This window comes from Pinus tabuliformis, chromosome 2_1 (genome assembly GCF_031772625.1).
Source record: "Pinus tabuliformis cultivar Carrire ecotype Pingquan chromosome 2_1, CPIR1, whole genome shotgun sequence".
Lineage (NCBI taxonomy): Eukaryota > Viridiplantae > Streptophyta > Pinopsida > Pinales > Pinaceae > Pinus > Pinus tabuliformis.
In genome coordinates this window covers 552,105,868-552,177,956 of record NC_142299.1, presented here as the reverse complement: position 1 = coordinate 552,177,956, position 72,089 = coordinate 552,105,868, and the positions used below count along the sequence as shown (strand labels likewise).

Below are 72,089 nucleotides of genomic sequence, written 5' to 3'. Positions count from 1 at the left end.
TCTTCATGTTTTCTTCATATTTTCTTCCTTCTTCCAACTGATGTCTTAGTTCAAGAACTTCGTTTTCTTGTTTTTCATGAGCTTGGAGTAGTTCTTTATTCTGCTTCTTTGATTCTTCAAGATCTTCCTTTAGCGAGAGGATCATAGCTTCAAGCCTTTCATAGTAGTTGGATCTATCTCTGAGTTTCTTGATTATTGTGCTCCTTTCATTCACTTCATCCTGCAACTTTTGACATTGATCTTCCTTTTCCTTGAATAGCTTCCTTACCTTGTTACCTTCCTCTAATTGAGCTTCTAGTTTGGTAGCTTCTTCTTTGAAAGCACATTCCCTTTTGTTTAATAGATTTTGTTGGTCTCTAATTTTTTCTGTAAGCCTTTCAAATACTGCCTCTGTTCAATATCTTTCTTGCTTACCCATAAGATCAAATTCAGTTATTTCGCTATCGCTTTCATCGTCTTCATCGGATAAATAGATGTATCACCAGAGGATAACAAATTCATACCTGATAGATATTCATCTTGAAGTGATTCTAAATCTGAAGTGCTTCTTCCACATATTCCACAATCGATGCTCCCACTATCATAGTTCTTCTGAGATGTCTTCTTCTTCTTAGGCGCTTTCTTCTTAAGCTTCTTTCCCATTGATCTACAGATCTCCTTCAAGTGATCAAGCTTCTACCAAAGGACCTACTCTGATACCAATTGTTGGAAATAATACTGAGAAGGGGGGGTGTATCAGTATTATCAAATCAATAAAACTTTTCCATTTCCATACTTAGATACATATACGCTACTTCAGTTAATAGAACCTGCATGTATACGCAACTGTGTCTAATGCAACTAGCATATATCCAGAATACTTATGGTTCAGTTAATCCATTAAATGTTGATCTTTAGTTAGTGCATCAGAACTTCATTATCCATATGAACAGTAAGCAAGTGTAGTAAAACAGAACAGATCATCACACACAATAAGCACACATGAACACCATGATATAAGGTGGAAACAAAATGTGGGTGAAAACCACCTGCTGCAAGTCATCTTTATCTTCTTTTAACAAGAAACTTCATTTTACAATATTTCTGTACTAGTGCAGTCTTATATTAGTACACAGGCTTCTACCTGCAGAAGGCTACAACCTTCTCTCATTCTCCAGACCCTCCTGGAAGGGAGCTACAACCCCCTTAGCTCTTGTACTAGCCAATCCATTTACTAGTACGTAGGTGCTGGCCTACAGAAATGCTCCAACCTTTACTCGTTCTCCAGCTGCTACTCGAAGGGAGCTACCACCCCCTTTGCTCTTGTAATAGCTGATGTACTAGTAGGTAGGTGCCGACCTACAGAAGGCTACAACCTTCTCTTTCTTCCTCCAGGTACCACATTTCATAAATTTTCAGACTGGATACTCTTGAAGCACAACACCATAATCTGAAGGCCATGTTCCATCCAATTTTCATACTGGACCCATCAATATCATTGAAGCACAAAATCAATCAATACTAGCATCATCAATCTCTGAATCACTAAAACACTGAAACCTTGTCAATAACACAGTCACCAGAACACAGAGTAGACAACAGAACTCTGCAATAACAATCAGACCCAACTGCAACTTCAAATATCATACTTCATAATGTATACGCTACTACTATGAACAAAATCCGCGTACATACGCACTTTTACCAAAGCTAACCTGCGTACACATCTGCAAATATTAACTTAGAGCTTTGTAGCTGTTCCAGACATCAATCATACCCAAATCATAACATTTACAGAACATTACATGCATCAGTATACAGATCTAGACTAAACAAGATCAAACTGTATAGAGATGATTCATTCCAAGCCATTAGATCTCGATCTATCCTTAGATCTTGTTCTCCATCAACCGTTGAGATTCCTCCTTAGCTTAGATCAAGCAATGCATCATAAACCCATAACCTACATACTGGATCTCATACTTCATCAGATATTCAAGACTTTTTCCATACCTTTGCCTAATGATCTTCTTCTCCTTTTATAGTCTTAGGCCTTACTCAATACCATGGTCCAAAACCATTGAGAACCAATACTAGGGACCCAATACCTGGGTTCAACACTTTAGATGAGATACCATGGTCCAAAACCATAGGTCCAAATACCAAGGACTAAATACCATGGACCAAAACCCAATGTATGCACCTTCCCTTGCATGAAAGTGCGTGTATATGCATACGTGCCTTTTGATCAATGATCCCGCGTGTATACGCGACTTTGCTAAGAGGAACCTGCGTATACCTTATTTTCTTCATTCTTTGTAGTCTGATCATCAACTCTTTGCTACTGACCTGCTGCACTATGATCTATCATCTGTGTGAGTTGCCATCAAGGACAATACTTGTATCATAATGCCAACAATCTCCCCCTTTGGACTTGATGGCAAAGCTAACTTGTCATACTGAGAACTGTCATCTAATTCCTTTGAGCTGTCCTGCAACCCATGTATTTTGTCACATCTGATATCTCTTCTGTATATTCATCTAGATATATATAAGTGAGTTGTTCTTCTATGAGTGGGTTGCCATCAAGTACAACACATGCATCATAATGCCAACAAAGAAAGCATATTTGATCAAACTAGATGTTAAATTTGCTTTGCCTGTATATGATGGAGAGCTAAATGCTAAAAAGTTGGACAATTGGCTTAGACAAATTGATGTTTATTGCAGAGTACAAAACATTGACTCAAACAAGAGTAAGATTCAGCTGGCAAGCCTATGCCTAGGAGGCACTGTCTTGGTTTGGTGGGAAGGCAGAACCCAAGCTGATATGAAAAGACATGGCAAGACTATCTCTGTCCGGAGTGAATTTGTTTCTACAATAAAAAAGTAGTTCTATCCATTGGCCTACATGCAACAAGCCATGATGAGTTGGCAAACTCTTTGGCAGTTGAAAGGGCAAAGTGTACAAGGGTACACTCAAGAATTTAGAAAGAGAGCATTGATTCTACGAATCTCATTAGACTCACCACAAACTCTGTTGAAGTACATTGGTGGTCTACATAGCTACATGAGGCATACCATCCTCATGTTTAATCCCACTAGTATAGATGAGGTATCTGTACAAGCTACTCATCTAGAAGCTAGAGGAAAGAATTGAAATCCAGAAGTTGGGGGACCCTCCCAAACCACTGCAAGCAAGAGCAAGGAGAAAAGAAAGTAGAAGTGGAAAGCAAGGAAGGCTAACATTGCACAGAAGAGAAAAGCTTTATGCACCCACTATAAAAATGATGGGCATGATGATGAGCATTGTTGGATTCTGTATCCAGAGCTAAGATCTAAGAAGTTTGATGGCAAGAAGAAGAAGACTGCTGCAGCTATTCAAAGAGATTTGGGGTCAGACTCAGGAGATGAAACAACTATTGCAGCCACAAGTATAAAAGGTAATATTTCTGAAGCATCTACTAGTAATTCTGCTCAATCTATTATTGATGAAGAAAATGAGAGAAAAAGACATGAGCTTTTCCATATTCGAGTTGTTTCCAAATATCAAAAGATTGATACTTTTTTTGAAAGTGGCTCACAAGTAAATTTAATTTCTGAAGAAATTGTAAAGAAATTGGGATTAGCAACTACACCTCACAAGAAACCATACCCATTACGATGGTTGAATGATAAAGCACAACTACAAGTGACTAGACAGTGTAAACTCAAGTTTTCTTTTGGGTCAACATTTGTAGATGAGGTTGAGTTAGACATAATTCCTTTGGATATATGTGGAATTGTTTTAGGAAGTCCTTACTTGTATGATAGAAAAGCTATTTTCTATAGAGTTGAGAACAAGTATCTACTTGTTAAAGATGGAATCAAATACTTTGTAAGAGCTCATAAGCTCAAGAATAATTATACTCTCATAAACTCATGGCAAATGAAAAGAATGATAAATTCATGCAAAAAATTCTTATTGATGGTTGTAAAGGAAAAGCAACCTGATAAAACCAATGTACTTGAGGGCTGTAATGCTAAACAACAAGCTGATATAGCAAAGGTTGTTTCAGAGTATGATATCTTGTTTCAAGAACCTAAAGGTCTGCCACCCAAAAAGGAAATATTACATGATATTATTTTGCAGCAAGATGTTCCATTGCCTAACATTGGAATGTATAGGTTGTCTGTTGTAGAGAATGCTGAAATCAAGAAGCAGGGACAGGAGTTGCTCAAGAAATGGTTCATCAGGCCTAGCACATCACCATGTGGGTCACCAATCGTTTTGGTGAGAAACAAAGATGGCTCGTGGAGAATGTGCATTGACTATCAAGCACTGAATAAGATAACAATAAAAAATTGTTATCCCCTTCCTCGCATAGATGATCTTTTGGATCAATTGAAGGAAGCTGTCTATTTCACCAAGCTGGACTTGCATAGTGGATACCATCAGGTCAGAGTTGTAGAACATGATGCATGGAAGACTGCTTTCAAAACAAAGTAGGGATTGTATGAGTGGCTGGTTATGCCTTTTGGCTTAACTAATGCTCCTGCTACTTTCATGAGATTAATGAATGATGTACTCTGACCTTTTCTTGATGATTTTGTTGTGTATCTGGATGACATTCTGATTTTTAGTAAAACATGGGAAGAACACTTAAAGAATGTTAAGCAGACACTAGATGTTTTGAAAAGAGAAAAACTTCATGTTAAACTCTCAAAATGTGAAGTTGGCAAAACATCTTTAAATTATTTGGGTCATATAGTAGGGGGTGGTGAATTGAAGATAGATCCCTCTAAAGGGACAATCATTGTAAACTTGCCTAAACCCAAGTTTGTTACAGAAGTGAGAAGCTTCTTAGGAGCAGCACAATATTGGAGGAACTTCATTTCTAAATTTTCCTCAATTGCAACTCCCTTACATGCTTTAACAGGATTGAACAAGGTGTTTCACTCGGGAGGCAAACATCAGAAAGCCTTCGACACCTTGAAAGAAAAGATTAGTACAACACCTGTACTAGCACTGCCTGATCTATAAAGACCATTTAAGATCTAAATAGATGCCAATGACTATGCCATGGGAGCAGTGTTGACACAACACTGTAAACCCATATGTTATCATTCTGAGACTTTTAATCCTGCAGTAGTTAACTGTCCTACATATGATAAAGAATTGTATGCATTAGTTCAGAGTGTGAAAAAGTGGAAACATTACTTAATGGGCAAAGAGACAGTAATAAATACTGATCATCAACCACTTCAACATCTACACTACCAAACTAAGTTGTAGCAATCAAGACATTACAGATGGATGGGTTTTTTACAACAATTCCATTTAGTCATCAGATATAAAAAGGGCATACATAATAAAGTTGCCGACATGTTATCTAGACCCATTATAAATGCATCTATTATACTTAAGCATAATTCTGTGCTACATGAAAGCTACATTGAACAATATGCTCAAGATATAGACTTTAAAGATGTATATGAAACTTTGAGTCAAGGCAAATGAGTAGAAGAATTGGATTACCATGTGAAGCACTGACTCTTATACCATCGTGGGAAACTCTACATTCCACAAACTGAGAGAGTAAGGATAATTAGAGAAGCACATACTTCTCTGATATCAGGTCACTTTGGGGTAAGTAAAATAGTTTCACAACTGAATTTTTTTTGTTATTGGCCGAAAATGAATGAGGCAGTTTCTAGATATGTAAGAGGGTGTACTATGTGTGCTAAAAGCAAACCCAGCAATAGAAAACTAGGCTTGTACACTCCATTACCAGTTCCTTCTCACCTTTTGGAATGTGTTTCCATGGATTTTGTTGGAGGACTACCTAAATCTAGGAAAGGTCATGATTATCTATATGTTGTTGTGGATAGGTTCAGAAAAATGTGTATTTTGATACCTTGTAATAAACAAATTACAGCTAAACAAACTACAAAACTGTTCTTTGAACATGTATGGGTTCATTTTGGATTACCCACTTCTGTTGTATCTGATCGAGACACTCGATTTGTGGGGAAGCTTTGGTCAAGTCTGTGGGAACTGATGGACACCAAACTGAAGAAAAGCACAACTTTTCATCCACAAACTGATGGCCAGACAAAAGTTGTTAATAGGACAGTGATCCAGTTACTTAGAGGATATTGCAGAAAACATCCTAAGCTTTGGGATGAACACTTCTGGTATGTGCAACATGCTTACAATAGAGCAAAACATTCCTCTACATAGAGATCTCCTTTTGAGACCTGTTTTGGTTTCACACTAAGGTCTCCTTTGGATTTTGTCTTTGGTAAAGGTACCACAGTTGATGGAAACAGTGATGTGGACAAGGCAACTAGGTTCATTGAAGAGATCTAAGAGATCCACCAGGCAATATAGGAACAACTGGAAAAGAGCCAAGCTAAATACAAGGCTAGGCATGACAAGCATCGGATGGAGCATAGTTTCCAAGTTGGTGACTAGGTCTGGCTGTATATCAACAAGGACAGGATGCAAGGTGAAGGTAAAAAGCTAAAGTCTATCAGGTATGGACCTTTCAAAATACTTGAGAAGATTGGTGAGAATGTTTTTTGCCTTGATCTACTAGCTTACATGCACATCTACTCAGTTGTAAATGCAGATTACTTGAGATTGTTTGAACCCTCACTGATTGAGGATCTTGAAGAGAAAAATCGGTTGCCTTCTATTGATGACCTGCTACCTGAATATCTTAAGGAATTGCAGGAAGACACAGTGCTGGAAAGGAAGGTGAGGATGATGCACAAAGGAGATGTTGAGTACCTTAGAATAGGGCTCAAAGGTTCAAAGCCGAGCAATGCAAAGCGGATTGAGATTAGACAAGTGAGAAAGTAGTACCCTCACTTAGCCGATGCTTGAAAAACAACTTTTGGTGGTCCAAAATATTTTTCAGTGGGAAGGCCATGATCCGAATTGGATCCAAGAAGAGTTATCAGAGAACCATCACTATATCATGTCGAGACAGGCTTCAAAGAATTCAGAGCAGCGATTAGAAACACCTCTAAACAGTGGCAGTTAGCAGCTAGCATGGAACGACGAGGACCTCAGTCAAAGCACGTTGACTGAGGCCCATGGAGACTGTGCAGGAGGCGAAACTAGCCTGTGGGAAGCCCGGATCAGGGAAAGGAGGCAATTTTTGATGCGCGATTAGCGCTTAGGACAAAACCCCTTGAGAACGAGAGGTCCCGAGCGCTCGGTCACATGGGAGCTGGGAAAACCGTGGGGAAAAGGCTAAAGGCTAAGGCGGGACCCGCACTCCAAAAACCGGCGGTATTTATCGAGGGCACCCTTAGGCGGTAAGCGGATTTGGCGAAAACAGAATGATTCCACTCAGTGCCCGACGCGTGGCAAGCGGAGTAGAGAGAAAACCGCTGCTCATCACGCGCTAATAGTCGAGCAAGGCAACCACGTGAAATGTGCAAATGGCGTCGGATCTAGAGGCCCCAAATCTAATAGCTGAGATCGCGCCCGATAGGGAGACCGGAATTGACAGGGGATTAAGCCACAATCTATAAGAATTTGAGGTTAGATTTGACCGCCAAGGTGGCAGATGACTTATTCCATGACGTAACTGAGAAACCGAACCAATGAAGCAAGCTGGCACAGTTTGCAGGAGGACAAGTGGCCACTCCCTGTGAGCCTAATGATGATGCCGAAACAGGGAACTCCAAGCAAAGATGCAATAGGCAATCCGACGGAAGTGGAAGAGGAATCGAACAGCCATGAGCTCGAATGGCTCTCAAGCCATGAACAGACAAGCAGAAGACACGAAGAGGAAGAACAAAGAAAAGAAGGAAACAAAATGCAGAGAGAGCAAAAGCAAAGAAGACAGTGAAGCAAAAAGTAGAAATAAGATAGAGGGCCGAAGAGCTGGTGAAGAAAAGAGTCTGTGACCTATAGTGGCTTGGGGAATCCAAGAACCACCCTACCAAGCAAATTCTGTTTCAGGAGACTCATATCAAGCTCCTTCATTGTAATTCTCTGCTTTAAGACACGATAAAAGAAGGCCACCACTGAGAGCTGGACTGGAGATGTAGCCCTAGAGGATAGGGTGAACTCCCTATTAAATTCTTGTGTTCTTATATTTGCTTACTGCATTTCTCTTATGTTTTCCATTTCAAGTGTCCGTGTATTTGCAATATGATCGATCCATTGCCTAAATAACATAGACACACACTAGCACATGAGTTTGTAATACCTTAATTTAATAAATCTTTAACTAAGATCACTCATAGGGTGATTTTCAGATCAGTAAGATAGCCAAGGAATTGAATTGCTTCCTATATCAAGCACCAGAGTGTCAAGTGATGGTTGCAAGTGGAGGAACCATAAATTTCTCTGGAAAGTGCCATAATATCAAGTTATCCATGGGAGAATATGTATTGAATAGCCCAATGCTTTCAATTCCAATGGGTGGTGCTAATGTTGTACTGGGAGTCCAATGGCTACAATCCTTGGGTACAATAGCTTTTAATTTTCAAGAACTTTTCATGAAATTTTGTGCAGAAGGAAAGGAAGTTGAATTAAGGGGTATTGCAGGGAAACCGAGAAAGATAACCAACTCTAACGGTATGACAACGCTTCTAAAGAAGAAACAAGGATGCGTAATTGCACAATTATGTTCGCTAGAGGTTCCGACGTTGAAATCATCTATTTCTCCAGGTCTCTAAAAAGTCTTGGACAATCATTCGAAGGTATTTGAGACTCTCAAAGACCTCCCACCTATTCGTGATCATGATCATGCTATTCACTTAATTCCAGGAAGTGTTCCTTCAAACATCAAGTCGTACAGATATCCTCATGCCCAAAAGAGTGAAATTGAACATATGGTTGCAGAAATGTTAGAGGCTAGTATAATTCAACCTAGTCAAAGTCCTTTCTCTGCTCTAGTAGTATTGGTGCATAAGAAGGATGGATCATGGCACATGTGTCTGGATTATAGGGAGCTCAACAAACTCACTATTAAAGATAAATTTCCCATTCATGTCATTGATGAATTATTGGATGAATTTCATGGATCAATTTACTTCACCAAGTTGGATCTTCATTCAGAATATCATCACATCAGAATAAAGATTGAAGACATTCTGAAAACAACATTTAGAACTCATGAGGGTCATTATGAATGTTTGGTCATGCCTTTTGGCTTTACCAATGCACCTTCTACATTTCAAGGTTTGATGAATTCCATTTTCAAACCCTTCCTTAGAAATTTTTTGTTAGTATTTTTTCATGATATACTAATCTACAACAAGTCTTGGAAGGATCATGTTCAACATGTTGACAGGGTGCTCAAACTATTGGAGGAGAAACAATTATATGCAAAAATCTCCAAATGTTTATTTGGAGTACAAGAGGTGGAATATCTTGGTCATATTGTATCTCATGAAAGTGTTAAGGTAGATGCTAGAAAAATTAAAGCCATTGAGGAATGGAAAATCCCCACATCGATAAAGCATCTGCAAGGATTTCTCAGGTTTACAGGGTATTATCACAAGTTTGTTAAGAATTATGGGAGAATAGCAGCACCTCTAACAACATTATTGAAGAAAGATGCACTTTCATGGAATCCAGAAGCAACAAAGTTCTTCGAACATCTTAAATAGGCAATGTGCCAAGCACCGGTCTTAGCTACGTCGGACTTCACAAAAACCTTTATTATGGACTGTGATGCTTTAGGAAATGGATTTGGTGCTGTTTTAATGCAATATGAAAGACCCATTACTTTCGAAAGTCGTCCAATCAAAGGAAAGTATTTACACAAAGCTATTTATGAGAAGGAAATGTTGGCAATACTACATGCATTTAAGAAATGACGACCCTACCTAATGGGAAGACACTTCAAGGTAAAAACGGATCATGATAGTCTTAAATACTTTTTAGAACAAAGATTATCTTTAGAAGAAAATAAAAAATGGGTCACAAATATGTTGGGTTATGACTTTGAAATCATCTACAAAAAAGGGAAGAAAAATGTTGTTGCAGATGCACTCTCAAGAAAGGATGAGGATGTGGAAGCATTGTTTTGTGCTATTTCTATTATCCAACTAGATTAGATAAACAAAGAAAGGGATGAATGGAAGAAGGACGAACAAGTGTGGCCACTCATTCAAAAGTTGCAGAAGATCCCAGTTCAAACAATATTTCCAGAACTTGACGAGGAAGGAAAAATCCTATTGGAACTTGGAGTAGTCACAGAAACAAGAACTCGACAATTATGAAATCAATCAATTTTAGAGTATCTCATCAAGTGGAAGAACTTACCTGCCGAAGATTCTACATGGGAGGACACGAATTTTATATAGAAGCATCAAGAACTATTCAAGCGTTGAGGACAACACTTTTTGAAGGAGAGGAGCATGTTAGGTCCCTATACTACTAGTGTAATCCCTTATTGTTATTAGTACAATTCCCTTATTATATTGTTATGTTCATGTAGTCCCCATATTGTTATTATTGTGCCCCATAGAAGTTGACTATTTTTGTTATTGTGCCTTTACATTAGTATTGTTATGTCGGCTCTGATTATATTATGACCCCTTAGACTCTTATATATAGAAAGGAGGTCTTGTTATTTGTATCATCAAATAATTGTTCATTTGTGTAATATAAAGGAGACTGACCCTCAAAGAGGCTTATTTCTAAGGCGTTCATCTATCTTTTCTATCGTTTTATAGGTTGGTTTCATAAATTATGTGTTGTTTTATATTCTGATACTTTTGATGGCTTATTAGTTTGTTTATTTCAATTGCATATATTGACAGTAATTTTAGCGGAAGGTATGGAGCACCAAAGATTGTGGATTGCAGTTGCAGTGGCAATTGCGTTGATGGTTTTACAATTTAATTGTTTGGCTACTGACTACACCATCAGTGATAACGCACAGTGAATGTGGGCATCTAAATACAAAACCTGGACTTTTGGCAAAAAAATTTGTTGTGGGCCACAAACTCGGTATGTAAAGCACAAATTATAGTAAGACCCAATATTTATATTTCATGATCTTGCAACTGAAGATACTGATGAGTGATGACTGAGAATAATGCAGTGTTCAAATACACGCCGGGCATACACAATGCGTTGGTGGCGAACAATGCGACATACGATTCCTGCACCACTAGTAATCCATGGAAACACACAGCAATGGAAACAATACCATTACGTTGGACAATGCGGTGCTAAGTATTACATCTGCGAAATCACAAGTCACTGCTTCGCAGACATGAAGGTCATTATCACCTTTGGCGCCGCCTCCACTACAGAGAAGAAAGGAACAACGCTATCCCCCTCGCCCACCCATTCTCCACCATCATCGGCCCCTCCCACTGCACCAAATGCCCAATCGCCATCCCCATCATCGACCGCAAGCAAACAGAGACAAACGGTGATGCAGACGATGACAAAGCCTGGAGGTAAATGGTGACGAAGGCAAACAACAACAAATCCAAATATCAAATTTTAATTGCATGGAGGACGATGAAAATAGACATTCTATTGGTCGGGATGAACAGTATTTGCCCAATTAAACCCTGCAGTGAAAAACACCTCCAACATAATTGTAAGTACAAATAACATCAATCATTATGTAGTAAGTTGAACTACCATTTCAAATTTAAATGTTAATGTTTTGCGCAAATTTATTATAAAAATTAACAGTATTACTTGTAATGTTGTTCATCTATGTCCATGAACATTTTATTAAATTGGAAATTACATAAATATTATTTCAAAATACAATGCTAAGTTCTAATTTAGCTTATGTACAAAAAATTCCAAAATAATATTTCCCAAATGAACAATTCAAATAAAGATAACAACGTGGAAACTCGAATTTACAATTCAAATAAAGATAATTGTTCCACCTTATTGATCTGTCCACAACAAGGAACCCCCACTTTGAAAACACGAGCCAGTGAATGTGTTGTCATCGTGAGGAAATTCCTCATATGATGTCTATGAAGTGGTCATTTTCTGTCGAATCGACCAAGCCATGCCTTTTTCGCATAGGCGCAAAGAAACAAAGGGCTAACACGCTAAAGTCAAGCCAGGACAAACTTTAGATGCAACAAATTTGGTCTCAATATCAATTTAACGACCAGAGAATGGATAGGGCACTGATTTCATTTATATGTTGAACGACTCAATCTCCAGCAGTGTTATTGGCCTCCTAATATGAGATCGATGATTCTGACGAGGTGCAGAAATGGCCACATGTGTGTAGTAATAGTTCACAAACCACACCAATTCAATTTCTAATAATGCGGATCGCTCAAATTTTAGCAGGGCAGGAATACACATACCATGTTAAACAGTCACACAAATAATAAGAAGCAAGATATGATAAATCATGTGATCCACTTCTAATTAAATAAAAAATATGCACATATTAATATACTCTCATTCTTGACCCTTCGTTTCATATTATTAATATAATCTCTTGAACCTTGATTTCACATTCGAAGAGGTCTCTGAAAATTGGGCTTCTTCAATCATTAATAATTACCCTTGCAAATTAAGTGTACACCATTATTTAATACATTTAATAACATTATTTAATAAATATAATACCTCACTTTTAATTATTAGATATAAATGTGAAAATGAATATAGGATGAAAACACGAAGACAGAGTATTTGGAAGTTAATAAAATTAAGTCTCCAACATTACTTAATAAGTTTAATAACTTCCATTATTATATATAATATGCGAAAATGAATACATATTATTTGGCACTTAATAAAGCAATCCCATCAATTTCGATAGTAAAAGTGATTCCCAAAGAAATTTCACTAAGAGGAGCAAGAGTATAAGACTGGAGCAGTGGAAAAACGCTAAAATTATCTGCTTAATATTATGTGACAGTGACGATGTCATATGAATGCATATAATGAAAATATGTAAATAGAAATAGTATGGGACAGTAGGTTTAATATGAATGCATACCGTAAAAATATACAAAGAAGAGATGTAGATGTAACTTAAATGTAGATGTAACCTAGATGTAGATGTAACAAAATTCATTATAACCTAAATGTTTACCCAAACATGATTTTGGGCCCAAAAAAGATTATGGTAACTGCTAATATTTTCTCTTGAGTCTTTACAAAGATATTTATTTTTAAAATGGTTATCAAAAGTTCTAAATTCATAGTAGAATTCATGACTATATTTATTATCTATATTTTACAATATTAATCAAGTCTTTGAGTTGAAACTAAGAGCTTCAAAAAAACGTGTTTCTTTCTATGTAACACGCCCACAAGAAAATACCCATAAAAGAATTGATTTGTTTTTTATTGGTCCATTGGTCTCATACTCAACACTATGTTAGCCAACACTATTAGAAAAATGAGAGAGAGCAGAGAGAGATATTACACACAATAGAAAACACACTTCAATATGTTATTGATATCAATGGTTACATATTTATAGCATATAGATAGTTGACTACGATAGATTTAGATAACAATTACAACTCACACATAGGAAAACAACTACTTCTAGATTGACGCATAGGGACTCATGAAGACAAGCACACATGACATGGAAGCATTACTTCCAACACCCTCCCTTAAGGCTTACAAATAGAAATTATAAAAAACCCACATTACAACAATACGTAATTCTTAATTCTTTGTTAGATTTGTCTGATATGGTCATAATAAACATCCACATCCACTCTGGAATCTCACAAACATCACTCTTTCACCACCATATTTTCAAATGTCACTTGACCTTCATTTAAAATGTAACTGCCTCTGACCATCGTTGATGAACATTGCAGAATTGATGCTTCTCAACCTCCCGGAGCATAACTCGTCAGCCTTGATATTGAACCATCCTATGGAACTTCCACCATTTGTGAATCCACGACCCTCCACAGTCTTCATCAGTTATCTAGGATAGCATTCTGTGTACAAAATTTCTTCAGCAGACAATTCTACAACTTGATCTTACAAAATAACTTGTACTGACACTCCCGGAGCATGACAGGTCACACCAGCTTGACCTTATTAAGAACTACCTGTGACTAATGCTCCTGGAGCACGGCGAGTCACATTAGTCTATTGAATAATTGCCTTGTTCTTTATAATTTTACGTCATTTTTCTTCCTCCTTCTAGACACTAAAATAACTTTACAACCCACACCATACAATCTTCAATTAATAAAATACCAATTAAACCACCACAAACATCAACAAAATTTCACAGACAATATTCTCAATACAATCATCAAGCCATTCGAACAAAAGCTTGACTTTTTAGGAATTGAAGATATTCTCCACATGACCTTCATAAAAAATAAAATTCTAAGGTAATTAAGTTGAAGTAGCTCACGACACATGTGGCAATAGCAAGCCTTTGACCATGTTCATAAGAAACACACCAAATTTACCATCGTAATATCCTTTCCATACCATATGTATAATTGACCACTGCCTTATAATGTAATGCTCAGTGATGTAAGGGCTGAAAGAATTCACACACTTTTCCCACACAAAATCCAAGGGCTTCATGTCTATTCTGCAGACAATATTGCTCACTGGTTCATCCACTGTGACGCATAGGCACCCTCGACCCATTAAATTCTTGCACCATGTAATAGTTACAACACGGTCTCTACCCCAAAATTTTGTCTAGTAGGTGAATGCCACCAGATTCTGCATGGTTTTCCCATTACTCTCACCTTTTCCCACACAATCTTTCTCCTACGATGACGATGACAACGTGGTGGCCCTCTTCCTTTTGGAGTGTGTATCAAAAGAGCTTGATCACATAAATATTTGATTATTTCCAATCGGCTCTCGACTCTCCACGACCTCCTCCTAATGATCATGAACCCACACACAATAACCAAATAGATCTATTTTGAAAAAACAGTGATAGATACACAACTTCTGACTTGACCGAACACATGGAGGGAAGTTTTCTGTAAGCATTGCAGGGAACAGATCCAGGGAGCAATTATACCCTCAGTACCTCCTTAAATATTCAATGTACCTTCCAGATCTTTCAGATCAGGTTGGATTTTTTTCCTTGGCCAATTTGATCCACACCAGAAATAAAAAAATGAAGTTATCCATAATTTTGCTGCAAACAAATGGATCACGGCACTTCAACACCACTAAACAAAATTTTCTCACACAAACAATAAATACAACATTATATTAAACTAATCTATATACAAAATATTAGTTCTCACAACTCTCACATATTCTTGGTCCTCCCTTAGGAAGTCAAGCCAGATCTGGCTCTGATACCATATTAGAAAAATGAGAGAGAGCAGAGAGATATATTACACACAACACAAAACAAACTTCAATATGTTATTGATATCAATGGTTACATATTTATAGCATATAGATTGCTGACTACGAGAAATTTAGATAACTATTATAACTCATGCATAGGAAAACAACTACTTCTAGATTGACACCTAGGGACTCATGAAGACAATCACACATGACATGGAAGCGTTACTTCCAAAAGAATTGACATAATGAAAATATGCAAAGAGAAATAGTATAAGACAATAGGTTTAATATGAATACATATCATAAAAACATGCAAATAAGAAATGTAAATGTAACCTAGATATAGATGTAACAAAATTCATTATAACCTAAATGTTTATCAAAACATGATTTTTAGAAAAAATAAATTAAAAACAAATAAGTTCTAATATTTTCTCTTTAGTCTTTACAAAAATCTTTACAAAAATATTTATTTTTAAAATGGATATCAAAACTTCTAAATTTAGGATAAAATTCATGACTAAATCTACTATCTATACTTTACAATATTAATCAAGTCTTTGAATTGAAATTATGAGCTTCAAAAAATTTGTTACTTTTTGTGTAACATGCACACAAGAAAATGCCCATAAAAGAATGGATTTGTTTTTTTATTGGTCCGTTGTTCTCCTACTCAACGCCATGCTAGCCAAGAATGAAGGTTGTATTCCCCTAAACTTTATATGATGTTTAATTCCATGACAATATGGGATATGGTTTCTTAATTAAAACTCTACATAATTAATATCTCCTCATTTATTTAAACGACAAACTTACCAACAACAAGTATAGTGCATTCTATGGAAATGAATAAGAACATGGATGCAATGACTATGAGGTTGTATTCCCCATTAATTATATGAATAAATATGGTCGAATGAAACCAACAACTATGAGTACTTATTTGATGTGCATTGAATTTATCACCAATAAAACCATGTCAAATAAAGGGTGAGTGAGGTGTTCACCAATAGTGAAATGGTACGTAAATATATTTATAAATAAGGCAAGTCATATTTTTCTTGTTATCAGGTTTTAAATGAATGGCGGTTGTATATGTCTACTGTTCGATTTTGGCTTTAGCAAAATCGAACGGTGGGCATATATAGCCACCTTTCATTTAAAACCCGATAAATAAATGATGAGTGAGATGTTCACCAATAATGAAATGGTACAAAAATATATTTATAAATAAGGCGAGCCATATTTCCCATGTTATCGGGTTTTAAATAAATAGCGACTGTATATGTCTGCTGTTCGATTTTGGCCTTAGCAAAATCGAACAGTGGATATATATAAACACCGTTCATTTAAAACCGATAACATGGAATTTATTGGTTGCCGAATGAAACCAACAACTATTAGTACTTATTTGATATGCATTGAATTTATCACCGATAAAACCATGTCGAATAAATGGTGAGTGAGGTGTTCACAATAGTGAAAATGGTGAGTGAGGTGTTCACAATAGTGAAAATGGTACGAAAACATATTTATGAATAAATATGGTCGAATGAAACCAACACCTATTAGTACTTATTTGATGTCCATTGAATTTCTCACCAATAAAATTGAGTGAGGTGTTCACCAATAGTGAAAATGGTATGAAAATATTGGAGAATATATGTGTTTTCATAAATTAGTTAATGACGTCATTAATTTTATCATTTACACTTAATAAAATGAATTAGTTCGGCCTGGAGTATGCCGTAAAACTGCTTCTGCTTGGCTAAGAGCTCGTCTTCCTCGGACGTAAGGAAACAGGTTAACGGCCCAAGACCCAGAGGCATCTGGCAGGAGTGAGAGCCTGCTCCCGATTACGGACCACCAGCAGGGTTATGTCAGGTGGCGTGGTTTTCCTATTTAACAGTGATGAGTCATCCCAGCATTCGCGGATAGCAGCCAGAGATGGCTGTCCTCACTGTTGGTTTGACACCTGAGTTGATAGGTTTTACCACCTTCGGAAAAAAAAAAAAAATGAATTAGTTTTTTTGGAAATCATCGGTACTATTAAACATAATTTGAGTGTTTATACATTAGTTTTTTGGAAATCATGGGTACCGTTATACATAATTTGAGTGTAAAACAATGAGTTAATGGGAAGATGTGGTTTTATAAATTAAAATAAACTCCTAAAACACGTACTATGCAAAGACAAATTTATGACATTACTATAGTTTATTTGTAAACTAGGTTTCGGAAATTTAATTTAAAATTTATAACAGATGGTTAATTTCTAAACTAGGTTTCTGAAATTTAATTTAAAATTTATAACAAATGGTTAATATGTAGGGTGTAATATCATTTTCAATATATAATTCGGTAAAAGTGATCTTTCGTATGGTGCAATTTTAAAATTCGGTAAAAGTGATCTTTCGTACGATGTAATTTTGGAATAGTCTACGGAGGCAGTAGAATGGACCCTTTTCCGGCACCGGCCGGAAAATCGTCCGGCTCCGGCTGCCGGAAATCTCCCCCTCTTCCGCCACCATCGCTCCTCCCGTTCTCCGCCAACCTCCCGGTCCGCCCTGACATTCCCTGACCGATCGCCGATCGCCTGACATCCTTCCTGCACAAGGGAATGCGCTGGCCGATCGGGGAGTAATTCGCCACGTACTCCCGCGCGCATTCATGCCTCCATTCATGCCTCCATTCGAATTCAACACCCGCGCGCTGTGCTCCCCTACCCTTACTCTGGAGCCATTCTACTGCAGCCATTGTGGTTTCCGGCAATCTCTGATCCTCTGCGAACTCCTTCGGCCACGTACTCCTCGCAGGTAACTAACTCGTGAAGCCCATACCCCTGTTGTGATTTGAACTTCGGCTTTTGTGGACTATTCCCATCTGCTACTTTACCTGCACACAACAATTACTAGCATCAACAGCCTTCCTTGACACAAAACGAAAAACAGCCATTCAGATTCAATCCAGTCATTCAGCTTCAATAGTTTAATGGTACAGTGGTCGGAGTTGATTACAGTTAGTCTCGGTTTGATTCTCAGAACATTTCAACCAAATGCTTTATGGATTTCTGTGACATGTTAATTCAGTCAAACTTGCGTTAATGATCGCATGTTTTTTAGCCAAACTGGATATACATTTCATGCTCTTTTTTTGATTTGGGGTTTAGATCTCCTCCCGAGTGAGCGGTTCAAGAGTCTCAATTCATAACCTGTTTTGGTATTCAGAGCCTCCAAGCAGAGCACAATCTGAGAGAAGGTTTTAGAAATACGAAGGAGAATCTGTTGGCATTGAATTTCTGAAGTTTCTCTTTGTATTTAGGTCTTCGAATTTTCATCCAGAAAGCAGTCAACTTGTCATCTTTGTATAGCAGGATATATGCTCGTGTATTTGTGGGAGTCATGTAAGTTAGCGAAATTGGATATATTTCATGGTCTTTTTTCTTTTTATATAGGAAGCCATCTAATTAAGCCAAACTCGCTATATTTCATGGTCTTTTTTGATTTTGGGGTTTAGATCTCCTCTGTGCAGTGTTCTTTATCCATGGTCTTCATCTCCCAAAACAGAAGAATGTAAAAATTTTGATGCCTGCTGGTTGGCTTCTTCTTTGGTGCTGGGCTGAAAATAAGCTTGAAAGATAGCCCACCAGTCATACTGAGACATGTTTGTGCAGCTCGGTGTGGGCCAAGGTTTGAAAGGAACCTTTGCATAAAATATTTACCATCAACCAGTGGCATTTTTCCTGTCATATTGTCCAGACCATACTTCTGTTTACAGTGCCTAAATTTACACAATTGACATACAGTCCAGCCATGCATTTTTATCTGCTTATCATCCCTTTCAAAAGTTTCTTTTGACTCTGAGAAACACTGCAAGTTGACATAGTTAATGTCCATTTCACAGAAGGTAAAATTTCGTTTTCCTTGCAACCTTCCTCTTCTACATTCCTGGTCTGCAGGACTTCTTGAGTGGATAAATTTTGTTTTACAAGGCTGAGATTATTCATGACATTACAAGCATACCTAATCAGGAAATGATCTGGACCCTCCTCTTTGGTGACAGCTCCATTTTGTTGGAAGATTTTCTACCCTGTCAAAATTGTAGGCACTGACCTAGACTATCATCAGTTGTATCAATGGGTGACTGTAAAACTCCATCCGCTGCCTCAGGAAACTCATCACTTCCTCTGCCCAACAGCACCATTGACATTGTTGACATCAACAGTGCCACCAGCTGCATATGTATCATTGTTTTTTGCATCCTCTGTCTTGCTCTTTTACACATCTTCCATTGATTTAACCTTTAGTTTTGGCTGCATTATTTCTTTGGAATGCCTCACTCCCGGTTGTTTTACTTTACCTGCACACAAGGAATTCATCATATGCATGTCATCCCACAAATACATGGCAGCACCCACACATTTCAGAGAAACTTGTTTCAAGACACTTTACCAATGTGCATCCCAGAAAGAGGAGAGATGTTAATAGAACAGCACAGGAACTTGCACTTTGAAATCTGATTGTAGACTGATAAAGTACTTTACTTAGAAGCACACTCCTAAAAAAGTGATGGGGCTGTCCACATTGATTTTGGAATAAAGCTGTGTTGGACCACAGCCATAATCCAAAAGCAATATGGAGAGGCCCACCCAACACAGCTATAATCCAAAAGCAATACGGACAATTCGATAATAGTGATGGAGCCCCAAATACCATTGTGTGCACACTTCAAAGATAAATTGGAAAGAAAAAACAGTAAATAATGTATTGGATATAGAATTCATGAATATATGGTCAGGTGGACCTGGTTAGTGAGAAAGGAAAATAAAGATGATAGAAATATACATACTTTTCTTTTAAGCTTATGTAAAGACCCTGTGGACGCCTAAAAATAGTTCCATATTTTTGGCAAGCTTCTCCCACTGTGGGTGTATAGACTATAGGAAGCAACTCTTCGACATGATCAATCATGAGCTTGTAAAATAACCTTTCGTTCCTCTCCTGCCCAGAGATGCATAATGTTACTTTGCAGGCTAGTATAAGTTGATCGCACAGATGCTTCTTTACAATGGTAGGGTATGCATAAGAAGCTAAAACAAAAGTAGGGAATTGTAAAGAAAACATATGGGAAAAAGGGGAATAAATTTACGTTTAACCATATAAAATAATTCCAAATACAGCACTCTTGTATGGAGCTGTGTTGTACCATCCCTTGAACAAAGGATGGTCAGATCACTTGATAGTACTTAAGAAAAGTAATGTTCTAGAAAAAGAATACCTCAAGATCCATCAAAGCCATGTACTTCTGCAAGGGTGTATTGTATTGACGAATAAGATGCATTAAACGCTTCACCTGCAGCAAAATAGTCATAACCTTAGCGAAAATTCTCGTACCCTTTAGTCAACAAGAACATTAAAGCTGAGAAAGTGAGATAAAAATTGACTATGTCCAACAACAACTAAGGAGCGGAATTATACTACCATCTGCAGAGATTGAGGACCTAGAAAATGGTGTAAACATTGGTTTGAAATAAAACACTAAATCAATAGTACAATTTTTTTAAAGACTCTTTGATGAGTGGAGATCTATGATACCCAAGAGGAAATTTACCCAACAAGTTTCATTCAAAGGCATATTAGCATCCAGCCATGAGCTAAGTCTCCTATCCACCTCTTCATAAGAATACCCTTGTTTTTTATGCTTTATCATCTAAATTTTCAAATTAGAAATTCAGATCAATTTCGTACTCGTTAAAGATCAAAGATAATCAGCCATCTCTCATTTGCATTTCTCCTTTCGAGAAATGTGTACAACAGACTAAAAAACCCTGGGAACCGTGGGAATTAGCCACCACAAGATTTATGCATATTCCATAGCCTTTTTTCTACTATTGTTGAGTGCCATTTAAAACTAACGCTGCCACAACGAGAAGTCCAAATGCTATAGAAGATATGACATCACAGAAAGCAAACAAATGAACTCAAGTAAGGATGAAGGTGGCAGACTGCAGTAACGAGATGAAGCACTGATATCTGTAGATTGATTGGTTTCAAATCAGTGATGTAAAGTTGAACATACTCAAGAATGGCCCAAATAGTGAACTACATATAAATGCATTTGCAGGCACAATTGCATATGGGAGATTTGAAAATGAAGCTCACTGGAGCTTCAAGCATGAGTTTGTGCAGGATATAATAGGGGGCATAACGGCTTGTACACTTATAAATATAGATCAGCCATAAACAATATGTACACCCTGCACACACTACATGTTTTGCATTGGAGCATGATGATGCAGAGTTTCCACTGGAATTAAGTGACTGTGTGTGACACTCTAGTTTAGCTCGCAAAACTTTTAGAAATTACGATTGATTAGGGAATCAGCTGAAATACCCCTAGATTATTTTTATGAAGCATTCCTTTACTGCAGAACTTCAATTAAACTACAATATTTTAACAACACCTAGTTAATTAATCCCAAAGGTTAGATCAATCTGTTGAACCATCCACAGGCATGAAAATAGTCCTACAGGCATATTGCCAACAGAGGGGCCATAGGTCACAGGTTCAAAATTTGGTAAAATCCCTCAGGGTTACCAGCCGTTACTGTAGCTGGCGATTGAACCACTCTCCATGCAGATATTCCAAGAATGGGGATCTCATGAGTTTTTCCATAAAAAAGCCGAGTGAATTAAAATAACCATTCATAGCATAGAAATAGGAGAGGAAGCAATTTACTTGAAGTTCTTGTGACATGTGAGCAGGCGGTAGAAAACTGAATATTATAAAACAAAAATAATTGTGCAACCGACGGCTCACTGACAGCCATGTAAGGATTTTTGTGGCAGAAGAAGAGCACAGCCTTCAAATAGAGAAACATACACTCTGTTGTTCAAACAATTTCGCGTGAATATTTCGGTGGGAAGCTTCAATTTCATTGCAGACCACGCTTCTCCTCTGTCTCTGTGTTATAGTATGACCTGCTGTTTCACATTTGCTTAATATTTGAAAATTGGTAGACGGGAGTTGCTGTTTCACATTTGCTTAATATTTATGTTATGTTTTTTTGCTTCAGAGTTAGGTAAGCAGAAAAAACGGTTTTGTAACTAAATCTTTGCATCTGTTCATGTTGTCAAAGGAATCTTTCCTTTAAGGAATGCCTTGTTGAAAATGAATGAGGCAAAAAGCAACATCTTAAAGGAAATGCTTGCATCCCAAATTTTTTGCATCCTTTTGTGCTATTTGTTTTTGTCATCATTGAGTGATTGATATTTTAGACCTCAAAAAAAGCATAAAAGAGGTTATATATATATATATATGTTGAATAACTTGCTAAGATCGAAATTTTGGTTTTGATGTCCTTGCATATTCTTTGACCAGATTAGTTCAAAATGGGCAAGCGAAAGAAATGGCAATATATCATGGATCTTGAGGTGCAAGACCTCAAAGGAAAAATGACTTTCTCTAATAAAGACTTGGTTTGGACAGAAATAAATACAAAAAACAATGGTATTGATCGTGTTGCTGTAATCCCGTTACGACGGGTTGCTGACTTTATAAAAGGAGAGGAAGAAAATCCTATTGCTCCATGTAATTTCGTACGAAAAATAAAGGGTAAACCAAAAGAAAGATCTACTGCTGCATTGCAATATGATATGTGAGTATTTAAAATATATATTGTTTAGATCTTTTGAAACCACGGTTATCTTTCTTTGTATGTACTAACAATTTAAATTTTTGGTTTAGCTATTATTGTTCATTTGGCCCAGAGGACAAAAGAGGAAATCTTTCAGCTAAACGAAGGACTTCATTTGTGCAGAAGAGGGGTTGCCAATGCCACTTTATTGTGAAAGTTATGCATGAAATTCCTGATAGAGCAATATTAACTTTCAATATGTATGAACATGTAGATGGGGAAGGTTGGGCTTGTCATGGTCAATGTGACACTTCAGGTGAGACCAGGGCCTTGCTTAGGCCAAGGCTTTCGAGGGACATTGTTGCATATGTAGAGAGTTGTTTCTTTTTGGGAGTGCCTATTGATGTAGTGTATAGAACCCACGTTAAGAGACATGTTGACATCGATGTGGCAACTCGAGATAGAGATTTCTTCTTATGCAGGAAAGATATTGTAAACATTTATAATAGGTTGGCGAAGGGAAATTATCAACTTCACAAAAAGGATGAAATGAGTGTAAACCTTTGGTATCAAAAGCATCGGGAAGATTTTTTCTTTTACCAAAAGCCCAATGGTGTGGAGGTCCCTTTTATAATAGGGATTCAAACAAAGTGGATGTTGGAGACAATGGTCAAGCTATCGCACAATAGCTTAATAGCCATGGATTCAACATTTAACACAAACAAATATGGGGTAAGTCAGATGCCAATGATTTATTGAATATATTTATTTAAGTTGTATCCATTCAAAATGATTAATAACTTGTATTTGAATTTATGTAATGTTGAAAATGACAGTATCAATTGTATACACTCGTGGTATTTGATGAACAACAAAGCGGGGTGCCTGTTGCATGGGTCGTGGCATCACGAAACACATCAGATGATATTGCAATATGGCTGGAGCAGCTCATGCGCAAGTGTTTCCAAACCCGTCCTGATTGGAAAGTCAATGCTTTCATGGTTGATGATGCACTGGCTGAAATCAATGCCTTGAGGTAACTTTAACATTGTCATGATATAACCAAACATGCATTTTTTCTAAAAATATCACACTAAAATGCATTGAATATGGCAGGAGGATCAGAGGTTGCGATGTGATCTTATGCGTTTGGCATGTACGGAGGGCTTGGTTGAAAAATGTCAATCGATTGGCCACTAGTTCCATAAAAGCCAAAGAGATGTTCAGTGAGTTAGGTTTCATCATGAAACACACTCTCAATTATGAAGTGGAAGATGCAATCAATCAATTTTTTATCAAGTTTGCAGATGAAGAGAAGTTCTTAGACTATTTCAACAAGAATTGGGTCACTGGAGATAAGATTCGTAAGTAAACATTTTTTTCATATTATATGTATTTTTTTCTTTTATAAAGGTGATAGAGTGAGACTGACATCGTTCTATTTGCAATTAGGTATGTGGGTGAAAGGTTGTCGGGAGTTTCCTCATGCAAATCAGGAGACCAATAATGCTGTTGAGTCATACCATTGTTACCTAAAAACAACATTTCTATCTGATAGAAGGAAAAAATGTGCCCGGAGGATGGATTGGTTATTGCATATGCTACTAACAACAGTTGAACCTTGTTATCGGTTCAAGGAAATCTTAAAAGAAGAAGGATTCCTAAACAACTACAAGAGAGAAAAGCAGCTAGAATCATCAGTGGAACGAGCAAGAAAAATTATGGATACTGATTGTTGTCCTCATGAGAACATAACACATGCTTATTGGGTGAGAAGTCAGACAGATCGAGATAAAAAATACCTTGTCACCTGGTATCGTAAGGATTTTATAACGTGTGAATGTCCATGGTCTATCCGTGGAAACATTTGCAAGCATGCCATAAAGGTTAATTGGTTGTATTTCCAATCGGATAATTCAAATCCATTGCTTCATCAGCATGCAGAGGATAACATATGCAATGACCCACCTGAGATCAATATAGAGCCTCAAAACCATGATGAAGATGTCGATGCTACTCTTATGGCCACAAATGAAGTTGACGCAGATGCCGAGGCACTTCATTTGGCAAGGGAGAAGTTGTTTAGCTATACCCATCTCATTTTAGATAACCCTCCTACTACTTTGGCAAAGACAATCCAATTGACTGATATGCTTGAAAAAATGTTGGATGAAGCCAATAATTTGCACGTTACTGATTTTGACTTCACACCTGGATTGGAATCTCTTGATCCATCTTTGAAGAGGAAGAAGAGTTTCCTTAGCCCCACAAAGAAAAGAAGAAGCAGCAGAAAAAACAATGGTTTGGAAATTGATTTAAATGTTGATCCATCAGAATATGAACCATTTGAGTTTCGATACCTCAATAAGCGAGGACGTCATCGATCAAATAATGCCGTCTCTATGGTTCCAGGTTAGTTTCATGTGTTGAATAGAGTCATGATTTTAGATTTAAGTATTTAATCATCACTATTCTTTAACATGTTGTATGTTTATTTTTACAGCAATGCAACAATCCCCAACCATGGTGATAACCCAAGACCAAAGGGAGATGCAAGACCATCCAACCTTACTTTCCATGCCAGGTACATTTGACACTCTTTCATTGTGTGTGCACATATACCTTGATGCTCTAGAAAATTTCTTTGCGATAACGTTTGACATTTTTCTAGGTAACTATAGAATAAGTGGAGAAGCATCATCTTCAACCATGACTGATCATCTACAGAAGGACTTCAACTCTAGTGGGAATCAATGAGGTATGCACAAATAATAGATAAGCTAGGTTATTATGGCGTCGTCAGGTGGCCCTTTATCATATGATAAGTATATTTATGTTTTTCCATTGTTATGTTGTTATAAAAATACCTTTTTCATAATCTGTTCTCTGAAAGTTCATGAAACTTTGTGTTTTGACATGGAATGTTGTGTTGTTTCAGAAGGCTCTAGGTACATTGAGAACATGGGTGCCTGCAAAATTTGAGGAAAGTTTGAGCCTTCATCAGTGCAATTTTAAAAATATGGGTGCCTGATGAGCACCGAGGAATGTTTGAGCTCTCATCAATGCAAAAGTAAAAGTTCAATTATATGCCACTACTCTCCTGAAGTTTCATGAAATTTTGAACTTTGACATGGAATGTCAAGTTAATTCACATGGCTCTGTAATTGTTCAACAAATTCAATTGTCGGTTCTTTTTATTGCAATGTTTCTGTATTTTCTCACGTAATTGGTCTAATACTACAGACTAAGCTGTAACAATGATGTATACACACCACAATTTGGGAATGAATTATTGTTTTTGACATCAATCTAAATTGTTCTTCAAATATATTCTCAAATGTTAGATCTGTTATATGATCAAAACAAATCTGATTTTATTTATGGTGTTCATATTTAAGAAAGAAGCATATACTGTAAAGAAAATTGAGATAAAATAGATAACAGTGAGGATGACAATTATGTCTTATTCTGAGCACTAGGTGTCATCAATATGCATATACTGTATGCAAACATAACTTCAGCTAGTACATGATGCAGTCACAGTGAAAAAGGAGTAGGTTAAGGACAAAGGCATGTGGAATGACAAGCCTTAACCAAAAAGGCTAGTACCCACTATCTGTCGGTGGTTTCGTCATCATTCTGAAAGATATGATAGTTTTGGTATTATTCTGATGGCTGGATCATTCTGATAGCTATGATAAGTTTGACAAAATCCAATGGTTATGATAATGTTAGCGTTGTATTCAGAGTTTGGATGATAGATTTGTTAGTGGTTGGTTATTACGGTCCATTGGGTGGTTATGTAAATGATAGCGTTTAACTTTTTTTGGAAGTTAGAATTCCTTCTTCACAGTTAGTATTTATTTTGGTTTTTTTTTGTTTCTTATGTTTAATAAATTTATATTAACTAATAATAAATAATTTTCAAACATCAAAGGTTAAGGTTTAAAGGTTTGAAATAACTAAATGTTCAAAGTTTAAGGTTTAAAAGTTGGAAAATAACTAAAACCTAAAAGTGAAGTGAAAGGATAGATGGCATCATTAAGAACCCTACAATTTTCTTTGATTCAGGTGTGAACTTGATCATGAAACAGTAATCATCATGTGCTGTGTTGTTACAGTTGATAATAATGTATGAATTAAAATAAAAGGGGGATGGATAATCCTGAGGTTGAAAAGCAAGAGCTATGTTCAAACACTAATCAGCTGCAAGTGAAGTGCCTGCTCTGCTCACTCTGCCAAAACAAATATGTCCAAAGTGACCACCCAGGTAAGCAGCAGCCATAGAACTTTATTTGCCTAACTCAGTACGTAATGATTGCCTTTTATTTTCCCTCTGTGGCTAACTGTAACTGTGACAGTGCTCGTTATCATTCACTCATCAAAAACCTAGAATAGTGGTAGGTCCTCTGTTCTCTGACAGTGCCACTGCATACACAAGTTCTTGTACTACTTTTCCATTAAAAAAATAATATGGTGAATTAAGGTTGCAAGGGTTGCAGTAGTAGACCTTGTGTGTATCATGGGCTTCCAACAGGATTTACTGAATAAAGAGTTGAGGATTGTATGAAGCCTGGCACTGGACACTGTTTGTGCGTTTCCAAGTTGTTCCAAAAGTGCAAAAGTGCATCCCGTGCAAGCTCTGCTATTTGATGTTTAATCTCACTTCAGCTTAAGGCCAAGCTAATACTACAATCATGCATGACCCATATTTTCACTGTGACTGGGATGGTGACATAAGCCAATTGTAAATCAAACTAGTAGCCTAGAAATCTTAAAAAGAAAGCTTTCTCACTGTAGCTTGGAAAGTCCACATCTGCTACTTGTAAATCAGAATACCATCGTAGAATTCCTTTTAAGAACAAAAGAGCTTTAGGTCCACATCCACCACTTGCAAAACACACTACACTTAATGACATGCTTTTCAGAACAAAGAACTTTCGATCTTCAGATAGGCTCAGTGCCAAAATGAAACTCCTTAAAATTCCAAGGTTATTAGACATCACCCATATTTTCATAGTGATTTGGAAGGCTTACCAGAGACATTCTAAATCAAATGTTGGGCATTGTAAATCAATCAAATATTAGACACTGTATCAAACATTACACATTGTAAATCAATCAAACATTAGACATTGTAAATCGAATTACTAGGGACCACCAACATCAGCAATTTGTAAATCAAATGGCAAGCCTAAAAATCCTGAACAGAGAGCTTTGTAACTGTAACTTGGAGGCTCCACATCAACCATTTGTAAAACAGGGCCTGGCCTAAAACACCTATAAGAACGAAGAGTTATATTAATGAAAATTGAGAAATCTTTTAATAAGAAGAAGTAGTTTAAGAACAGAGAACTACGTTGATATAGTCTAATCAGTGTTTCTAAGTTTTGGAGTGTGTTATAATCACGACAGTGCCTTGGGAGCCTGTGGAAGCTCTGTCATCGCATTTTTAAAAATATTTTAAGCTCTGCCCTTTATTAGGCATCCACATTCATCCACATCAAAAGAAAGCCTTCTGAACAAGTTATCTCACTGTAAAACAGACTCCTAGCCTAAGAATTCTTTAGAACGAAGAGCTATATTGATAAAAGTTGAGAAAGAGCTGGTTTAAGAACAGAGAGGTATGTTGATACTCCCGGCCTAAAAATCCTTTGAGAACTAGGACCTATGCTGATAAAAGTTGAGAAAGAGCTATTTTAAGAACAGAGAACTATGTTGCTAAAAGTTAACATACTCTGAGGAGTTTTTTTTAATATTGTAAACTCTGCGTCATGTCATCCACATTAAAATTCACATGGGAAGTGGAATCTAGGGGAGTGTTTCCAGGTTGTTGGAGAGTGTGCACTCACTGTCAACTTTGTTACCTGTTTTTTTAAAGATGTTAAACTCTGCCATTATTAGCCATCCACAACATAAAATCGTAAATAAACATTCACATGAATTTTCAATCAGGCTACTGGCCCAGAAATCGTTAGGGACAGGGAGCTATGTTGATAAATAAGCTCATTACGATAATGCAATGACCTAGTTTCCTGCTGCCAAGTCAATTCTATTTGATTTGATTCTCACGATCAGATGCAATTGAAAATTTATGATCTTTATAACAATTATTTATAAAGGGGAAAAATTGCTTTTTACAGGAAACCGCAGCGAAATTTTTCATAATGCACTTCATTCTTCAGTCTATTCGGACAACTGTTCATAATGATAAATTTTTATAAAGGCGCAAGAATGCTTTTTCCTATATGTCAATTTCAGCTTACTCTCTCTGAATTGGTTCGTAATCGGTTGCAAAGTGTTAAATTTGAAGGTATTGAATTTGAAGGTATCAGAGAGTGAAACTTAAATTGAAGGGATTAGAGACTGTAGGGTGAGAAGACAAAAGGTTGACTAGACATCAGATGTAACTAGATGTGAGCATCCATGCTTGGTACGGGAAGTTTGCTTATTAGGTAGCCATCTGAGATTCAGAGAAAGAAAATGCATATCGTTCCTACTGTTATTCATCCGTTTACTTTGATAAATGCTGCACAGAAATAATATAGCAAAGAAGCAATTCTCCATGGGAGCACATTTAATGAAAGCATTTCTTTAATCCCTTTAAGTGTACAGTAGGATGAAAGACTGTAAAAAGAATCAAACAATGACAAATTTTCTTAATCCCTATCTCTACATGTAGCTCACAATTTCAACCACGATTGAACCCTGTTGTGGAAGTCCTGCTCTTCTACCATCCCAGACCCAATTTTGTTCCCTAGCTTCCCAATCTTGATCCCTAGCTTACTATCTGCTTCGTCTTCGCTGCTGCGAGACAAATGAGTGAGGCTATTGTACAGAAACAGTCCGGGGCGCGGCACGGGATCGTGATGGTCTGTCCACCATGATTGAAAGAAAGGAAGGCTGATTTTGCTATGAGCTTCAGCAGCATCAACAACATCAGTAGCAGCAGAAGCCATGTGAGAAAACCCCACTGCATCATTAGCAAACTTACAATTGTCATCCTCCTCAGCATCAGTAGAAGCAGGCAAGTTGAGATCCAACAACTCTCCTCCAATTCCTCTCCCACCACTAGTCTGGGGCAGCAGGGGAGGCTCCTTGGTGTTACTGGAAATGGTGCTAGTCCACCAAGGTTAAGACTATAATAGGCTGGTCCATGTCTAGGTTCATTTTTTTTTTGTGAGGAGGGAGGGGTGGTTAGCTGGTAAGATAGGATTTCCTTCTCCAAATTGTTGAATGTGAATTTCAGCTGAGAGGACCTGGATTAAAATGCACACCTTACACTCTTCTTCACTGGTCCATGTTCTAGCATGGCTTGGGGATTCTCTGCAATCTGCAGATATGATTGAATATAAAATCACTACGATGAGCAAGTGGCATAATGGACATTCCTTTTATCATGTCGAAATGGCAAGCACTTTTCACAATTGAAAGGCAAGAGATCTCCCAAACAGCTCCACAAGAGGAAATCATCCAATTTACTGTCTATACATATCCTACGGTAGGCACCATCTCCACCAAGGTAAAGACTGCCGATTGTTGGGGTTTGCTACCGATCCAAGCTGGGCAATCTATTCTACTACCATATGTTATAGTTGGATACAAACTGAACAAGTGTATAGCCCTGTTCAGGTAAAATTTTGGCTAGCATAGTCAACAAAAACAAGTTTGTGATCAAATCAAATCTCAAGATAGGAGCCCCTTCTCCAAATTGTTGAATGTGATTTTCAGTTGAGAGGGCGTAGGTTAAAATGCACACCCTGCACTCTTCTTGACTGGTCCAAGTTCTAGCATGGCTTGGGGATTAAAATCACTACCATGAACAAGTGGGAAAATGGACATTCCTTTTATCATATCGATATGGCAAGCATTTTTCACAATTGAAAGGCAAGAGATCTCCCAAACAGCTCCACAGGAGGAAATCATCAAATCTGCTATGTATGCATAGCCGACGGTAGGCACCATCTCCACCAAGGTAAAGACAACTATCTATTATCTAATGGATGAGGAGGACACATACGTAAAGAAACCTTTCATCACTGATCAACAACCAACTAACAAATCACATAGCATATCAATATCTCTCCAACAACATAATTTATTGATGATAATCAGAAAATCATGAACCAGTTACTTTTGTCAAAATACATTTGTCCATGTACATGGAATATATTACATTTGTCCATTAATTTGTCTCCCATACAAAAAACTGTAATGATTGCATGTTGGGGAATAATAGGTTCTTCTTTAGTGAAAGAACCATGCTATGATAGACCCCAGAAAAATGATAACAACAACCCATTCACACAATGGGGATTTATATTGATGGTGATCAATGATTTCTGTTGCAGTGGATGGTGATCCTATGTCATATTTGGCATCTACATATGTTCTTAAAAATGCCCTGGACATTATATCAGTGGACATCTTTTCAATATCTGCAGAGTGATTGATGGTAAAATGTTGAAATTGAAAACTCCAATTTAGTGCTTCCTTATGAAGAGGTTTTAAATTGTCCTTTCGAACCCGATAGATGCCTTTCATCTGATTACATATCAACTCCGAGTTGGTGAAGACTTCAATATCATTGACATCATGTTGTTTTGCCTCTTTTAACCCTTCAACAAGGGCAATGTAATATGCCTCATTGTTTGTCGTCATTCCAGGCACTTCTCTCTTTCCATAAAATAAATGATTTGTTGCCATATTGTAAAGGATGAATTTAATAACTGCTCGACCTGGATTTGGAAAGCAAGACACTTCAATGCATAAATGCCACTTTTGCACCATTTTTTACACTTCAAAAACCTGAAAAACAAATAACAATAAATTCATGTTAAACAAGTAGACATGAATTATAAGTTTCAGTGGTGTTCTTAAACATATGTAGCATAAACAACACATGATGTTAACAGAAATTAGAAGGTTAATAGCCATTCCAGAGTACATATAATTAAAGGCATACATCACAGAAAAATCGGCACGACACCGTGCAAAGCACTTCGAGGTCGATTATAGTGCCTGTGCGAGGCGGCCGTAAGTTGATTGATTCCGATCAGATTAAGTTACAGCAAAATCTTTAAGATGTTTAAAATGATCAGTAAAAATACAGACAATGTTCAACTAGTTCCTATTTTCTAATTCCTATGTCTTCAAAATCAATAAAAAAATCTGATAAAAACACATATGGTAAATTTCTAATTCTTGTATCTGAACTAACAGGAAGGTTCAAACACTGGCAAAATAAAGAAATAAGAGGAAAAAGATAAATGATCCCTTAAATCTAGCCTTTACACAGATTTTCCCCAAAATCCAAAGCTTTATGGGAATCAATGACATAATAGTCACTACAATCTTCTTTTCAATAAATTCTGTTTGGATTGGCATCAGGAATGGATCCTATTTGTAGCCATTGTACTTGAAGATTGATAAAGGTGGACCATTGTACCTTTGGACAACAGCCCGGATGGCAATTGTGAGGATACCCCTGATCTCATTGAGGAAATGCGAATGGAAAAGATTTTGTACTCAGAGTTTGAGAAAAATAGTATTGATCACTTCTTAAATGCACCATCCACTAAAGACATGGTTTTTAACCATTGGCAAGATGACGATGACAAAGTTGAAACCATAATCTGGCAAGTGACAATTATGACCATGATAACGGAAAATGTGGTGTTGCGCTTAGGATAGACTTAGGCCATGAAATACAACAGCCGGGAGTGAGGCATTCCAAAGAAATAATGCAGCCAAAACTAAATGTTAAATCAATGGAAGATGTGTAAAAGAGCAAGACAGAGGATGCAGAAAACAATGATACATATGCAGCTGGTGGCACTGTTGATGTCAACAATGTCAATGGTGCTGTTGGGCAGAGGAAGTGATGAGTTTCCTGAGGCAGCGGATGGAGTTTTACAGTCACCCATTGATACAACTAATGATAGTCTAGGTCAGTGCCTACAATTTTGACAGGGTAGCAAATCTTCCAACAAAATGGAGCTGTCACCAAAGAGGAGGGTCCAGATCATTTCCTGATTAGGTATGCTTGTAATGTCATGAATAATCTCAGCCTTGTAAAACAAAATTTATCCACTCAAGAAGTCCTGCAGACCAGGAATGTAGAAGAGGAAGGTTGCAAGGAAAACGAAATTTTACCTTCTGTGAAATGGACATTAACTATGTCAACTTGCAGTGTTTCTCAGAGTCAAAAGAAACTTTTGAAAGGGATGATAAGCAGATAAAAATGCATGGCTGGACTGTATGTCAATTGTGTAAATTTAGGCATTGTAAACAGAAGTATGGTCTGGACAATATGACAGGAAAAATGCCACTGGTTGATGGTAAATATTTTATGCAAAGGTTCCTTTCAAACCTTGGCCCACACCGAGCTGCACAAACATGTCTCAGTATGACTGGTGGGCTATCTTTCAAGCTTATTTTCAGCCCAGCACCAAAGAAGAAGCCAACCAGCAGGCATCAAAATTTTTACATTCTTCTGTTTTGGGAGATGAAGACCATGGATAAAGAACACTGCACCTTGGAGGTTTTGAGGTTGCTACATTGGAAGATGGATTGCATTTTGTATGGATCTATTGTTTGGGAGAAAATGAAGTCTTTAAGTTTCCATGGGAAGATATGGCTAGGAGCAATGATCCAAATATTGTTTAGGAGAAGACATTGCCAAGGTTGCAAAGAAATATGTTGGAATTATATGAGAAAGTATTGGAAAATACTAGCAAGCATAAACTTGAACCTAAAAAAACCAAAAAATAAAAATAAAAAACTGGCAACTTGAAAAACTTAGAAGAAGTTGGAAATATCAAAAGAGAGATCTGAGATATTCGCAACATTTCTTAGGAGAGGAAAACATATCATAAATAGTAGCACTTAGGTCAATCATTCCCTTTACCCTTTTAAAGATCAGGCAATGATAATGAAATTTCATCCTCTTAGGGAACATGGTGTTTTGGTATTCAATTGCTAGATTAAATTGCATTTTCAAAGAAACCGAATTTGCTAAACTAGCAAAAAATGCTGAAAAAATGGGTAACAGCTATAGCTCCTAAAGGAGTTGCAAATATCAGATCTTGCTCACGATGGTTATAGTTGGAATAGAAAGCAAAAAAATAAGCTTTTCTAAGAGGCTGTTACATCCAACAGCTTTTAAAAATCATAGCACTGAGAAACTTACTGTACTCAACTACAGAGACCTCTTCCATGAAGTACTCAACTACCTGTGCTATTTGTACTAATCCATTCACCTTTTGGCCATGGCTTTAGTATTTTTTTCAATAAAAATTTATTAGTGAGGCGCACAACAAAAGCAGCCCATACATGGAATTTAGCCTAGACCTCCTACATGAACTTCAGAGTGTTTAATTGCTTGCGCTAGTCCACCCACTTTTTCCCTGTAACTTTTGTATTTTTTTCTATAAAAATTTAGTCTGGACAATCCAATGAGGCACACAACAAAGGCATCCAATCCACAGAATTTAGCCCAGAACTCCTCCTTGAATCAGAGTGCTCAACTACCCACGCACAGAATTTAGCCCAGGGCTCCTGCCTGAATCAGAGTGCTCAACTACCCACATTTTGGCCAGAACTTATTGACCTATAGCTTCAGGGATTTCTATGTTAAATCCACAAAGCATTTGGTTGAAATGTTCTGAGAATCAAACCGAGACTAACTGTAATCAACTCCGACCACTGTACCATTAAACTATTGAAGCTGAATGACTGGATTGAATCTGAATGGCTGTTTTTCGTTTTGTGTCAAGGAAGGCTGTTGATGCTAGTAATTGTTGTGTGCAGGTAAAGTAGCAGATGGGAATAGTCCACAAAAGCCGAAGTTCAAATCACAACAGGGGTATGGGCTTCACGAGTTAGTTACCTGCGAAGAGTACGTGGCCGAAGGAGTTCGCAGAGGATCAGAGATTGCCGAAAACCACAATGGCTGCAGTAGAATGGCTCCAGAGTAAGGGTAGGGGAGCACAGCGCGCGGGTGTTGAATTCGAATGGAGGCATGAATGGAGGCATGAATGCGCGCGGGAGTACGTGGCGAATTACTCCCCGATCGGCCAGCGCATTCCCTTGTGCAGGAAGGATGTCAGGCGATCGGCGATCGGTCAGGGAATGTCAGGGCGGACTGGGAGGTTGGCGGAGAACGGGAGGAGCGATGGTGGCGGAAGAGGGGGAGATTTCCAGCAGCCGGAGCCGGACGATTTTCCGGCCGGTGCCGGAAAAGGGTCCATTCTACTGCCTCCGTAGACTATTCCTGTAATTCTAAAACTAATGGATTTTATTGTATTTCTACTTAATTCTATTGGTTAAATCTCAAATTCTTTTGTAAGTCGATTGGTTATTAAATCAACAAAATGGTGAATAAATTATAGATTGTAAATTAATTAATGAAATTTGAATAAGACATCAATAAGAGAAATGGTCATTTTTATTAATATAAGATTATAAAAATATAAAAGATAAATTATTATAGAATAATTATTTAAAATATTTTATAAGAATTATAATTAAAAATATTAAAAATAAAAATATAAACCAATTATAATAATAAAAATTATCATAAATAGAATTCAACCTCTCATAATATTAATTAAAATAATTAGTGATAGAAATGTATCATAATTAAATGACAACTTATTATAATGTTCAAACCAACCATTTGAATCAATTTGAATTTGTTCACTAATTTATATATCCAAAGTCAAAATATTGATTTGATATTATTTAGATATTATTTAATGTATATTAACAATGTAGATTCATTACAATTCTGATATATCAATGTTGAGATGGAACCAATTTTTTTTTAAGAAATAAATGTATTTTATATTACAATGTCAAATTATATATATATATATATATATATATATATATATATATATATATATATATATATACTTTCAGATGCATTCTTTTTAATATGTTTGATAGGTTTGAAGTTAACATGGACCTATTGTTTTTTCCTATATATTAAATTCCATAGTCATTTTGAGTAACACATCAAGATGTGTGTGTATACCATGCACCAACTCCAAGCTGAGAAACATGATAAGATGTGTCTCTCTAACATGCATTAACTCTATGTTGATCATGAAATAGAATTTTTGGGAGATACAATTTTCACTTTTTAATTTGCATTTTTTTTTTTGTATAAATATATTCAAAGTCTTGATAATACCCTCTTTAGGACAATCAGATGGTAAAAAATACAAAACTTAAACTTTCAATTCAAACAAATCCTTATTAAATTTCCTATAAAAATAATCCTATATATATATATAGAAAATGGCCAAAACTTAGAATATCTAGAATACAAAAAATGTTTCAATTATAAAAATTAGCTTCTACATAAGTGGCACTGATTGGAAAATAATAAGCTTTCTCTTTCTCTTTCTCTCTCTCTCACACACATATATAAAAAAATATTGTAATATTTTACTTAATTGTAAATATTGAAATATTTTGTTTATAATTTACATTAAAAAATTTATTATTTTTAATACCTTTTAAATGTAGTATATCATATTTATATTTTGAAGAGGCATATTCGTTAACATGGATAATTAAATATTTTATTTATGAATGGTTTTAGAAGATTGATTAATAACACATTTTCCTCACATAAAATATTGTGTTTGTTATTATTATTTTTCTAAATCACAAGTCAACTCTATATTAAGCAAAAAAGAAATTATACATTTCCTCGATATTAGATTGTAATATTAAGTTGTAATTGTGTGAGCACATAAGAATTCAAAATTAAATTATTGATGTTTCATAATATTCTTAATTTAAAAATATCAATTAGATGTTAGTATATATCATTTAATATCAATTATGTGCATTTATTGACTAAAGCACCACTTAGGGTGACTAATATCAGGTACCTAATCAACAATTTGTTGAATAAAGTGTAACTATGTTCAACCTTCATAAATGTAATTTCGATACTTGCATTTAAAAAAGAAAATAAATATTATTTTTGTTATTCATATCAATGAGTTTCTTTCTCATTGAAATAGTTTTAGCACATGTTAAAGTGCTACAGGAAAGTCAAAGAGTCAAAAGAAATTTTGAAGACCTTAAGAGCATGTTACACCATGTATGTTTATGTATTAGAGTTAGAGATATCCCTCCAAGAAAAGTCACAAGTCCTCTCCATGCAAAGACATCACCAAAGAAGCTAATCCGAAGAGAAAAAGACAAGTGGAACTAAAGTATCCAAGTTGGCCTCAAGTGAGCCTAAAGGAGGGACAAACCTCTATATATAAAGGTTTTCCAATCCTCTGACAAAAAGACTCAATCACCTCTGAAATCAGCGAGAAGGAAGATGAGTTAAGGGTGAAGGGAAAGAGAAGAAAAGAAGCGTCTAGTGCAATGAAGAAAGAGCAAGAAACAACGAGCCTTGGAAGTCTGCTCTAAGGGTGAACTATTGTGACACGTGCCAGAAAAGGAGGGCTATCTACGGTGATTACAACAGCACTATCATAGTCACATATCTCTCATTGTTTGAGCTATAAACTTAGGCCTATAAGGCCTCCCATTAAAAAGAGGAAGAGACTCCCTCAAGTAAAGAAGGAAGGAGAAAAATCCATAAGGTAACCCCTCACACGTGCGAAGAAACTAGGGCTACAGTGTTGTCTTATCAAGTCCGCAAATACACATCAAGAAGGAGCTCGGTTGGCCAAGAGAAGAAACGTATCCTCATAGGTGAAGGACCTCATTAAGGATCAAATATAAGTATCTCTTCTATAGCTAGCATAAAAAGGACTATCACCAGTTGACAAAAGAAGAACGAAGTGTCAGAAGAAGGAGGATGAATTTTGGGCGGAAAAAGTGTCGAAATAAGGATGGATTTGACTTGTCCTTGGAGGATATTCTTCTCAAGGGTCTAGGGTTTGGCATTGATCAATAGAATCTTCAATAAGAGAAATTTACAATAGGTTTTTCCTCTCTAAGAGAGAAAGGTTTTTCCCTGGGAGAGAGCCAATATCTTGTGTTCTTGTTTCTTGTGTTTTGGTAGCCGTTTGATGAAGTATACAGACATACAATAATAATAAGAGTAGAATATAAATCTAACAAGAAAATTGTAAAAGTTCTTCACAAATTGTTATCAAGTTTAGAAGAATCATAATATCTCTAATTTCTCTAGATTCTTCAACATGGAATCAAAGCTAAGGTGACACATCAAGGAAAGGGCATGCCAAGAACGCTCATAAGGTGACACATCAAGGAAGGACATCTTAATAACATCTACAAGATTAAAGCTTCAAGCCAAGAAGTTTAAAATACAACAAGGAAAAGAAGGTCTACCATGTACTATCCATCAAGGAAGACTACTAAGCAAGAAGAGAAGCTTTCATATAAAGGCACCTACAAGAAAATCCATCCAAAGAAGGGTCTACACCAAATTACATCATCTACAAAGGAAAAATCACTACAAGTCAAGCCTCACTCTCCAAGAATATCTCATAATCAAGAAAGTCTATTTGAAGGAAGCAATTTGAATATCATCAAGATCCAAGAAGGCAAGACATCAAGTCTTCAAGAATAAATCAAGACTACTACATCACAAAATCTATCAAGTAACTATATATGTCTTCTCCTGAACATACATCAATGTCTTTTTTCAAGGAAAGCAACAAATTGGTTTGGACTACTAACTTCCTTGCATGGAAGAAGATGATTGATTTACTTCTCAAGGAGAATGAACTTCTAGGCCTCATCAAATGGACTACCACTATCCCTGCTAAGGAACAAACTGAAGCCTTAGTCAAGTACAATAAGGATGAGACAAGAGCTAAAAGGATTCTAATAGAATCTATCAAGGAATCTCTCATTCCTTATGTCTCCAAATTTGAAACATCAAAAGAAATCTATGATAAAGTAATAGAGAAATTATCGCTAAGCACAATTGGAGAAGTGATATCTCTATGTAATGATTTGTACAAGATGAGATATCAAAGGAGGGAATAGCTCCCTACTTCATGAATATCTCTGAGATGAGAGATCAACCTCAATAACTAGGAGAAGTAATTTCAGACAAAGAAATGACAATTGTAGTACTCAATGCTCTACCAGAGGATTGGGGAAACTTCACATCAAACATATATGCCAAGAAGGAATCTACCCCACTAAGTGAACTATGGTCTCTATGAAAAATTGAGGAGACTAGACTCAAAGACAAGGATTATGTGGGATGAAAAGAATAAGCATTTTCTACCATGGACAAGAGAAAAGGAAAATTTGGCAAATTTTGTCCATGAAGAAAAAGCAATATAGATATGTCAAAATTCCAATGCTTTGGCTATCAAGAATATGGAAACTACTAAAGGGATTGTCCCAAACATAAGAAGGACAAAAATAACAAGAGAAAAATGGGAGAAGATCACATAACTCAAGAAGTGTAAGAAGAAGATAAGAAGCAGAAGAAGGAAGATCCTCTAGACCTCTACTATGACTAAGTCAACTTATTTACATGTCTTATTTAAAAATTTTCAGTAGTATAGGATCATATAGAAATAGGATAAAATGCATGGTTTAAATATATCTTCTAGAATATAGGAGAATGATGTAGATATAGCTCAATATATTCATATATATATATATATATATATATATATATATATATATATATATATATATATATATATATATATATATATATATATATATATAAGGATCTCATCCATGATGAAATAAAATGATCATGATTAAAAAATCTTAGAAAGCCTTCATCATCAAAAGGAAGAAATATTTGAAGGATGAGGGTCTTCGAGATCCTCTAACAGAATCTTCAAAAGGAAGTTCATAAACAAGAGAAAATTTCTCAATGGGAGTTCCATTCATGGGATTCAAGAAAGGATGATATGCTAGCAAGAAAAGACTCCACCAATCAAGAAGGACCAACAAACAAGAAGCCGAGATGATCAAGAGCAGAATCAAGATGAGGTATGTATGCGTCAAAGTTTATTCATGTCATCATATGTATTATCGAATCATGGGGATAGTTCTAAAACATGATCAAGTATAAAAGGATATCTTTCACCAATGACATGCTCGAAACCATGTATTACAATCCAATGAAGGTCAACATGAAGAAGTGTCCTCATAAAGAGAAAGAGGTGGTTGACTAAGCATACATGAAGAAAGAAATGAAGAAAGAAATCAAACATATGAAGAACACCATGGGCACAAAGAATCATTATCTAACAAGATCCATTAAATACATCTCTCGAAAGAAGGCATGAGAACTCTGACAAATTTAGAAAAATATCAAAGGACCATTGACACCCATGAAGCACTTTCAAATATTAAGATGCAGATAATAGATTCAAGTTTACAAAGATGTCATGATGGAGATCCATCCAGGAAAGCACCATTTGATGTTGAAGCAATATCATGATCAAGTCATGAAGGTCTACTAGATCAAAGTATGGAAACAAGAAAATACAACTAAGCATCCATATGATAAATATTTTGAAGTATATAAAAGGAGTAAGAAAATGATGAAATATCCTGACATGTATCAAGAAGGCCACTTTCCACAAAGGAAGAAATGACATCACAAATTAGGAAGGAAAGTGATTGATGGCTGATGCCCTACAAAAAGAATAATTTCAAACAAAGACTTCATGACATTAAAGAAAGAAAGAGATCCAACAACTGAAGGTCCCATGAAGAAGAAGTTACTGATAAATAGAGAAGTCCCTAGATAAGAGGGAGTTCTGAAAAGTTCCTAATTACAAATGAGCTTGGTCAAGTTCCCGGTGAGAGGAAACTTGGGCATATCTTCCCAAATTAAGAGGAAGAGATAGACACAACATTATTTCCTTTAGTTTGGAAGAAAGAATGGAGGATTGGGTAATCATTTGGAATCTCATGCTCTTTGAGTATGTGTAGGACATCCAAGGTAAGAGTATGCAAGAGGACTGATATTCTTTGAGGGTTGGGAACCCAAGAAAGAATATTCCTAGAAGGTCATACTCAGTGAATACCTGGTTGGGTATGTACCTTGAGAGACAATGATAAAAATGTTCGTATGTCATTGGTCTCACAAACATTGTTCTCTGGCCTTATGAGAGATAGAGCTATTAGTCAAGGCCTTTTTATAAATAATGTTGGTTACTCTCATACTATAAAAGATGGATTACGAATTTGGTTTCTCTTATGTGAATTCTTTAAGATTGAAAAATAGCCAAACGCCTTATAATGATTTATGAATACCTCCATAGTTTAGAGGAAGTGTTGAACAAAGTGTAACTAGATTCGGTCTTCATAAATGTAATTTTGATATTTTCATTTATTAATGAAAAGAAATATTATTATTTTTATTTATCTCAATGAGGTTCTTGCTCATTGAAATAGGTCTAACACATGTCAAAGTGATATAGGAAAGTCAAAGAGTCAAAATCAATATTGAAGACACTTAAGACCATGTTACACCATGTATATTTGTGTATTAGACTCAAAGATATCCGTACAAGCAAAGTAAGAAGTCTTGTCCATGCAACTACATCACCAAAGAAGATAATCCCAAGAAGAAAAGACAAGTCAGCCTAAAGTCTCCAAGTCAACCTGAGGTCGGCCTAAAGGAGGGACATACCTCTATATATAGAGGCTATCTGCTCCTCCAACGACAAGACACAATCACCTCCGAAATCAGTGAGAAGGAATACAAGTTAAGTGTGAAGGGAAAGCAAATAAAAGAAGCCTCTAGTGCAGTGAAGAAAGAGAAAGAAACAACGAGCCTTGGAAGCATGTTCTAAGGGTGAACTATAGTCCCACGTGTGAGAAAAGGAGGGATATCTGTGGTCATTACAACAACACTTTCATAGTAAAATATCTCTCATTATTTGAGCTAGAAACTTAAGCCTATAAGGCCTCCCACTAAAGCAAGGAAGAGACTCTCTCAAGCAAAGAAGGAAGGAGAAGAATACATAAGGTAACCCCTCACACGTGCAAAGAAACTAGGGCTGCAGTGTTGTCATATCATGTTTACAACTACACATTAGGAAGGAGCTCGATTGGACGAGAGAAGGAAGGTATCCTCATAGGTGAAGGAACTCACTAAGGATCAAATATAAGTATCTCTTCTAGAGCTAGCATAATAAGGACTATCACCAGTTGCCGGAAGCAGAATGAATAGTCCGAGGAAGGAGGACGAAGTGCCGGGAAACGAAGTGTCGAAGAAAGGAAGGAATTGACTTGTGGTTGGAGGATATTCTTGTCAAGGGTCTAGGGTTTGACATTCATCAATAGAATATTCAATAAGATAATTTTACAAAAGGGTTTTCCTCTCTACAAGAGAAAGGTTTTTCCCTAGCAGAGAGCCAATATCTTGTGTTCTTGTGTTTTTGTGGCAGTTTGATGAAGTAAACATGCATATAATAATAATAAGAGAAGAAGATCAAGCTAAAAAGAAAATTTTAAAAGTGCTTCACAATTTTTTATGAAGTTCAGAAGAATCCTAATATCTCTAATTTCCCTAGATTCTTCAACACAATCCCCATCAAAGACTTAGAGTTTGTTAAGTATTCTCTCTCCCCATCAATTTCATGATCAATTAGGAAATTTCCTCCTATATAGTTTGAGCAGTGTCGACCCATTACCTTTGATTTGAGTTCTCTGTCCTTTTCTAGATGTGAGAACCACCATATTCCCAAAAGTAAGATACCCACCACTTGCTTCAAGCACATTGATGTGATATTACAATTGGAGATTCACCAAGTGACAAGGGACTTGTAGGGGTGAGAGTTTCATGAACAAATAGAGACAAAAAGGGGGAGGGCTAAGAACAAAGTCAAGTGGGAGATATAAAGGGAGTAATCAAAGGGGGTTTGATACAATAAGAGAAAATTATTTAAGAGACATACAAGGAGGGGGGTTACTGTAATGATTCAAAATATGGTTCAATGATACAACATGAAAATGGGCTAAAGACTAAGGTTGAAATCGTACTAAGAACACGTAGAACAAAGGTAGATAGTTCATGAGGACACACTAAGGAGAGAGTAAAACAAAATCAAAATAAGCTTAGTACAACATTATGGGGATACTTTCCCTTAGAGAAATTAGTTGAGGTAGGAAACCATTACACCTCTTCAGACTCCAAAAATTACTAGAACAAAATAAAGGGTAATGATCTAGAGGGGAATTACCACCAAGAGTGAGTTGAGCACAGGTTGCAATTTTTTGAAGTTGTGGAGAGTATATTAGCAGATTATAAAATAAGGAATCCAAGACAGAGTAATGTACAAAATACCTAGAGAGGATGATTGGAGTAACAAGAGTAATGAGAAACAATAGAACCATGGAAACCAATAATATGCCTTTCTATCAGCCTAATCAAGTTGATAAATCTCTCTCTATTTGGTGCAACATCTCTCTACTTACCATGAGTTTCTACTTCAATTCAAAATGAATATTTTGCATAGGTGATTTAACATGAACTAGATATTACCACCAGTAATGACTTCCTATGTCTACAAATAATTGAATTGATACTTGGCCCATGATTAAACAAAATAATAAACACAATCCTATAATGGAGTTATGGCTAAATTATACCCATAGAGCATGTGGCCACATCCTTTCCCTAGATGTTTGATGCCCAAAAACCTAACTCACATGTTGGGGCTCTAACACTCCATTTAAAATATTAAAATCATTATTATTAATTACTTTTAATTATAAAGTTAATATAAAAACATAGTAATAATTTTTTGTACTAAAACATTTAATTAATTATTATTGTTAAGAAGAAGTAATTGTGATGCATTTATTAATATTTATTGTAAATTGAAAAAATAGAAAATCAATAATCACACATTAAAATAATTGACATGTTCTTACATGTAACTTTGTTATTAACCTTCCACATGTGTTCAAGTTGACTAATATTTCTAAATTTCATTGGAATATCTTAATTGTAATTGAACAAACAGAGATTTCGTAGTCCCTTCTTCTTAAAATAAAATATAGATACCTGGGAACAACCACATCTCAACCAAAATAAGTGTTCTAAAAAAACCCAACAATCTCACACCACCTTCTTCTTGTTCATGGAAAAATTTCAACCTCATTTTCTATATTCAAATATTCAATGAAAATGTGTATAAAATGTATAAATACATGACAAAGTCTCTTCAAATATTCAATCATAATATGAAATGTATAAATGAATGAAAAAGTCTCTCCTAATATTCAATCATAATATGAAATGTATTAATGCATGCCAAAATCTCTCCAACTATTCAATTGTAATAGCTACTTTAATATAAAAAAAAAAATTAACAAACTAAACTAAGATTATCACTAAATTGCGAATTGTTGTGACCTTAGTCTCTTGTGATACGTCAAACTCTACAACATCATTGCATTGCATTTTTCCAAGCCACAAATAAGATACAATCTCAATTCATGGAATTAAGAGACTACCCAGCTCATAACCTACGAATCACAGATTTTTACAGTGATTTACTTTCTAATTTGCTATACTTTTATATAGATTAGAGATAAAATGTTTAAAATGAGTTAAATATGAAATGACTTGTTCCGATTTATTCCAAACATTCAACATCAAGATGCTCAAGGACATGACGAGCTTCCTCTTCTGTTATAGGTAGAACTTTGTGAACCTTTAATCCACCTTCCAGAGCATCAAGGTGTATTGTGAATGTGAAATAAAAAGTATTGGATACTTGGTCAAAACTGCATATGGAGATGTATGAATCTCATATTACTTTGAATCAATCAAACCAAAGACACATGTTTGAAGGAGGATTTATAATCACAAACTTTAACCAATGAATAAGGCTAGACTCCAACTCTGAAACATACCTCCACTTTCTCTCCCGTGGAGTACTACTAATTAATTAAAGTATGGAAACAAGAAAATACAACTAAACATCCGCATGGTAAATATTCTGAAGTATATAAAAGGAGTAACCAGATGACGAAATATCCTGACATGTATCAAGAAGGCCACTTTCCATGAAGGAAGAAATGACATGACAAACTAGGAAGGAAAGTGATCGATGACCGATGCCCTACAAAAAGAAGAAGTTCAAACAAATACTTCATGACATCAAAGAAATAAAGAGATCCAGTAGCTCAAGGACCCATGAAGAAGAAGTTGTTGATAAATGGACAAGTCCCTAGCTAAGAGGGAGTTCTAACAAGTTCCTAATTACAAAGGAGCTTGGTCAAGTTCTTGGTTAGAGGAAACTTGGGCATATTTTCCTCAATTAAGAGGAAGAGATAGACACAACATTATTGTCTTCACTTTGGAAGAAAGAATGGAGGATTGGGTAATCATATAGCATCTGATTCTCTTTGACGATGTGTAGGGCATCCAAGATAAGAGTGGGCAAGAGGACCGTTATTCTTTGAGGGTTGGGAACCCAGGATAAGAATAGTCCTAGAAGGTCACACTCAGTGAACACCCGACTGGGTATGTACCTTAGCAGAAAATGATAAAAGTGTCTATATATCATTCGTCTCACCAAAATTTTTCTCTGATCTTATGAGAGATATAACTATTAGTGAAGGCCTTGCTATAAACAATTTTGGTTACTATGATGCTATAATAGATGGATTGCCAATCTCGTTTCTCTTATGTGAATTTTTCAAGTTAAAAATATCCAAATGACTTGTAATGATTTACGAATACCTGTAATTTTGATATTTGTATTTATTCAAGAAAATAAATATTAATTTTGTTATTTATATCAATGAGTTTCTTTCTCATTGAAATATGTAGAGCACATGTCAAAGTGATATAGGAAAGTGAAAGAGTCAAAATAAATATTGAAGGCCCTTAAGGGCATGTTACACCATGTATATTTATGTATTAGAGTCAAATATATCCCTAAAAGCAAAGTCACAAGTGCTCTCCATACAACGATGTCACCAAAGAAGCTAATCTAAAGAAGAAAAGACAAGTTGACCTAAAGTCTCCGAGTCGACCTCAAGTCATCCTAAAGGAGGGACATACCTCTATATATAGAGGCTTTCCACTCCTCCAATGAAAAGACACAATCACCTCTAAAATTAGTGAGAAGGAGGACGAGTTAAGGGTGAAGGGAAAGCAAAGAAAGGAAGCCTTTAGTGCAGTGAAGAAAGATGAAGAAACACCGAGCCTTGGAAGTCTATTCTACGGTTGAACTACAGTCACATGTGTGAGAAAAGGAGGGCTATCTACGATCATTACAACAACACTATCACAATCACATATCTCTCATTGTTTTTGCTAGAAACTTAGGCCTATAAGTCCTCCCACTAAAGCGAGGAAGAGACTCTCTCAAGAAAATAACGAAGGAGAAAAATACATAAGGTAACCCCTCACACGTGCGAAGAAACTAGGGCTGCAGTATTGTCATATCAAGTTTGCAACTACACATCAAGAAGGAGCTCGATTGGACAAGAGAAGGAAGGTATCCTCATAGGTGAAGGAACTCACTAAGGATCAGAGATAAGTATATCTTCTAGAGCAAGCATAATAAGGACTATCACTAGTTTCCAGAAGAAGAATGAAGTGCCGGAAGAAGGAGGATGAAGTGCCAGGAAACGAAGAGTCGGAGAAAGGAAGGACTTGACTTGTGCTTGGAGGATATTCTTGGCAAGGGTCTAGGGTTTGACTTTCATCAATAGAAGATTCAATAAGAGAAATTTACGAAAGGGTTTTCCTCTCTAAGAGAGAAAGGTTTTTCCCTAGCAGAGAGCCAATATCTTGTGTTCTTGTTTCTTGTGTTTTGGTAGCAGTTTGATGAAGTAAACATGCATACAATAATAATAAGAGAAGAAGATCAAGCTAACAAGAAAATTTTAAAAGTGCTTCACAAATTGTTATCAAGTTTAGAAGAATCCTAATATCTCTAGTTGCCCTAGATTCTTCAACACAATCCCCATCAACAACTTAGAGCTTCTTAAGCATTCTCTCTCCCCATCAATTTGATGATCAATTGGGAAATTTCCTCCTAGATAGTCTGAGAAATGTTGACCCATAACCTTTGAGTTGAGTTCTCTACCCTTTGCTAGATATGAGAGCCCCCATATTCCCAAAAGTAAGCTACCCTCACTTGCTTCAAGCACATTGATGTGACATTACAATTGGAGATTCACCAAGTGACAAAAGACTTGTAGGGGTGAGAGTTTCATGAACAAATAGAGACAAAGATGGGAAGGGCTAAGAACAAAGTCAAGTGTGAGATAGAAAGAGAGTAATCAAAGGGGGTGTGAAACAATGAGAGAAAATTCTTTAAGGGACAGACAAGGAGGGGGGTTACTGTAATGATTCAAACTCTGTTTCACTGATATAACCTGAAAATGGACCAAAGACCAAGGTTGAAACCTTACTAAGAACATGTAGAATAGAGTTAGCTAGTTCATGAGGACACACTAAGGATAGATTAAAATAGAATCGAAATAAGCGTAGTACAACATTATGGAGAGAATTTCCCTTTGAGAAATTAGTTGAGGTAGGAAACCATTACACCTCTTTAGATTCCAAAAAACTACTAGAACAAAATAAAGGGTAATTATCTAGAGCAAAATTCCTACCCAGAGTGATTTGAGAATAGGTTGCAATTTTTTGAATTTGTGGAGAGTAAATGAGTAGATTATAAAATAAGGAACCCAAGAAATAGTAATGTACACGATACGTGGAGAGGATGATTGGAGTAACAAGTGTAATGAGAAAAAATAGAACCATGCAAACCAATAATATGCCTTTCTATCAACCCAACCATGTTGATAAATCCCTCTATGTGTGGTGCAACATCCCTCTACTTACCATGAGTTTCTACTTGAGTTCAAAATGAATATTTTGCATAGGAGATTTAACATGAACTAGACATTACCACCTGCAATGACTTCTCGTGTCTACAAATTATTGAATTGATAATTGGCCCACGATTAAACAAAAGTTTCTACTTGAGTTCAAAATGAATATTTTGCATAGGAGATTTAACATGAACTAGATTTTACCACGAGCAATGACTTCTAGTGTCTACAAATTATTGAATTGATAATTGGCCCATGATTAAACAAAATAATAATCACAATCCTGTAATGGAGTTATGGCTAAATTATACCCAGAAACTGTGTGGTCACATCCTTGTCCCTAGATGTTTGATGGCCATAAACCTAACTCACATGTTGGGGCTGTAACATTCCATTTAAAATAATAAAATTATTATTATTAATTATTTTTAATTATAAAGTTAATATAAAAATAGAATAATAATTTTTTTTAATATAACATTTAATTAATTATTATCGTTAAGAAGATAGAGTGGTCAGAAAATTTTATCAATATTTATTGTAAATTGAAAAAATTAAAAATAGATAATCAGGCATTAAAATAGTTACCCTTTTCTTACATTGACGTCTTCTTACATGTCAATCTCTTATTACCCTTCTACATGTGTTCAACTTGACTAATCTTTCCAAATTTCATGAGAAACTCTTAATTGTAATTGAACAAACAAAGATTTCATAGTCCCTTCCTCCTAAAATAATATATATATGGAAACAACCACATCTCAGGGAAAATATTTCATGAGAATCTCTTAATTGTAATTGAACACACAAAGATTTCATAGTCCCTTCCTCCTAAAATAATATATATATGGAAACAACCACATCTCAGGGAAAATAACTTGTTTTAAAAAAACCTCAACAATCTTACACCACCTACTTCTTATTCATGAACAAATTTCAAAATCATTTTCTATATTCGATCAATTATGTATATATGAAATGTATAAATACATGACAAAATCTCTCTCAATATTCAATCATAATATCAAATGTATAAATAAACGACAAAGTATCTCCAAATATTTAATCATAATAAGAAATATATTACAGCATGCGAAAATCTCTCCAAATATTCCATCATAATAGCTATTTTAATATAAAAAAAATATCATAACAAACTAAACTAAGCTTATTACTAAATTGCTGTGACCTTAGTCTCTTGTGATACGTCAAACTCTACATCATCATTGCATTGCGTTTTGCCGATCCACACAAATAAGTTGCAGTCTCAATTCATGGAATTAAGAGACTACCTGGCTCATAACCTATGAATCACCGATTTTTCCAGTCATTTATTTTCTAATTTGCTATACTTTTATGTAGATTAGAGATAAAATGTTTAAAAATGAGTTAAAGATGAAATGACTTGTTCCGATTTAGTCCAAACATTCAGCATCAAGACGCTCAAGGACACGACGAGCTTCCTCTTCTGTTACGGGCAGAACTTTGCGAATCTTTAATCCACCTTCCAGAGCATCAGGGTGTAACGCCACATATGGAGATGCATGAATCTCATCTTACATAAAGCAAGCATCAAGCAAACCAATGACACACATGTTTGAAGGAGCATTTTTAATCGCAAATTTTAACCAATGAAGAAGACTAGACTCCAACTCTGAAACAGACCTCCGCTTTCTCTCCCATGGAGAACTGCACATTTCACGTTTTCAACTACGACTTACCTCGATACTTCTTAGTTCTGGTCTGGTCACATGTGCAACAACTTCAATACTTGTGAGCGGTCGCATTGGGTCATCTAGTTGTGTGAATAAAACACAGGATTTGAAACAAAGGAAGTCCCCAACATGTACCTACAATCAATCAATAAGTTTTTTAACCTCAGTTCATTTGAGTCCTATTGTTCACTGAATATGCATTTATTTTAATTTATAGTGGCATTGAGTAATGTACCTTTTATATTTTTATTATATATAAATCATTATTTCATTATCAATTATGGCAATATATTATCTTATTAGCGTTATTTTCATTATCAATGCTGGGAATATTTTAGAATGATATTTTAGAATCAATTCTGGGAATATGAATTAGATGTGAGGATATTCTTTTCAACTTAATTTTATTAAAATATTCTCAAAATGGACCATCCAATTGAATTCAAAGATTTGAGACTTAAATTAAGTTACTTGTGGCTTCATGTCATTTTACCGAGGCTTTGTGAATCTACTACCCTTGATTTTCTTGGAAAACAAGTAGCTTTATTTGTGAATTCACTACATGTTGCTTAACATGTCATTTTGCTGACGATTTGCGAATTTACTACTCTCGATTTTCTTGGAAACCAAGTAGCTTTATTTGTAAATTTACTACTATTGAAACTGTGGAGTTTGTTTTTATTAACCTGGACTAGATAGCATATCTACAAAATAGGTTATCAGGTCATCCTTATCATCTTAATAGTAGATTCCAGAATATTTTGACAAGTTTTCTTAAAATATCTTATCATCTTAATAGTTAATCTTGCTCATCATTTTTCTAAAACGTATCATATTTCTAAAATGTGTCAAAATCTACGATATCAGATTTATAGTTAAACTAGTAAACCAGAGAACTATTACGAAATTAAACGGACCAAACTCAACTGATGAGATCGGGGAGTTAAAATATCTATTTGCAGGAAGTGTTAGTCACTGGTCTCAGAAAATCAACGCGATCAACTTTCAGAAAGCAAGGAGCGCGACCAACAAAAGCATAACACGTAGAAAATGCCAACTCAAAGGCACGATGCATCAGAAACCCTCCCAAGATTCGTCCATGTAAGTTGCGTTGTTGTGGCTGGCAAACGAGTGCATTTACAAGCCTTGTGTCTTTTATCAGTATGCTGTTCCTGTCTGCTAAAGCAGCAGGCATGTCACACAACACACGACCTTCTCTCAACAAAGCTTGTACTCTCTCGCCATCGCCATCGCCATCACCATCACCATGCAACCTGTTGCTTTCCTCAAACTCCTTTCCACGTCTTTGTCTTTCTTTCTTCCCTCTCACGTCTCTTGCTTCACCTTCCGCCAGGAGTGCCTTTTCTGTGTCTGTTTGTGGTACAAGTCGGTTAACAGGGGTTGATTTTCCAGTTTTCAAGTCTCGTGACACAAACGTAAAGTTTGTAATTAGAGCAACAGAGTCCCCACTTCCAGAGCCCCCTGCGGAAAAGGCCCAAGAAAAAATCTCATGGGAGCTTCTTCAATTACAGAACAACATTCGAAAAGTAAATGGCAGTGACGGAAAATAGTGAGGCATTGTTGTATAAATACCTCCAGATAGCTCAGTTATGACCATTTGAATCTCAATTGATGAGCGGCCAACCCAAGTAACAACGCCAACAACTTTGAGGTCAGTATCCACACGGATTGGCTTCTTCAACACCATCTTGTCAAGAGACGCCGTAACAATGGTCTCGGTGTGTCGTCATAATCGGAGCAGTGCTGCAAAAAATAAACCATTAAGAATATAGTGTCATTTTTTCTGACTTGACTCTAAAATCTGCATCTGCAAGTTTGATCAATCTAAAACAAAACAATCTAAAATCTGCATGTGCAAGGTTGATCAATCTAAACCAATAGATAAAAATTCTTTTTTCATAGCAACTTTGATCAATCTAAACAATTATATATATATATATATATATATATATATATTTATTAGAAAGAAAAAAACTACCAATTTTTTATTAATAAAAGTTGTTAGATAGTTTATAAAAGAATTGTTAGATACTTTATAGGTCTCATATGTTGTAGTGCATTCAGAAATATAGTGTTGGAAAGAGAAATAGTGTTCAAACAATATCGATACATCGATACATCAGTGTAGAAATAAGGGAAATAAGGGAAAACATGTAACAGAAAGAGATGAAAAACGTTGCAGAGTCATGGTGAAGCAAAAAAATCTGATAAGTCCAAAAATGTAAAATGCCCTGTCTCTTGTCCCGTTGAACTCCCAGATGCCAACAATATATATAACTTCAATCAATGAAGTAAAATCTATTATATATATATATATATTTATGAGGAATTTATATAAAAAATACATGCAATATATTTCAAATTTAAATTTAAGTAGCCTTGGAGTGTAATTTTTTGGAATATTTTTTTGATTTATTTTCCAATTTAATTGGTCTAAAATCTGACAAGGATACATTGAAATCACAATTTTTACAGGTGAATTTTTCACAATAATTTTTTTTTTGAAGGTTTTTAGAATATTGAGCCCATATATGCAGTCAAAACACTATTTTCAACAACACATTTTATTTGACCACAATTTTTCCACCAAATCCCAACCAGAAATTCAACAAAATCTCAAAAAAAAAAAACAAAAAATTAACTTCAAAATTACACCCTAAAATTTATTAAATAAAATGAAATTAAATATTTATTAAATTAAATTATATATAGAATCTCTATTGTTTATTATTATTTATTTATTAAATTTGATTATAGATATATAGACACCCACGTTACATTGTATATTCATATATTTGTTCATAAGAGCTGGCATTCAAAGATGATTGATGTATATTATATTAATATATACACTAACAACAAATAATATATTTGTTTAAGGAATTATGCATGGATCAGCTTCCAAAGAATATGGATGTTTACTTTGTTTTGTTTTATATATAAAGAAAAATTGAATAGATGACTAAGATATATGTTAAAAAATGGGATCATTGTCACATATCTATCAACACCTCACAGTAGAGCTATGCTCCTGGGTTTCCCGGATGCGTCATTGGAATGGGGCGGCATTGTATATCAGCAACCACCATTGTATATCAGTAAATATAAATGAAAAAATCAATGATTTTCTGCTACAAGCTATTATATGGAAGACGCTATGGTCTCTACTTGAGGTGAAGAGCATAAATTAAAAGTAGAATCAGATACGTCCCAAATCTCTCTGAGATTTTAAAAGTAGAACCAGATAAATCGAATAACTACACAAATAAAATATAAATTACCTTGAGAGCAATGGTGTCCGCTAAGGCATATAAATCCTCCAAAAACTTACCGATCCTGACCTCATTGTAGGGATCCCTGTATTGCTCTCGCAGTATTGGATCGGAGGAGAAGTTGTAGAGTATGCTTATGCGGCTCTGACTCGGACTTTTGGTTTTGGGCTGTGACTGTGGGGATCTGAGAGAAAAATTTAACACATGCTTTTCCAATATGCTGCGTCTGACCTGCCAGAGAGCATTTGTGACAGCCGAGATGTAGAGACGCGGCCACAGGCTAAGGGGCTTACGGAGGGTCTCCCCAGCGTCTATTGCAGAGGATTCCTCGAGAGGAGAAGCTACAGAGAAAATGGTGGCCAATGATAAGAGGCGGAGCACAGTGGCACTCTATGAAGTTACTATGGTGATACAATGAGGGAGGCAATGAATGAGGGAGGCGACTCGGAAATGGCAGCCCAAAATACTCACTTTGATTCATCGTCCAGGTTGGCGTTTTACAGGCGTCTGTAGATTCTTCCAGATGATATACTGCATTTTATGTACAGTGTGGATCACGCCTAAGCTTATCGCACGGAACGGTTCACGGTTCATGTTATTGTTTTGGTATCGTTTTTTATTTGTAGGTGATGTTCTGGTTCATGATATCGTTTTTTAATTAAGTTCATGTTCATTTAAAATAAAATAATATTTGTTCCTTGCGACGAAAGAGAGGTTTGGATATAAAAAGAGTTAATGGTTGTATGGATGAATGGTCACCAAAATAGAATACATATGCTGTTGTTTTCATCAATTGTCAGATTAGGTTATTTTTCTGGTAGGGCATGAATTGCCATGACTTGTATCTATCAATTGAGAGGTTATTATTATAAGATTTAATTAAATAGATAATGATTTTGCTGTAATATTTTTAAAATAAGAGTTATTTAGTGGTATGTTATTGCTTCTTTATACAAGTGAGTGATGTGCATATAGTTTTGTGGTTAAAACAATTATGAAATGTCACACACAAAGAAGTATGATAAAATTTATTAGTAAGGATAGAATTTGAGAGTCAAGTTATTTATTACAGAGTAATTTATTTATTATATTATATTGTTAAAATAATTAAAATAAATAAATTATATAAATTTAAAAAATAGTATTTTATATTTGAAATTCTTACCCTAATTGCTAGAGTTATGGTGAGGTTCCATATTAGCATCATAGTGATCACAAAGCCTAACTCAGAGCACACATTTCAAACTTCCATAACATTTATACTTCTTAATTAAGGGTGAGAATATAGTTATACTTCTTAATTAAGGGTGAGATTCCATATTAGCACCATACTTCTTAATTAAGGGTGAGATTCCATATTAGCACCATAGTGGTCACAAAGCTCCATAATATTTATACTTCTTAATTAAGGGTGAATTGCTAGAGTTATGGTGAGGTTCCATATTCGCATTATAGTGATCACAAAGCCTAACTCGGAGCACACATTTCAAACTTCCATAACATTTATACTTCTTAATTAAGGGTGAGAATATGGTTATACTTCTTAATTAAGGGTGAGATTCCATATTCGCACCATAGTGGTCACAAAGCCTAACTTAGAGCACACATTTCAAACTTCCATAACATTTATACTTCCTAATTTGTTTGAACACAGTTTATTAATTTTGTCAAAAGTGGCCATATTTCTTGTTATTAATCAAATGACAAATTACATTATTTGTTAAATATTATTTTAATTCCTTATGTTATTTTTTATTAATATATCTTATTAATATAACGCAATTTTAAAATTTCATTTAAATTAGTTTTTAATATATTAATCTTATTTTGTACATTTTAATTTGGATACGTTTTAATATTTTTAAACTTTTATATAATTATTTACTGTTCAAATTAAAATAATAATGAATTAATAAATATAATTTAACATAATTTTAAATATAAGTAAGAGATATTTTATATCATTTTATATTTTAATTTTTATTCTCGACAATAAATACAATTTAAGATGATTATAAATATTATTGATATGATAATTAATAATAATTATCTTATATTTTAATATGGTTAAGCATTCATAATTACAGTTTATAATTTTTTTTTATTGATGATGATGAAAGATGGTTACCATCTATTTAGACAAAACTTTGGTCTATCGGACCTAAAGAAACGAATTATTTAGTTTGATTTAAGATTTTATTTTTATGCTTAAAAAGCTTGGAGAGAAGACTCTTGAGCTACCTGTAATTTGACATCGTAAAAGGCTAGGAAGGTCAGAATTGAAAAAAAGATTATGAAACTGAGATGTAATGTGGTTGTACTCGGGGCACTCTAAGAGGAAGTTATTTTCATCCTCGATGTTCATATTCTCACAAAGATGGAAGATCCTTTCCATCCATGGTGTTTTAGGAACTGTGCAATGACCCGTTTCACTATGGAGCTCATGAGGGTTTGTTCTAATCTTGACTATATTAATTTTCTTCTTTGAGCTAGTTAAAATAGAGAGATACTTTTGATCTTCTAGGGTGAGGTTGATGACCTCGTTAAAATATCGTAATTTTCTTTTACCTGCTAAATCTTTCTCACACCACATTTTTTCTTTGAACTTATAAGTAAAAATATTTTTAATGTTATTAATTTTGCAATGCAACATTCTCGTCGATCTCCCAATGGTTTAACCAGGCCCTGGTGTCTTTATAACAACCTCGTTTGAGACTTAGGTGGTTTTGGCTCGAATTTAAAGCTATCTTAGGAAGTCTATGGTCTCTTATGTTATTGAGTTTGTGCTTGTAAAAAAGAAGCCTAGTCATAGCTAGGCTCTCGATAGGGGAAAGACCCACTTCTATAACGAGAATAGTATAGGGTGTATTGTTTTTAATTTTGAGGTTATACATTATAAAACGCTTATGGATTTGCTCAATCTTTCTCCAGGATTCTCTAGAGATGCTGCAACCCCAAAACTCACATCCATATAAGATAACAGGAGTGACTAAAGTTTCAAAGAGGAACTTCTTTCTATCTCACATTACGAGGTTTTCCATTTTACAATTATTTTCAAGACCAAAATAAGTTTTCCACCCCCCCATTAATCCTTTTCTCAATGCTAAAATTCCAGTTGAGCTTGTAATGAATATCAATTGCTAGGTACTTGCAAAAAGACACTTCATCCAAGTTACTATTGTCATACATAAAATTAGTGTAAGTGTCCTTCTTCGATTTAATAATCATAACTTTTGTTTTGTCAGTGTTAACTGTCATACCCATGGTAGAGCATAAATCCTTAAGAAGTCTAAGTTTCTTATCAAGATCCAATGGGAACCTTGCGAGAAGAACAATATTGTCAGCATAGAGAAGAAGGATGATGACTATCCTAGCTAAGATCGTGCCAGCATAGCCCACTTCCTCTAAACAACCTTCTAGCTTCTCGTTGTAAATGCCAAATAGGGTAGGGAAGAGGGGAAAAACCTTGTTTAATTTCGATATTACACTTAATATCTTGCAACCACCCCTCATTGCTCTTTAACTTGGCATTTACATTCTCATATAACCTTATACTGGCAGCTCTCAACTCGAAAGGAACCTTTAGCTCTTCTAATCTATTCCCTAGGTTGTTTCTAGGAACCATATCTAAAGCCTTTCTAAAGTCCACAAAGCAACAAAAGAGATTGGATTTATCATTGCGACATTCCTCCACAATGATCTTAAGCGTAACGAGGTGGTCTGTTGTTGAGTGTTGCCTTCTAAAATCCCCTTGGCATTTAATCCACTTACCTTCACTTTCAAGCTATATGTTCAACTTCTTTTCCAAAATAATACTATATAACTTGGCTAAGAGAGGGTTGATCATAATTGTTCGATAATTAGAGGGGTTATTTGTATCCCTAGTTTTAAAAATAGGGATAATGAGGCTCTGATTCCATGGTTTAGGGAACCCTTGCTTGACCGCTTGATTGAAAAGCTTGTGAATATGGAGGATGAGGATATGACCTCCAATTCTTAAGATTTTTTCCTCGTAAGATTCAATGTCCTTAGCTTTCCCATTTTCCAGGCATTTAACCCCGAAATCAATGTCTTATAATGAGAAAAAATCTTTTGTTGTGAGCACGGTTTCAAAGTTATCCATGACATTTGGACATTCATAAAGCTTTTTGAGATAGGAATTATAGTGGCGTAAAGAAATTTTATTATTATTCTTACTTTTCCTAGTTAGAATCTACCTCCAGAATTTCTTAGGAGCTACCTTAGAGAGGTATAAGAGATTCTCTTGTCTTTTACAAATATACTTCCTTTTTTCCCTTTTAATTAGGGTTTTGTATGTTTTTATCTTGCCAATTTTAAGAGATTCATCAACAGCTTCCTTAATTTCTCTCCTCACACTTTTACAATATTTTTCATACCATGGGTTGGTTTTGCTATTTCCTTTATTATTTGAAACTTCAATTGAGAACTTGTTAATAGAATATGAGAGGGTTTTAGTAAAATTATGATAGAGGTCTTCTATTTTGTTTATACTAGATAAAGGAAGCAAATTAATTTTTAATTCATTTAAAAAGAGATCATTTTTATTTCTATCAAAGATTAAGTCCTTTTGGCTATAAGGATTATCTTCTATGAGATCTCTATGCATGAAAAAATTGAGAGTTATAAGTAAAGGCCTATGATCAGAGTCAGGATCCTAGTCGTTTAAGATGTCAAAATATATTATTTTGTTCTATAAAGGGAGATCGAAGCCCCAAGGGTTAGCTCAGTTGGTCAAAATCAGTGCCTCGCCATCAGGAGGTCACGGGGTCGATTCTCCCCAAAGTCCTCAGGGTTAGGCCTTACTAGTGGGCCATGGGGATAGATTCCCTTCGATGTCGATGAGCCTATTTTTCCATGGATGTAGTGCCACCTATTGATTAGGGTGTTCGTGAACCGCAACATACAAAAAAAAAATCCGTGGACGTAGCGCTACCTGTTGACCAGGGTGTCCGTGAACCACAACATACCAAAAAAGAAGAAAAGGGAGATCAGAAATAACATATTCTACGAGGATGCTACCAAGCCCATGGATGCAAGTCATCTCGCTAGAATTGGGCCACTTCTATAGAGTGTTGCAATTTCTTTGATAGAATAAATTTATAATAATAGTAAAATTGAAGTGTATATATATTTGTTTTTTTAATTAAAACTTGCAATGTTAAAAAAAAATGTTTTCTTAATTATTATATTAAATTGGTTCATAATTTAAAATTTCAAATATTAATTTATTGGTCTATTTTTAAATCACTACTTCCAATATGTACACTTTCTATTGATTAACTCATTTATAATACAATTATTTAATAAACAAACAATTTTTTTCTATACCATTATTATATATAATAATAAGTACCAATAATTATAATTATTCTATTGAGGCTTTTGTGATCTATAATGAATTAAGCAAAGTCTTTTAGTAAAAATCACTCAAGAAAAATTTTTGGCTGGTTCATCATTCTCTTATGTGATTTCTACCAAAAGAATTTGTTCAATTACAATTATATTTTATTACAAGTTTAATATAGTCTTATTCATGCTATTTTAAATTTCCATTAATCCTATCTATATTTGTTATATTTTTTTTTAACTATTTATTTAATAAATATGAAACTAAAATAATAATGTATGATATAAAATTTTAAAATAAATACATTATTAATAATTATATTTTTAATAAAAAATAGGTTTCTACGGAATTAGCAGTGATCGTGGGAGCTAGGGTTTTAATGGGCGAATTCACCATGGCAACAGCCTCAGCCATCCAAAGCTCAAGCTTGGCAGGCCAGATCCTCCTAAGGCCGCAGCAGAATGAGCTCGTCAAGAAGGTGGGCACGTCGCAGGCTCGAATCACCATGCGAAGAACAGTAAGCAGCGCCCCCGAGAGCATTTGGTATGGACCTGACCGCCCCAAGTACCTAGGCCCCTTCTCAGAACAGACGCTGTCATATCTCACCGGAGAATTTCCCGGTGACTACGGGTGGGACACTGCCGGCCTCTCGGCGGATCCAGAGACCTTCGCAAAAAACAGAGAGCTGGAGGTGATCCACTGCAGATGGGCCATGTTGGGAGCGCTCGACTGCGTTTTCCCGGAGCTGTTGGCCAAAAATGGGGTGAAATTTGGGGAAGCTGTGTGGTTCAAGGCCGGGGCGCAGGAGGAGTCTTCAGCTTCATCTACAGCGCCTTCCACAATGGTGGGTTCGGCTATTTCTGCATTTATGAGTGAAGTCGCTGATCTGATCAAGTATAAAAACCCCAGATCCGCCATTGATCAATCAGATCGGGCTCTCAATAGACAGATCGACCAAGATCTTGCAGGTCTGACACCTCGAATGGAAAATCGCCATGGCAGATCTGCTCTAGGAAGCACAAGAAGCCCTGGCACTGGGTCTAGGCACTTCTTTGACTCCTTTCAGATCCAAATTTCTCAGCCTACAGGCAGAACCATCCTGCAATGGGTCAGTCCTTCAGATTTGGTGCTGGATCTCAAACTGGATCTAAAACGGCAGATTAGGATCCCTTCAGGCCTTCAGAGACTTCTCTTTCAAGGTAAACAACTTGAAGACCTTCTTCCCCTCTCTTCTTACAACATTACCAGGAACAACTCTTTGGTGGTAACCCTTCGTCTGAGAGGAGGTGCAGTGGGACAGTCATCCTCTGCTCGTCCCTTCTCATACAAAGATGCAGTACACTCTGAGAACCCCAAACCCCCGGAGGCCCTTAAACCTAAGGCCTTTTTGGTTGATAAGATAGAAGAAGTTCCCTCTGTTGAAATCACCCATGAAGATCTTGCAACCCAACTTCAAGAATTTGCAGAAAGAGCCATCATTTGCAGATTTAACGGACTGTGGCCGCGATCTCAGGATCTCTATGCATGGATCCATGCAAACTGGACTCATCATTGTAAGATCAATTTCTGTTCAAAAGGTTACTTCATTGTTCTATTTGATAATAGTAAGCATTATGAAAAGGCCTTAGAAGAAGGCCCTTGGTTCATGGGAACTGCGGGGCTCTTCTTGACTCCTTGGTTCCCAGATTTTGATCCAGCAACTGCAGTCATTACCAGGACACCTGTATGGATCAGGCTTCCAAACTTACCTACCCACTTATGGCATACTCGTGTCTATAGAGCTATAGGCAACACCTTGGGCAGTTTCATTATGGGAGATTACTGGTGGGAATCCAAAGGTCTCTACTCATATGCCAGAATATGTGTGGAGTTAGATTTGAGCAAAGGACTTCCATACCAAATCAATCTCAAGATAAACGACTTTGTCTGGTCCCAAACACTAGATTATGAAAATACTGCATTCTATTGCCGCCATTGCCACCAATCAGGACATTTGCAGAACACCTGCCCATCTCGCCCGGCAAAAAAGAATAAGGATAACCTCTCCAAGCCCAGGTCCAAACGATGGGCTCCTTGCTGTCCACCTCCAGTCGTGGATTCTGATTCCTTGAGCTTTGAAGATGACGGTAGCGATGTAGAAATGGATCAAGCCCCTCATTCTGTGGCCCCTTCCACCGATGCAGTCCTCTGATACAGCCACTGCTCAGAAACGTGTCCAATTGACCTCCTCCTCTGATTCAGTAAAGGAGGGCTCCCCTGTGGAGAACCCCCATCTTCAAGTTGTTATTGCTCATTCATCCCATGACGGTTGGGTCGAAGTCAAAAAAGGAAAGGGAAAAAGGTTTGTGTTGAGGCTTCTACCCATTCTAGGTAGAAGTCAATCTTTTTCCTGCTTCCAACCATATGTTGTAGCTTCTTACTTGTTTCACTTCTTCTCCGGAACCGAGGTTGATAGTCCTATCATTTCCGGTTGCCGGTTTTCTGTCTCTCTTGAATGTATCTTCTTGTACCATATTTTTTATTAATAGAATTAGTCCAATTCAAAAAAAAAAAAAGGAAAAAGAAAAATAAAATAAAATAAATAAATTATTTTTTTAATTATTATTTTTTATATAAAAATAAAATTATATTTATTAAAATTAATAAATGCTATTATTAACATTTTATATTAGTTATATAATTATTTAATAATTTGTTTTTTTAAGCTTTGTAGGACTATATCTTCATCGTGTCCAACTTCTCACCACAATCGAGATATCACAAAATTTTAGCACAAGATTTTAACCCACGGCTTCTCATTTAATGAAACTTTATTTCCACAACTATTGTCAATTTAACTACACTTAATAAATATAAAATTAAAAATAATAATAAATAGATTTAAATATTATTATTTAAATTAAGTTAAATAAATTTTATTTTCATTACCTAAGTAAAATAAAGAGAAATTATGAATTAGATTTTTAATTACATCCAATAAGTATAGTTAGTTGGATAATTTAAATGCATCATTTAATCAAATGAATTAAGTTTTTGGCTTTATTTTTTTCCTCATCCAACATAAGTGAAAAATCAAAATCATTGAATAATGTTTCCCTAAGTTAATAGCTCACCATAATTTTATAAACATTTTAATTACATCCAATAAGTATAGTATAGCTGCATAATTTAAGTGCTCACAATGATTTTATAAGCATTTTAATTATGTCCAATAAGTATAGTATAGCTTAGCTGCATAATTTGAGAGCACTTAATCAAATGAATTAAGGTATAGTATAGTATAGCTTAGCTGCATCGTTTAATCAAATGAATTAAGGTTTCGGTTTTTTTTTTTTCAACCAACATAAGTGAAAATCAAAATCATTGAATGGTTTTTCCCTAAATTATTATATAAACATAATGACTCGCAATGATTATGTTTATAAACATAAGAGTTTTTTCTGGGTAGTATATTACAAAGATCGTCAAATATTAATGAATGTGTGCACATATCACATAGTTGTTGTGGTATCAATCTTATTAACTACGCATCATATATCTTACATTGATTAAATAACAAACAATGCATATGGTATATCAACATACCATGTCACATTATTTACCATATCACTCATCATATGACATTGTTGAAGTTATTTAAGCTTCGATAATTGCTTGAAGTATGAATCACTATAGAAGGAAACCGTGGAAAGTTATATCAAAGGAAAGGCACATTAGCGATTGCTCCCAACTCAATTAGCTGTTGGGAATAGCTTTTTTAAATATTAGATTGAGTCAAAAGTAAGTCGGAAAACTCCATGGACCGTTTGCGATAAAGTAATAACGTGGGTGTCTATGATTTATAGCCGGATGGTTCCAATAGATTGTAAGTGATAAAATAAAACGTCAATGATAACAGCGAGCACATAGATCGTATGCGATAAGGTAACAATGAGGGCGGTTGAATAATGTTTAAAATTAATAAATACGGAGGTGGAGGAATTGTTTTGGATGGTTAAACGTGATTGGAATTTTGTTAAATTTTTTGTAGAGGTAGTGTTTGAATTATATTTTATAGTGGAAATAGATTCAATACCATAAAAATGTCAAAAATACGTAAAATTATGGTTAATTTTTCTAAATTTTTTTGTAAAGATAGTGTTTGAATCATATTTTTGATAATGGAAATAAATTCAACACCATAAAAAATGGAAATAAATTCAACACCATAAAAAATGTCAAAAATGTTGGGGATTTTTCTTGTAAAATCCCAAAAACATATAAGCTGAACACACAGAACAACACACAGAGAACAATGCTCTGTTTTGATCTTCAGGATCTTAGCACAGGGAAGCTTAAAAAACAAATTACTGAGAACAGAGTATTGAACACATATAAATTCCTATTCATTAATAAAAACAACTGCAGTTACAAATTTCTTCCTCTCTCTCTCAGAGGGATTCACCAAGAACATGTAACAAAAATTATCAACACACTGTTGTGTGGAAATTTCACATCAATTCTTCTCACGCTGCTGCGTTCTATTTTTACTTCGCACCGCTGTGCATTACAACACAATTTACACTGCTGTGTATTACAATTCTATTACATGGGCACTGCTGCGTCTCCCCTCTTCACTCTCTCTTTTTTACAACAAAAACATTACAAATATATATATATGACAACAAAAGGAAATTACTTCACGTTTTCACTTGCCATGCTTCCGTAAAAGAAATAATGAAAATTAAATGATTTTACCAGCTTTTACTTGTGCCCATACTCCCGCTGAAATAAAATTAAAAACTTCACCAAAACTTACCAACCCACAGTAAATTCCATTTACTACTTTACTGACATTTACTGGCGGTCAATAAATGTAACTTTTACTTCACGTCAAATTTATTTAATGATGGCCCATACTTCACCCATTGACTTCATTTAAATCGCATCGCAGAATCCCATTTGGTCGGAACACAAAATTGGGGCACACACATATGATGCGATCTGCGATATGCGATCGGATCGCATCGCACCATCGCAATCGCCAGAGAGCACAACACATATCGGAGGGTGACAAGGTGAGTTGCGATTTGCGATATGTGATAGATCGCATCGCAAATAAAATAAACTTGCAGTTGAAATTATATTTCAACACTCCCCTTTAATTTCAACTGCTGGGTTATCAACCATACCCAAGCATTTCCTCAAAAATTCCAAGCTCTTCTGATCCAGTGGCTTTGTCAGGATGTCTGCTACCTGTTCCTGAGTGCTCCAATATTGTAAAACAATTTCTCCATTGTTCACCAATTCTCTGATGTAGTGAAATCTTGTATCAATGTGTTTCGTTCGCTTGTGAAACACAGAATTCTTGGACAATGCAATAGCTGAGCTATTGTCACAAAAAATAACTGTTGCTTTTGCCTGCTCTTACCCTAAGCTCCTCAACACTCTTCTCATCCAAACTGCTTGACATGCTGCTGCTGTAGCTGCCACGTACTCTGCTTCTGCTGTAGAAAACGCCACGATTGGCTGTTTCTTGGAAGCCCATGAAATGGCTCCTAAACCCATGTGAAAAACGTAACCGAATATGCTTTTCCGATCATCCATACTTCTAGCCCAATCGCTATCGGTGTAGCCAACTAAATCTGAACTTTATGAAAAAGTATACAAAATGCGAAATCCTTTTGTACCTTTGACATACCTCAGAATTCTTTTTGCTGCCTGTCAATGTGCCTCTTTTGGCCTCTCCATGAATCTGGAAATCAAACTAACAACATGCATTATATCCGGCCTAGTTGCAGTTAAATACATAAGGCTGCCAACTATGCTCTTGTACAAGCTATGATCAAAATCCTTGCTGCTGTCCTCCTTGCTGAGTTTTAATCCCATTACCGTGGGAGTGATTGCTGCCTTGCACTCTTGCATATTAAATCTTCTCAACACGTCATTTACATATCTTGCTTGAGAGATAAAAATCCCATTTTCATTTTGATCTACTTCTATTCCTAAGAAGTATCTCAGCAAACCCATGTCAGTCATCTCAAATTCCTCTTTCATCACTGATTTGAAGTTTTCAATGAGGTAGTCATCATTACCTGTAAAAATTACATCATCAACATATAAGACAACAATCAAAATTTTACCATCATTTTCTTTGATGTAGACGGTGGGTTCTCCCTCACATTTGTCAAATTCATTTTCCAGTAGATAGGAATCTATTCTACTGTACCACGCTCTTGGCGCTTGCTTCAGCCCATAAAGAGCTTTCTTCAATCTGCACACTTTATGCTCTTGGCCTTTCTTCTCATAGCCTAGAGGTTGTTCAATATAAACCTCCTCCTTTAACACTCCATTTATGAATGCCGACTTCACATCCATTTGGTAGACTTTCCATTTGTTTTGTGCTGCTATGGACAACACTGCTCTCACAGTTTCCATTCTTGCAACCGGTGCGAAAGTTTCCTCATAATCTCTCCCATATTGCTGCTTGTATCCCTTGACAACAAGCCTTGCCTTGTGTCTTTCAATTTTGCCTTCAGCATTGCATTTGGTCTTATAGACCCATTTGACTCCAATGACTTCTTTACCTTTTGGTAGCTCAACCAAATCCCATGTCTTGTTTCTTTCTATGGCATTAATCTCCTCATCCATAGCTTCTAACCATTTCTTATCTTTAATAGCATCTTCGAAATGAATAGGATTATCAACATGACAATATAATGCAAACAAAGAATTCATTCCTTCATTATAAATGTCACTCAAGTTTCTGAACTTCTTACCTCTTTCATTTGGTGTGCAAGTGCTTGATGACGCACTTGAATTTCCTCCTTGTGGTGTGCTTGGAGAAGCACTCTCATTTCTTCTCAAGGGTGTTCCTTGCTGTCCTTGTGTTGGCGCTGCTGTTTGGGGATGCATTTCAGTCATGTCCTCATCATCTTCATCATGAGACACAGTTTTTAACATTAACTGTTTTCTCTATGCTTCCATCCCAAGCTTCCTCCTCAATGAACTGAACATTTCTGCTCACAAAGAACTTCTTGGTAGATGGGATATACAACCTGTAAGCGTTGGATTCCTCACTGTATCCGATGAAGATACATTTCTCCCCTTTGCTGTCCAACTTCCTCCTTAGCTGATAGGGAATGTGTGCATAGGCCACACATCCAAAAATTTTCATGTGGGTGACTCCTTGCTTTCTCCCACTCCATGCTTCTTCCGACACTTTGTTCATTACAGCTTTTGTAGGACACCTATTCAAGATATATACAGCACAATTTACGGCTTTAGCCCAATAATCATTTGGCAAATGCTTTGCCTTAAACATGCTCCTCGCCATATCCATGATAGTCCTGTTCTTCCTTTCAGCAACTCCATTTTGATGTGGGGTGTACCTTGCTGTGAATTGCTTGTGAATTCCATTTTCTCTGCAAAAACATAAAAATTCTTTGGAGATATACTCACCTCCTCTGTCTGTTCTCAAGACTTTAATACACAGCCCACTTTGATTTTCCACAAGTGCTTTGAAATTTCGGAATTTTTCAAACACTTCCGATTTGTTCTTCAAGAAATAAACCCAAGTCTTTCTTGTAAAATCATCAATGAATGTTAGAAAATATTGGCTTCCTGCTAAAGATGGGGTTTGCATTGGTCCACATAAATCTGAGTGAACAATTTCTAAGGGTACTTTTGCCCTTATGCTTTTCCCACTTGGAAAACTTTCTCTGTGTTGTTTTCCCAATATGCAACCTTCACAAAGGCTGTCCGGTTTCTCTATCAATGGTAATCCTCTTACCATTCCTTTTCTGCTCAACAAGTTAAGACCTCCAAAGTTGAGATGTCCAAATCTCAAGTGCCACAACCAATTTTCATCCTTTGGCACACTTTGGAGAGCCACTTGGGTAACTGCTGCCATTGCATCTTTGTTTTCAAATCTGCCCTTATTCTGAGAGGGAACATTCTGTTCTTCGTCATCCTCACTTCAGCAATGTATCGCTTACTGGGTGGAATATCCATGATGGTGCATACATCATTCTCAAAGAAAACATTGTAACCCTTTTGAACAAGCTGTCCAATACTCAAGAGGTTACATCTCATTCCAGGAACATAATAGACATCTGCTATGGTTTTCCTTTCACCTTGCTTTGTAAATATTTTAACTTCTCCTTTACCCATAACAGAAATTTTGCTATCAGTCCCAAGTGTGACTTGTGACTTCACACTTTGATCTAAAGCAGAAAACAAAGCTATGTTTCCTGTCATATGGTTACCGCAACCGGAGTCTAGAAACCATATATCTTCACTATTTGTTTCAGCCATGTTACAAGCTAACAATACATTATCTCGGCTGACATTTTCTCTAGTAATATTTGCACTAGAGCTATTACTCACATCATGCTGCTTCTTTCTACATTCACTGGCATAATGCCCATATTTTTTACAATAATAACATTGGACATTGGGTTTTTCATACCTTTGTCCTTGAGCATGATGTTGTCCTCCTTGTTGGCTACTGCCTTGACCTTGGTTCTGATTTGAATTGTTGCATCTTCCTTGAGCATTCGCTGGACTGTTCCTTCCGCCTCTGTTTTGGCTTCTGCCTCTTCCTCTCTTGTTTCCTCTGCCTTGACCTCTTCTTCTTCCAAAGGACATCTGGGTTTTGAAGGCTTGCTCTAGAGATGAGTTTTCATTTCTACTCAACCTCTGCTTATGTGTGATCAGTGATGCATGAAGCTCATCAACTGAAAAGTTTGAGAGATCCTTTGTCTCTTCTATGGTGGTGACAATCACATGAAACCTTGAGGGTAGGCACCTCAATAGTTTCTCCACAATCCTCCTTTCTTCAAGTATCTCTCCATGAGATCTTATTTGTGTGACCAGGCCAATTGCTTGAGTGAAGAATGAGTCAATATTATCTGACTCCTTCATGCACAGGTTCTCAAAATTTTTCCTCAGCAACTGTAGTTTTGCTGTCTTCACTTTCTCCATGCCTTGATAGACTGTTTTAAGAGTTTGCCATGCATCTTTGGATGTCTTAGCTCCTGCTAACCTTGGAAACACGCTTCCATGCACTGCCTGATACAAGAAGAAGAGGGCTTTTGAGTCTTTCTTCTTGTGGCTCTTTAACAAATCCTTCTCTCCCTGAGTTAATGCATTAAACTCATTTTCATCTGTTGGTTGTTCAAAACCATCTTCAACTATTTCCCATAAGTCTTGGGAAGCAAACAAGGCTTTCATTGTTAATGCCCAATAGTCATAGTTTTTGCCATCAAATAGTGGGAGCTGCATACCCATACTATTGTTGGTGCTGGTGCTAGCCATTCTTGCACTCTTAACTATGCTTCAAATACTTCACTGTGTATTTAAAATAACAGACTGTCTTCAACAGCAACACAAAAAAAAAAATTGAGAAATACCTTGGATTCTTTTGCCTGAGACTTCACTTTGCTGGAGAAGCTGCTGCAACAAGAAACCTTCCTTCAGCTTCTTTGAACCCTTCAAAGAGCCTGGATTAGCTCCGATACCACTGTTGGGGATTTTTCTTGTAAAATCCCAAAAACATACATGCTGAACACACAGAACAACACACAGAGAACAATGCTCTGTTTTGATCTTTAGGATCTTAGCACAGGGAAGCTTAAAAAACAAATTACTGAGAACAGAGTATTGAACACACATATAAATTCCTATTCATTAATAAAAACAACTGCAGTTACAAATTTCTTCCTCTCTCTCTCAGAGGGATTCACCAAGAACATTTAACAAAAATTATCAACACACTGTTGTGTGGAAATTTCACATCAATTCTTCTCATGCTGTTGCGTTCTATTTTTACTTCGCACTGCTGTGCATTACAATACAATTTACATTGTTGTGTATTACAATTCTATTACATGGGCGCTGCTGCGTCTCCCATCTTCACTCTCTCTTTTTTACAACAAAAACATTACAAATATATATATATATATATATATATATATATATATATATGACAACAAAAGGAAATTACTTCACGTTTTCACTTGCCATGCTTCCGTAAAAAAAATAATGAAAATTAAATGATTTTACTAGCTTTTATTTGTGCCCATACTCCTGCTGAAATAAAATTAAAAACTTCACCAAAACCTACCAACCCACAGTAAATTCCATTTACTGCTTTACTGACATTTACTGGTGGTCAATAAATGTAACTTTTATTTCATGTCAAATTTATTTAATGCTGGCCCATACTTCACCCATTGACTTCATTTAAATCGCATCCCAGAATCCCATTTGGTCGGAACACAAAATTGGGGCACACACATATGATGCGATCTGCGATCTGCCATCGGATCGCATCGCACCATCGCAATCGCCAGAGAGCACAACACATATCGGAGGGTGACAAGGTGAGTTGCGATTTGCAATAGATAGCATCGCAAATAAAATAAAGTTGCAGTTGAAATTATATTTCAACAAAAAACACCTAAAATTATAAATTTTAACAATTTTTACTTAAATTTACAACTATCCTTACTATATTTTTTTAAATACAAGTTGAATTTCTTTCGAAACAAAAAAAACAGTTTTGAAAACATAATTTTTAGATTATAGTCTGTAAAAGCCACAGGACAATCAATGCTTTTGGGTAAACATATAGAAGTACGGTATTTCTTTGATTTGTTTAATCGAAGTGCGGTATATGTTTGATTAATCGAATGGAAGAGCGACACTCATTTGATTAATTTAATGAGACTGTCGTACATCGTTTTGCAAAGCTGGTCAGCCCGGCGAATTTACAAGATCTCTTTGTTTAGTCCGCAGTGTTAAAGTCACCACCTGTTTTGAAAATTACGACACCGAAAGTTTAAATGTAGGGATTACGGGGCACAGGCCAAACAATGCCTTCCATTAAATATGTGGAAGTGCAATATATTTCTATTTCTTTTGTTAATCGAACTGCAGAATTTTATAAAATAATCAATGGAAAAGTGGTATTCATTTTATCAATTTAATGAAGGCACAATACTCTCGGAGGATTTTACAAGATTTGTTCTGCGTATGTTTAGAAGGTGGTGCAAAAGTCAAAAGATATTTGGAAAATTGAATGTGGGAATGTAGGAGCCACTAAAAGTATGTGATATGAATGTTAGATTAGCTTTGGTTACCGTAAATGCAACATTTACCAAGGATATTATGATATAAATAAAAAAGAAACCACTGTCACACGGGGATGACGTTCACCCTTCAAACTAGTAGCTGGGATGCGGTGGCCGGTTGGCCTCACTGTAAAGTTTACCGAAAACACTCACGGTTAACCATATAAAACATTAAAAGTTTCAATACTATGGTCAAATTAATCCAACTTCATCAATCTTGGATGTCACCATAATCCAACTCCATCAATCTTGGATGTCAGTATGCAAGTAGTGACATAATAAATTAAATTATTTTGAAATATAAAAATATACACATTTAAATATTAAAATATATTTAAATTATAAAATGTTAAAAAATATTTTTATAAAAAATATTATATATAGATATATATATATATAAGTTTTTTAGGATCTTATTTTTTTAAATCATTTTAATATACATATCTATATCTATATCTATATTCGTATATATAGATATAGATATATATATTTTTGAAGGTGACAAATCTTATTATAACTTAATTGCCTATTAAAACATGGCCTTTTGCAAAATTTAACTTCTAGCCTTTGCTTTTGAGTCTTGTACAAAGATTGTTGTCTTTAAAATGGCTATTAAAACTTCTAAGTTCAATATAAAATTAAATAAACTTTTAAATTCAATATAAAATCGAAGAAAAAATCCACTAGATAGACCATGCAATATCTATAAGTCTTTGAGTTGAAGTTATGAGTTTCGAGGCTTGTGTTTCTTTCTCTGTGTAGCATGCACACATGCAACCAACTAATAATACAATAACTCTAGAAATGACACTACGTCCATCCATCAACATACATAAAATAAATGCTTTGTTATTGATTGGTTGATAGGTATCTTGCTATGCACTACCATAGTCAAGTATGAAGGCTACATCCCACTAAGCTATATACAAAACTTGATTCCACTACAATATGGAATATGGTTTCTTGATTGTAACTATGTAATTGGTATCTCCTCAAATTATAGACTTACGAACATTGAAGCCAAACCAAAAACAAGTGTAGTGTATTTATCTAGCAATGAGTAAAAATATGAATGCAATGGCTACGATATAATATCCACCCAATAAATTATATGAAAAAATATGGTTGAATTAATCCAACAACTGTCAGCGCTTACTTGATATGCATTAAATTAGTCACCAAAATAATCATGTACATGTGAATGTCTTATTTTGAGAGATTAATTGGTAGACCACTAGTGAAAATTGCACAAAAATCATTTACCATATAAGTGTGCTCTCATAAAGTCTTTAATGATGAAAGTAAATTTTCCATTTACACCTAAGAAAATGAATTGGCTCTTTGGAAAACATTACGAATACCATACATAATTTATAATTCATTAGATGATTCTAAAAAATGAGTTAATTCATGACATAATAGTTTTTACTAATAAATTTCTCTTAGTCCTGCATTTTCTTTGAAAAAGCAATTCTCTTTTATTTGAGATTAATCTCCTTTCTAGCTTATCCAATTGGTAGGTTGATTTTTTTGGCAAGGTAATTTGGAATTTTCAATTCATCTTGAATAATTGTAATTGAGAAGTATATATAAAATGAAATCAAGAGATGGTAGCCATGAATTATGTGCATTTTTGGAATTTCTTTAATCTCACTTGCAATCTCAATGGAAGTCTAAAAAATCATTCTCAATGGTAAGATTGTTTCCACAATGCCTCTTCCACCATTAATTGTGAGAATGAAAACAACTAATACTATTTCATTGATGGCTAGGGGTGGCGTGGTCATCCCCGTGCATCCACAAGCATGCAACTTATAATTTTTAATATGGTATGGTTATATGGCTCTTAGATTTTAGAGAATTTGTTGATTGAATTGCAACACTAAGAGGGGGGGTGGTACTTTGATTCCCTCGCTACATATGGCAAGGGAAGAGGAGAGTGGAAATAGAGGCAACTGCTTCAGTACCTATTTGCCAACAATAGAGGAAGACATTATTGTTCTTGATCCTGTAGAGCATACAATGGAAATTATTGTAATGTTAGCTCGATTCTTGTCCTAACTAAGGGTGTGCTCTTTGTGGATGCGAAGAGGATTTAGGATTTGAAATACTACAAGGAGGGGGGAAATATTTTCAAAGCTTGGATGAAACTCTCTAGCGATCTACAATTTCTCCACCATGAGCAACATCAGGACATTCTCTTAGTATGTGAGTCTGACAACCTCCTCATGTATCAATTTCTGCGCAAATCAACAAACCTCACCTTTTTTTCGTGTTCTTGTCTCAATTATTTGATAGGTAATTAGTATAAGTTGGGTTGAATTTGCATTCTTTTGGGTTTTGTTCTATTGTTCCTATTTTATCAGTGTTCTCGCTTCCTTTTACCATAGGGATCTTTTTGTCCTAAATGGTCCTACCTACTTTGCCCACACTTATCACCTTGTGTGTTGGATGACTTTGTGTATCGTGATTTTACCCCAAGCTCTACAATTATCTCGGCTTCTTTTTCTAATTTTGGAATGAACCCTATGTATCCATCACCCTTTTTATGTTGCAATATGTAAACCATGTATAGTTGTCTAACTCCATATTTCCCTACTAGATATATGACATTAATGAATGCATAGTAGGGGAACAATAGGAGGTTGTGGCCCGCAGGGACGCACTTGAGCATAACATTAGGGTTAGGAAGTCGTTGACGTGTATCATTCTATCATCTTGCTTGAAACCTAGAATGAGATTTGTCAATTGGAATCCATGGGTGTTATAGAAAAACATGTTATCCTTGATTTTGAGATCCTAGAGGATGTTTCTACTTGGATTCCTAAACCTGTACACATCATACATCGAAGTAAGAAGTATATGAAGGCTATAATTCTTTATTGGAAATTGAAGACCCTACTAGGTAGGAT

The 72,089-nt window shown here is 35.7% G+C and overlaps 3 protein-coding genes and 1 pseudogene across 3 annotated transcripts; 2 read left to right on the top strand and 2 right to left on the bottom strand.

Annotated features, from left to right (window-relative positions):
* Positions 1-20,025: 20,025 nt before the first annotated feature.
* LOC149201558 (NADP-dependent malic enzyme-like) lies at positions 20,026-22,017 on the bottom strand. Its single transcript, XM_089399772.1, has 3 exons — positions 21,986-22,017; positions 20,525-20,599; positions 20,026-20,247 (listed from the first exon to the last, which is right to left on the bottom strand). Exons 1-3 carry the CDS (start codon positions 22,001-22,003, stop codon positions 20,041-20,043), a joined length of 300 nt encoding a protein of 99 aa, XP_089255898.1. The 5' UTR covers positions 22,004-22,017; the 3' UTR covers positions 20,026-20,040.
* A 581-nt stretch (positions 22,018-22,598) lies between these two features.
* Positions 22,599-23,837, top strand: LOC149201557 (uncharacterized). Its single transcript, XM_089399770.1, has 2 exons — positions 22,599-22,904; positions 22,994-23,837. Exons 1-2 carry the CDS (start codon positions 22,639-22,641, stop codon positions 23,640-23,642), a joined length of 915 nt encoding a protein of 304 aa, XP_089255896.1. The 5' UTR covers positions 22,599-22,638; the 3' UTR covers positions 23,643-23,837.
* A 187-nt stretch (positions 23,838-24,024) lies between these two features.
* Positions 24,025-26,112, top strand: LOC149201556 (uncharacterized). Its single transcript, XM_089399769.1, has 5 exons — positions 24,025-24,247; positions 24,336-25,295; positions 25,387-25,467; positions 25,555-25,641; positions 25,822-26,112. The coding sequence occupies exons 1-4, from the start codon at positions 24,103-24,105 to the stop codon at positions 25,638-25,640; spliced, it is 1,272 nt and encodes a 423-aa protein (XP_089255895.1). The 5' UTR covers positions 24,025-24,102; the 3' UTR covers position 25,641; positions 25,822-26,112.
* A 22,990-nt stretch (positions 26,113-49,102) lies between these two features.
* On the bottom strand, positions 49,103-53,176 carry LOC149201555 (acyl-coenzyme A thioesterase 2, chloroplastic-like; annotated as a pseudogene).
* Between the last annotated feature and the right edge of the window lie 18,913 nt (positions 53,177-72,089).

Bases quoted from the DNA above. Each gene is read 5' to 3' on its own strand.
- LOC149201558 (XM_089399772.1), bottom strand. The intron at 20,248-20,524 runs GTATTCTTTTTC...ATCTCTGGGCAG, and splicing joins TGGCTTTGATGGATCTTGAG to GAGAGGAACGAAAGGTTATT.
- LOC149201557 (XM_089399770.1), top strand. From the start codon at position 22,639: ATGGGCAAGCGAAAGAAATGGCAATATATCATGGATCTTGAGGTGCAA. The intron at 22,905-22,993 runs GTGAGTATTTAA...TTTTTGGTTTAG, and splicing joins GCTGCATTGCAATATGATAT to CTATTATTGTTCATTTGGCC.
- LOC149201556 (XM_089399769.1), top strand. From the start codon at position 24,103: ATGTTCAGTGAGTTAGGTTTCATCATGAAACACACTCTCAATTATGAA. The intron at 24,248-24,335 runs GTAAGTAAACAT...ATTTGCAATTAG, and splicing joins GGTCACTGGAGATAAGATTC to GTATGTGGGTGAAAGGTTGT. The intron at 25,296-25,386 runs GTTAGTTTCATG...TTATTTTTACAG, and splicing joins TGCCGTCTCTATGGTTCCAG to CAATGCAACAATCCCCAACC.